Source organism: Mustelus asterias, chromosome 9 (assembly GCF_964213995.1).
Source record: "Mustelus asterias chromosome 9, sMusAst1.hap1.1, whole genome shotgun sequence".
Classification (NCBI taxonomy): domain Eukaryota; kingdom Metazoa; phylum Chordata; class Chondrichthyes; order Carcharhiniformes; family Triakidae; genus Mustelus; species Mustelus asterias.
In genome coordinates this window covers 65,464,538-65,536,260 of record NC_135809.1, presented here as the reverse complement: position 1 = coordinate 65,536,260, position 71,723 = coordinate 65,464,538, and the positions used below count along the sequence as shown (strand labels likewise).

Below are 71,723 nucleotides of genomic sequence, written 5' to 3'. Positions count from 1 at the left end.
ACTAGTGTGTGACCATAACATGAACATTATTCATGTCTGCGTAAGACACCCAGGCAGTGTGCACGGCAGTTTCATTGTCAGGAGCTCGGACATCCCGGAGGCATTTGAGGAAGAGCCCAGGCTGCGAGGTTGGCTCATGAGTGATATGGGTTACCCGCTTCGTACATGGCTGATGATGCCTGTGCGGAGCCCTGTGACTGAGGCAAAGACCCACTCTAATGAGGCCCATGTAACCACCCGCGTGATAGTGGAGAGGAGCACAGGGCTCCTCAAAATGCGATTCCGGTGCCTGGACCGCTCTGGCGGGGCCCTCCAATACAGCCCTGTGATCTCTTCCTGCATAGTGAACGTGTGCCGTGCATTGCTCAATATGGCTCTACAGAAAGGTGACCTATTGGAGGAGGAGGAGGAGGATGCAGAGACTGACCAGCCGAGCGTCGCTGGGGAGGATGACCGGAGGAGGAAGAGGAGGAGGAAGAAGAGGAAGACATGCCAAGGAACACCAACCAGGCACTGGAGGGCTGGCAGCCCAAATGAGGCATGTGAGGGCGGCAAGTGAGGCCCTGATCACCAGGCGGTTCAGTCGCTAGGGGTTTGTGTCTGTGGGTTCCATTCCACACCCCCACCTCCAAAATTTCTTCTATCTCCTGCAACATTGTCACACCAGAGTGGTGGGCGTGGGTACTCCGTGTTAGAAAGTTTTTTAGGGCAGAAGGGTGATAATGTATCCATTACGTATCCAAAGATGTGCGGGTTAGGTTGATTGGCCAGGTTAAAAATTGCCCCTTAGAATCCTAAAATGGTAGGTTAGAGGGATTAGCGGGTAAATATGTGAGGGTAGGGCCTGGGTGGGATTGTGGTTGGTGCAGACTCGATGGGCCGAATGGCCTCCTTCTGCACTGTAGGGTTTCTATGATTTCTATGAACGACTCAATAAGCACCATTATGATGATGCCCTGGTGCAAACTGGTCTGACTCCCACCTGAGCTCCGCATGCACGCTGGCACCTGGGCCCACTTCTGTGTAGTGGGTAAGGGATCTGAAACCCCCATACAGGGTGGGGGAATGGAGAGAATCGCTCATGGGGTCTGGGCAAGAAATGGCTTCCTTTTCTCAGTGACACAGCATTGAGGGACCTCCCCATCTGACATCAACATGAAGCATCCCTCCGGCGATCATCAATGGGATTTCTATTTGAGACAAATCTGAGACAAATTAATCACAGGTGGGTGGTGAAAAAACATTTAATTGCAATAAAGGTGTTTAAATAAGACGTTCTAACATAAAAACTTGTGAACAGAAAACGTTAAGGTGCTTAAATAGCTTTCTAACTACTGCAGCCCTTCACCCGTGCCTTCTCAGTGCAACTACAACTTCCTAACCTTACATGGCCTACCACGACTCCCCAGAATGTACATCAGAGGTGGAGGGAGCTAGCTGCCTACCATAACCCGTGGCCTGTGATGTGCATGGCGGGCATCCTCTGGAGGTTTGAGAGCCTTGGCCTGGACCTTGAGGGCCCTGGCCTGCTTCCAGGTGTCTGGGATGTTTCTGTTGTGGGAAATGTACCACTGAGTCAGGGTTGAAGGTTTCAAGAATACAGTTTTATTTTAACGAAGCTTCGTGGAGAAAAGGCACTAACAAGCAGCAAACCTTCTCTCAATGAGACAATAGGAGCGGTCCATCTTTATACCCTTTACACAATAGATGGACCGGACATCTGGCCATTATCACATCGTTGTAATCAAGTAGGTGATCGATTGTTAACACATCGTTATAGACAAATACAGACAGATACAGACATAAGCATGTTAACAACGCATTGTTCTATGAATGGATACATTTCCTACATCAGTGACCATCAATGGTTTAGTTTCGGCTCATTCATATAATAATTGGCTTTTCTGCATTTATGTATTCCCATTCCCATTTGTGGCTAATCTCTTTAACAGACCTTTTTGTCCCGGGACTGTCCCTATTTCCACTGGCTTCCTGCAGTATCTAATTCCTGCATATTTTAATTTACAAGTAGTTGTTTGCATGTTTTAATTCTAAATAGTTGTCTGGGCTAAGAGTCAGTGTCTGTTTATGGTCTCTCTCTCAGTTAACTCTTTGTGTGCCAGGCAGTCATTTTTAAAGTGTGCTCACCTGTATATTTTTCCCCACTTCAGTCCCCACTTCTGGTCGGATGATGACTCTAATAATCCCGAGACCAACAATTTTACATGTATAATTCTTCGTTCTTCTTCTTTCCTTGTTCGTTTCTTCTGATGTCTTCGGGGATCTTCATCGGGGTTTCTTCTTCGATGTATACACAAGCTCCTGGCGCAATTCTAGTCAACATTATGTTAGAACAGATTTTAAGGCATCCAACAGTCAGACAACAGACACTTACAATTGAAATGAGCATGACCAATCCATTTAATAGATAAGACTCCCAGGACCGCCCCCCCCCCCACTAACCATTCCAGCCAGTTACTTCCTTTCTTGGGTCCCTGTCTGAAGCTATCAGGTTGTTCTCTGATGCTATTGATGACCTGTGTAATGTTATAAGACTCGTCTGTGACATGGGTTATGCATTTATTGCCTATAATTGTACACACTCCCCCTTGTTGTGCTGACTGATAGTCCACTGCGTATCGTGTCTGTTGTGCATATAATCTCAGTTCAGCCATTTCTTGGTTAACAGCCTCCAGTGCTTTTGAAGTGCTGTTTCCCAGGACTGTTAGTCCACAAACAATATGATTCCTATTCTTTGCACTAATCACTCCTGCTGCCCACCCCCCCCCCCACCCCCCCAGAGAGATAAGGCTCCAAGGAACCCATATCCCAGTGAGGATCCCATTGTGCCCGGGGCTTCCCAGTCAGCGCAGAATTCCTTGCTGACAGCCCGAGTTACTATTTTCCTCCGAATATGCCCCTTCTGAGGGCATGGAACAGTCAGTGGTCCGATTGTTCCTACTGCAAAACGGTTTGGGAGGGTTGGTGTTTCTGTCGTGTAAGTACCATTGAAGAGGAACACATATCCCTTCTTAGCCCAGTAGCATTTAGTGTCTTGATTATGAGTTTGTTCATATTGCCAATTGTTCGGTTTACTTGACTCCCCGTTTGATCCCACCACCTGGTAAGTATCAAATGGGTATGTCCATTTGGCTTTCCTTTCCTTTCCTATACTAGTTATCATGGCCTCTCTACCTCTCTACCCACATGTGAGAGTCCATGGTGTAGTTCCAATAGGGTGTTTTGTATGCACTCTGGTGCTGTTACCTTATCTTCCCGTCTCCAAATGTTATCAGTCCCTTTGGCTGCTCCCTGTGCTTCCCATTTCTCCTTTTCCTCCTTTGGGGTATCCTCATGTAAGTCCCGAATATCTATTTAGTCTCCTGTCTGCTCTATCGCTGCTATTGGCAGCTCACCAATTGTCTCCTGTCCTAAGGCTAACTGTGCTGCCCTATCTGCGGCTTGGTTCCCTTTGAAATTTAACCAGTCCGGGTTATCTCTTCCTGGCTCTTTCTGGTGCGCTTTATTTTTGATTACTGCGGTTTCTCTAGGTTTCTCGCTAGCTCTCAACAATGCCTCAATTCTTTGCTGGTGATTAATAGGGGTCCCTCCTGTGGTTATGAACCCTCTTCTTCCCCATGCTGACATGTAGTCATGTATGACCCCGAATGCATAGCGACTGTCTGTATAGATGTTCACCGTTTTACCTTCAGATAATTCTAGTGCCTGTGTGAGTGCCACTTGCGCGGATAGACCTCCGTCAATCCTTCCTGACCTTACTGTCTCCAATTTGTCATTCACTACTGCCCACCCTGTTCGGGGTGATCCTTCCACATATTTGCGTGACCCATCCACAAAAAGGGTCTCCTCAGCTGTTATTAAGAGTATATCCTTTATCTTACCCTCTTCTTCATCCCTATCTATATCTTCACAATTGTGTCGCTCTCCTTCGTCTAAAATCCCTTCTGCTGGGTTATTCCCTGTATCCCTTATTATTATCACGGACTTGCTTGGAGGTAGGAGGACAGCTTCCCACTTAGCCCTTCTCATGTTTGAGACTGACCTTAATTTTCCCGTGTTCAACATTTCCACCAAGGTGTGTTTGGTGTGGAGGATTATATTCCCTGTCATGATTACTGGCTCGCTAACCTTTACAGCCCATGCGGCGCAATCCAAGGCGGCTCTGCACCTTGGCAATCCGGTGACTACCGGCCCTTCTGCGGTGGAATAATACCCTATGGGTCTCTTTCTGTCGCCATGGTCCTGTGTTACCACGGCAGAATAGAACCCTCCCTCATTACTACAATGGATATGGAAGTCCTTATTAGAATCGGGTAATCCTAGTCCAGGGGCTGATATCAGTTCTGTTTTTAGTTTAGTGTAAGCCTCTTCCTGCTCGGGTCCTCATTCTATGGGATCTAGAGCTGGTTTTCCCCCTTTGACTAAGCTTTGTATGGGTTCTGCTAATTTTGCGAACCCTGAGATGAAACTCCGGCTATAGTTGAATAGTCCAAGCACCTTTCTGACCCCTCTTACGGTAACGGGTCGCGGCATTTGTTGTATTGCCTTCTTTTGGTCCATTGGCATTTCTTTAAGTCCTTGGGATATAAGGTGTCCCAGGTATAGGACATAAGTTTTCCCGATTTGTGCCTTTTTGGGGCTCACCTTTAACCCTGCGGCTTTTAATTCATTCAGTACTAAATATAAGGTTTCTTGATGTCCTGACTTGGACTCTGAAGCTATTAGGATATCGTCTACATACTGTAGGACCATACTACCCTCTGGCAGTTCTACCCTGTTCAGAATGTCACTCATTGCTCGATGGAATATAGCGGGGCTGTTGTGGAATCCCTGTGGTAAACGAGTCCAAGTGTACTGTCTGTCTTCCACTGTAAAGGTGAATTTGTCTTGGGATTCAGGATCCAATGGTAAGGACCAGAATCCGTTGGCTATGTCCAATACTGTGAATATTTTATGCTCCTGTGACAGTCCATTCAGGATTGTCGAAGGGCTTGCTGCAATGGGGTACAATTTGGACGTGACTTTATTGAGTCCGGTGTAATCTATCGTGAGCCTATAGCTTCCGTCAGGCTTGCTCACTGGCCATGTTGGGGAGTTAGTGATGCTTGTGGTTTCTCTCAGAATCCCCCTTTCCACTAACCCTTTGACTATCTCCACTACAGCTTTCTCTGCCTCTGGTTTGATTGGGTATTGTCGGTGTGGCTTATGCTCCGGTCCCGGTACCTTTATTGGGTCCGTTTTAGTCAAACCTGTATCTAACTTTGTTTTAGCCCATACTCCGGGGACGGAAGCACAGATGGCTCCGAACCCTCCTGTCTCTAATTCCCAATTTCTGGTGGTGACTGTGGCCACCCTAATAGTTTCGAGGTGACTTGTAAGTTTCCCTATTCTAGTTTTCCGACTGTCCTGTCTTGGCCAGATTAATTCTCCCTTTCCACAGTCTATCAGAATCTCATATTCTTTCATCAGATCATTTCCCATTATTGTACCCTCGTTATTTTTGCACACATAAAACCTCATTGGTATATACAGATTATTTATCTCTACTAACGTGGTCTTGCTCAGGTAGGTGGGTGTTTTGCTCCCTCCTATCCCGGTCAGATAAATCATTTTACTTGTAGTGGGTAAGGGTAGGTCGGTGACAGATATGGATGCTCCTGTGTCCACTAGCATCTCACATTGCCTGCCCGCTACTAGTGCTGACATGTAAATCCTTCCCTCCTTTTTACCCTTGTGAATGGGGGCTGCAGACCGTCAATCTTGCTGACCCCGGAGGTCCTGTGGTTCCTCCGGTTCTGCTGTGGTCATGGATCGGGCCAGGGGTTTCCCATGCTTATTCCAACACACTGCTTCTGTGTGTCCATGTTTATTCCAGTGGCTGCAATGTTTCCCACTGTTCCCAAATCTGTTCCCTTTCCATGGAGTCCCGCAATCCCTCGCAAAGTGTCCTTGCCAGCCACAATTGTGGCAAGTCAGTTTAGACTTTGTTCCATTCCCATTACTGTAGGCTGCTACTCTTTCTAGCCTTGTCCTTGCCTGAGATTTCTCTTCTCCCGGTACTCCGCTAGCCCACTCTACCAACTCATCGTAATCTTGGGACATAATCACTCCCATTTTTAGGATGACTTGGTGAGCGCTGGAGAGTCCATCCTTATAGCCTGGATGAACGCTCGATCTCCTCGACCTGGGTTAAGGGAACTCTTGGTATACCTGGAACAACCGTTCCCCGTATTCAGAAGCTCCTTCCCCTTTTAACTGTTTTGTTGTGGTAATTCTGCTCCAGTTAGTGGGAGCATTCCCTAATACCCTCTGAATCTCTGCTTTAAACTGAGTGAAGGGTGTCTTTTGGGCACCTATCTCTGATGTTAGGGCGACTGCATGTGTCCACAGTCCCCCATTATAATCCTGTGCTGGAGGAGCGGCGGGTCCACCTGCTACCTGCCTCCACTTATCCGCTGGACAGGCTGCCTTGACCAGCTGGTGTATGTCTCTCAGGTGTAATTGGTGTCCTACCCAGATTGTGTCTAATTCTTCCCAGAATTTAGTGTTTGCGCTTCTAGGTTGTAATTTACCCAGGGAAGCCATTATCTGCTGTCTCTCACCTGGGGTGAAGGGTTGATAAGTTGCCTTTGGTCGCGCATTTGTTCCCCCTCGGGTTACTGGTGCTAAGTTGTGTTCTAGCGCTTCCCACTCCTCTGAAGGAGCGGTTGGTTCCTGCTGTGTGGACTCATAAGGAGGTAGAGGAACAGTTTCCCCTCTCCATTGCTTTTCTTCTAAAACCTGGTTTTGCTTCTCCAGTTCCCTCACTCGGGATTCTAATTCTCTAATCCTTTCTTTATCTTCTCTCCACTTCTTAGTAGAGACGACTACTTGCTCAAGTGGACCAGCTAACTGATGTATTAACATTACTCCTATCTTCTTTGTTTTGTTTCTCTTTTCTTTATCTATCCACTCTCTCTGCTGCTCTAAGGTCTGAGAAGTATCCCAGCCATCCTTTTGCATTCTCTTTATTAACTCTTTCCTGTCTGCCATGTAAATTTCAATGAGGGATCCTGCAGGTCCCCTTTTAACTTCATTATCTGCCATTTCGCAGACTTCACTAACCCCGGCCACGATTACTCCCTGGTAAAGTGTGCTCTCTACCGTAGGGACTTCACTACCCCCCCCCCCCCCCCGGCTACTATTACTAATCTAGCACCGTGTTTCACTACCGTTACAGGGTTTCAAGTTATACTCACGGCTTCCACTATTACCACCTCGGCAAGGTGCTTCTCCACCGCAGTCCGGTTTAGGTCAGAGTTGATCAAGCTCCTTTTCCGCCCCGCTTTTCACAACATTGACAGTACAGTTCCCAACTTTTCAAACTTTCATGCAATCAGATGGCAACTCTGCGTTTGTTCGCCACTACAGAGTTTGATGTTAACCGACCTCTGCCACTTGTGCTTCGCAATCCTAGGTGCCCTTGTCCTCTTGTCGGTCAGCACAAGCAACGTTACTTATCACTATCAGCAGTTAGTACTTATCACTATATCATATACAACAACACTTATTACTACAAATACCCCTTAAGTTTAACCCCTTAAGTTTAACCCCTTGCAAACTGTATTCTTGACCTTGTCTGACTCTCACAGATTCAGTGATCTCTCCCCCGGCTCCGATCGTGGCCAATCGATCTCACCAGTAACAGGATCCTAGCCGACTACGCCAATTGTTGTGGGAAATGTACCACTGAGCCAGGCTTGAAGGTTTCAAGAATACAGTTTTATTTTAACGAAGCTTCGTGGAGACAAGGCACTAACAAGCAGCAAACTTTCTCTCAATGATACAATAGGAGCGGTCCATCTTGCTACCGTTTACACAATAGATGGATCAGACATTTAGCCATGATCACATCGTTGTAATCAAGTAAGTGATCGATCGTTAACACATCGTTATAGACAAATACAGACAGATACAGACATAAGCATGTTAACATCGCATTGTTCTATGAATGGATACATTTCCTACATCAGTGACCATCAATGGTTTAGTTTCGGCTCATTCATATAATAATTGGCTTTTCTGCATTTATGTATTCCCATTCCCATTTGTGGCTAATCTCTTTAACAGACCCTTTTGTCCCGGGACTGTCCCTATTTCCACTGGCTTCCTGCAGTATCTAATTCCCGCATGTTTTAATTCCAAGTAGTTGTCTGGGCTAAGAGTCAGTGCCTGTTTATGGTCTCTCTCCCAGTTAACTCTTTATGTGCCAGGCAGTCATTTTTAAAGTGTACTCATTTGTATATTTTTCCCCACTCCATTTCCATGACACCTTCTTCATCCCACTGCCCCTGAGATGCCCCGGTGTCAGAAAGGAGGGAGTCAGAAGGTGTAGTCACAGTCTCTTGGCTGGAAGGCCCCAGCATGGGCCCAAGCCCTTCCTTCTCTCTTGGGGCTCCTGTGGGCTCCTGGGTCACTCCATGGGATAGCGGTGCTTCTGCAGTGAGCTCCAGAAGCTCTGGTGTCACCTGACACTGCCAGGCCTGGAGGACCACCTGCACCCTACCCATGCTGGTCGAACCCTCTACGATGGCCACTTGAGTCGGGGGGCCACCTCTCAATGACCACAGCAAGTGCCCTTTGAGGCTGGGCCATGCTCTGTAAGAATCATAGGAATCATAGGAACCCTACAGTGCAGAAAGAGGCCATTCGGCCCATTGAGTCTGCACCGACTACAATCCCACCCAGGTCCTATCCCCACATCCCTGCATATTTTACCCGCTAATCCCTCTAATCTCCGCATCCCAGGTCACTAAGGGGCAATTTTGTTTAGCATGGCCAATCAACCTAACCCGCACATCTTTGGACTGTGGGAGGAAACCGGAGGAAACCGGAGTGGTTAGACCCCACTTGGAGTACTGCGCGCAGTTCTGGTCACCTCATTACAGGAAAGATGTTGAAGCCATTGAAAGGGTGCAGAGGAGATTTACAAGGATGTTGCCTGGATTGGGGGGCATGCCTTATGAGGATAGGTTGAGGGAGCTTGGTCTCTTCTCCCTGGAGAGACGAAGGATGAGAGGTGACCTGATAGAGGTTTACAAGATGTTGAGGGGTCTGGATAGGGTGGACTCTCAGAGGCTATTTCCAAGGGCTGAAATGGTTGCTACGAGAGGACACAGGTTTAAGGTGCTGGGGGGTAGGTACAGGGGGGATGTCAGGGGTAAGTTTTTCACTCAGAGGGTGGTGGGTGAGTGGAATCGGCTGACGTCGGTGGTGGTGGAGGCAAACTCGTTGGGGTCTTTTAAGAGACTTCTGGATGAGTACATGGGATTTAATGGGATTGAGGGCTATAGATAGGCCTAGAGGTGGGGATGTGATCGGCGCAACTTGTGGGCCGAAGGGCCTGTTTGTGCTGTGGCTTTCTATGTTCTATGTTCTATGAAACCCACGCAGACACAAGGAGAATGTGCAAACTCCACACAGACAGTGACCCAAGCCGGGAATCGAACCCAGGTCCCTGGAGCTGTGAAGCAGCAGTGCTAACCACTGTGCTACCGTGCCGCCCTAAGCCATGACCCTCTGAGACTGAGCTGTGCTCTGCAAGCCCTCAGCCATGACCCTCTGAGACTGGTCTGTGCTCTGCAAGCCCTCAGCCATGGCCCTCTGAGGCTGGGTCACGTTCTCAGGGGCTGCTGCCATAGCCCGCTGTGTCTCAGGGCTGTCCCGCTTGGTCTCCTGCAAGCTCTGTAGCCCCTCAGCCATGGGTCGCAGAATCTCGAGAAGCCTGTTCAGTCCCTCAGCTGTGGCCTGCTGTGACTCGGCCATCGCTTGGAGCCTGCCACTCATAGTGAGGATTCCCTGCCCCAGGCTTTCCACTGCAGATGCCACCCTTACAGTGTTGGCCTGGGAAGCATGCAATACAGGCTGGTCTGCCTGAAAGCTTTGGGACTCCTCCCAACCGCCTCCCCGTCGGTCCAGTGTGGCCGTCAGCCCCTCCTGCATTCCCTGGCTCTGTTGCTGTATCTCCAGCAGCTGAGGGAGATGTGATCTCAGAGGCCCAGCATGTAGCCTGGGGCCAGCTGAGTCCTCGCCTCCGGCAGACCCCTGCATGCCAGAGGCCTCGGACGTTCCCTCCTCCACCCGATGTACATTATCAGATGAGTCGTGCTCACCAGAGAGTGACCCAGAAGCCTCACCATTAACTGGACCCACCGACGTGTCAGTATCTGGGATGGTGAGTTGTGAGGTGGAAGCTGATGCCAAAACGGTGCCACCCTCGGAGGTCCCTTCACCCATATCCTCCAAGGACTCACTCGAGCTGTCCGGACCAGGATGGGCGGAAGATGCGATAGGAGCCTAGAGTCCAGAAGGCCACGGGGCATCCGGATCTGTCCAGATCACGACACAAGATTAAGTGCAAGGGAGGTAGAGGAATCCGGGATGCCAAACACCTGATTCATATTTCTCCATTGAACATAGAACAAAGCACCAAAAATATTTTATTGCAGTTGCAGGCCCTTCAGCCCTCCAAGCATGTAGCGACCATGCTGCCCATCTAATTTGTTATCCCCTACCCTTCTGAGGACCATATGCCTCTATGTCCATCCCATTCACATAGTTCTAGAGATGCCCCTTAAAGGTCACTATCGTATCTGCATTGGCGAACTTCCCCCTGGCAGCGAGTTACAAGCACCCACTCCCCTCTCTGTGGACATGTTAACCTCCTTTAAACCTTGCCCCTCGTCCCCGAGACGTCGCCTTACAGTGAGTGGAGGAATGACAGGTGCTCACGTCTTGACGGCAGCCCAACCATGCTGTCGCTGACAACCCGCATCTCCCCTCCCTTGACAGTTCCAGCGCACGCTCCTCAAAGGGGGTGAGGACCCAGGGGTCTGGCTCACCACCTCCTGTCTTCACCCTCTCACAGGTGTTATGGTTGGTCTTCTCCTGTGGAGACGGAAGGAGCCATGAAAGAAATCATGGCGTGACTCTTGCAGAGTGCCAGGTGATGGCCCTTAGAGGGCAAGCACAGTGGGGCTCTTGGGGAGATATGAAGGAGGTGCTTGGGGGTTAGGAGCTGGAAGCATGCAGGGTGCTGGGGATGGAAGGATCTGGCGGAGATTTGGGGAAGATGCAAGATGGGGTTCAGCACTCACCCTTGCTGCACAGATGAGGTCATTGACTTTTTTCCGGCACTGCTTCGTGGTTCAGGGGGCCAATGCCCTGGCACTGACCGAGGCAGCGACTGCCTCCCAGGCCGCATTTCCATGAGAACCCCTGGGTCTGCATCCTCCTGGGGGGGAAGAGGGTGTCCCGCCTCGCCTCTGCTGCATCCAGTAGCCTCCCCAGGTCGCCCTCAGTAAATCAGGGGGCTGGTCGTGCGCATGTTTTGTGCAGGACTGCCTGCCTGCCTGTCCATCCTTGTGTTTTTAATGGAGCTGCCCCTCGTTAGGGCAGATCAGCTGCAGTAGTTTGGCAGAGCATTCCAGCAAGTTCCATGCAGTTTGCTTGTTAGCATTGAGGGGAAGGCAAGTGAGCAGTTGCAGCTGTGCTGATAGGGAGGGGTGGGTGGTGGATCAGTGCCTCAATGATTGGGGACAGGGGAGAGAGAGGGAGATGTCACACAGCCATCAGAGTCTGGAGGAGATGGGGGCCTTTTGCAGGAGGGTCCGGGGTGGAGGTGAGGGAGATCACTCTGCCTGATATCTGTAGGGTGGAGAGGGGAGGGTGGATGTCTCTGCCTGAGATCGGTGAAGGGGAAGGGAGGCCTGCTGCCACTTTGCCTGATATCATTGGTGGGGGAGGGGGTCCACTGCCACTCTGCCTGTGATCGGTGGGGGGAAGAGGGAGGGGCCCAGGATCGGTCTGGGTGGCGGATGGGTGGGGCGGATAAAAGGGTCAGCAGTATTGTGGGGGTGGGGCAATGTCTGTGGGGGCCAGGGGGAGGCACTATCCAGCCCGGGAGCGAAGTGGTAGGGGAGCGTTATTCTAACATCTTTTTTCTGCGCGTGCGCATTTGGAGGCACCGATCGGAGCTGCAGGGTTTCGGGCGCGTTAAGCCCCGCCCACAGGCTTGTGCAGAACGATTCGGAATCACTGATATTTTTTTCAGGCAGAGTGCGTATTGGGGCGTCTGAGAACAGGTCTAAAAGTCGGATCTGAAACACTCCCAGATTCACGTCCACCCAGCACTTAGAATCAAAATGGTAAAATAGGTCTCACAATGTCTGATTCAAATTTATTGGCTGAATTCAAAAAATTCAAAAGCCTGTTGTCTTGGTAACACTGCTGCTTGGCCTTTCGATGCAAATGTTTCAGTTTGGGGCTCCCTATGTACTTGCATTTTTTAAAACTCTAAGCACAGAAAAAGCTCCATCTTTTAAAGGGACCATGCAATGCTTTCTCTCTCGCATTTTACAATTTTACAAACACCAATCTACACTTACTCTACCCAACTTCGCAACATATGTCACCAAAGCTTTCTTTTACTGTCACCGGGCTACATTTCTATGCTACTGCGACTCCATTGCTGACCAAATAAAATGCAGATAGGCTTCTCATGCCATGTAGCATGAGCTATGGGCAGCACGTGACACAGTGGTTAGCATTACTGCCTCACAGTGCCAGGGACCCGGGTTTGGTTCCTGGCTTGGGTCATTATCTGTGCAGAGTCTGTATGTTCTCCCCGTGTCTGCGGGGTTTCCTTTGGGTGCTGCTGTTTCCTCCCACAGTCCAAAAGATGTGCAGGTTGGGTGAATTGGCTCTGCTAACTTCTCCCTCAGTGTACGCGAACAGGCGTTGGAGTGTGACGACTAGGGGATTTTCACAGTGACTTCATTGCAATGTTAGTGTAAACCTACTTGTGACTAATAAATGTTGCAATTCTCATGTGACAGGAAACCCTGCTGCCATCATGTCATGTTTTGTTAATGAAATAAGTCCTTGAGTTTTTATGCTGTAGAGAGCACAAGCCGGCAATCATCTCCAAGGATACACACATTAAATGGGATTTTCCAACCTCCCCACCCCGGCAGGATCTTCCAATCCCGCTGAAGTCTACCCATTCCACTGTTCAGGGGGGTGGGGGGGGGGGGGGGGGGGGGCGGCAGGGGCTGCGGGGGTGGATTCTGGAAGATCCTGCCAAGGGGATAGGGGCAGGGCTGGAAAATCCCATTCATTGTGTGTTAATTTAAGATTAGGGACATGAGAATAGTTGGTCAATGTGTGTCCACTGAACATGTGTTAGTATCATTCTCAACTGTAAGTTCATCACCTTCAGCATCATTTAAAATGGAAGGAATGGAACTGTTCACCTTTACTGCATGTTCCTGTTATTCAGCTAATTTCAGGAAGGAATGGACACAGTGGTCAAATGCCCTCTTTCTGTGCTGGAACAATTGTGTGTGCTTCTATGACTCAGTTATCTTTCACTGAATGGTGGTTTTGGAAAAATTAACAAGTCAGACCAGCTGGCTTCAACTGGTCTCAGTTCCTTCCAAACTGGTGTCAACTGGACAACTGAGAATGCCAATGGGATTTTTGATGGGTTCTGTTAGTATTACAATTAAGAAAATATGTTGGGAAATCTTAGAACATCAGGAAGCATTTTTGGAGAGGAACAGGCATTTCACATTGATAACCAGGAGTGAAGTCTATTTGGTAGTTTCCCATTAAAACCAGTTGAAATTTCCAACTGTTTCTTTCCCTTTGTGGGTTTAACTGACAATGGCTTTCAGATTGTTACGAAATAGAACATGGCCCCATTATACTCATAATACTTGATTTTTTTGGGCCTGAATATTAACTGCCTGTGACCTGTGTGTAGATAAAAGAAAAATGTCCTAATCAGGCAGTCAAGGTCACCAATGAGTCATTATAGGGTTTTGCACGATGGCTAACCTGCAATTTGTGCCTCAGTATCATTAATGGCTGACTCAGTATGTCCTGTGGAACACAAATGAAATGCTTCAGCCCCTATTTTAATAGTAGCTGCCTCCCCTCTGAGGTGCAATACTGCTTATGTCATGACATCTTTGACGGTTAAAAATTGTTCTGCTTGGTGATGCTCAACAGGATGGCAGTGTCACAGTGGTTAGCACTGCTGCCTCACAGTGCCAAGGACCCGGGTTCAATTCCCTGCTTGGGTCACTGTCTGTGTGGAGTTTGCACATTCTACCCATGTTTGCATGGGTTTCCTCTGGGTGCTCTGCTTTCCTCCCATGGTCCAAAGATGTGTGGGATGGGTTGACTGGCCATGCTAAATTGTCCCTTAGTGTCCCAGGATGTGTCGGTTAGAGAGATTAGCGAGGTAAATATGTGGGATTGTAGGATAGGGCCTGGGTAGGATTGTTGTTGGTGCAGACTTGATGGGCCAAATGGCCTCCTTCTGCACTGTAGGGATCCTATAATGATTCTATCTATGGCGAGGACAGAAGAATAATGCTCAATTTCCTCATGCATTGCAGCTGAGAAGTGACCAATGATCAGGAGCTAAACTAAACTCTTGGGAACTAATCAGCAGTAATAAGTACAGAGAAATAGTCTATCCAATCAGAAAGTGCTTTTGAAATCTATTTCCTGAAGAGTTATTGCATTCCCACTGTTAACTATCAAACACTCTTAGTTCTGGATGTGATCAAGCTGGACAAATATAATATGATAGACTTTCTTTTTTATTTTCAATGATTTGTCTCCATTGAAAGTATTTGCACATTGTCTTGAGCGCCAACCTCAATTAACTTCCATCAGGCTTCATTCAGGAATCCTTCAGGACGTCTCCATCCTTACAGTTCTCTGAGCAGACAGCCCAGTTCAGTACTCATCATTGAAAGGATATTCGGGGTGATCTTTCCACCTATAGCAATGGAACAGAGAGTGATGGGTTAGACTAAGGCAGCAATGGACAACCATGGTCAGACTGAGCTTCACCATTGGCACAGAATGTGCAACTGAGCCACAGTTCTGATTGGATGAGTTTGTCAGTCCCAGCTGAATGGCAATAAAGATGGGCCAGTTGGCCTCAGTGACAATGGAGGAGGTAGAGGTAACATCATCCTACTGCTGATGGTTATCCAATGAGTGCGAGTGGAAAGTGTTGTTGGAGGGTGGGTTTAGGACTGGGCTCAGATGAAATCAACCTAGATTGATCAGAATCACAGCAAATGGAGCATCTCTTTGCCGATCCATCAGGATTGTGTGGGGTTGAATGGTAAGAATGATTTGATTTTTAAACAATTGAGGCTGTATTCAGTGTGAAGATAACATTCTGGACAATGGTTTCACAGGTGAGAAACTTACATCAGAAGTTCCACATATCGTTCATTCCTGTTGAGAGCATTGATCAGTTTCATTTCTTCATTTGTCAAAGAAAAGTCAAAAATCTAAGAAATGAGAGAAATGAAAATCGAGGCAGTGAGGAGGACAAGAAATAAATCCAGATTTATATTGGTTAATAGTTTCTGAATGTGCTGCAACTTCTCACATTGTTCCTAACCTTAAGGAGTTTTCAACCTGACCTGACGGTGGATCACATTCCTTATGCAACTCAGACTGAGAGGCGATGTGGTCAAGGTGTTTAAGGTAAAAGAGTGGGGGATGGGGGGACGATTGAAGCATTAACAGAGTGAAAAAGTCAGGAATTTGGAGCAAGTGGGAGTGCGGTACATTATGTGCTGCTTTCTTCACCTTCAATATTCATAGTGAAAGTTTGAAGCAGGAACAATTTTTTTAGTCTACTTAATTCAAGCTGGAGTGTAAAAAAGAAAATAGAACTCACAGTAAACTAAAAACAAGGATATAAAAAGACCTTGATGACAATATGGCTGAATCACAGGATTGTTACAGTGCAGAAAGAGGCCATTTGGCCCATTGCATCTGCACCAAGTTTCCAACTGAACATCATGACTTAGTGCCAATCTCCTTTTTCCCCTGCATATTGTTTCAATCCAACTAATCAGCAAATATCCTCTTGAATTCCTCGATTGAATCTGCCCCACCACAATTCCAGACAGTGCATTCCATGTCTGGACTGCAATGTGTGGGAGATAATGGACAGTGAAATGATCTACAGTGACATCTCCATCTTGAATCTTTCTGACACAGAGTCACTGAGCTGTAGTGTGAGTCGGAGATACTTCAACCCAATAATAGAGAGGGAGCATTATCCAGATAGTGTCCTCCACACCTTGCAGAGAAATCCGGCTTCAGAGCACATGAATATGACAGATAAGTGTAAGGGGAATCCAGGTGAGATAGAGAAGGTCATTGGCCGGGAACCAATCCTACCCTGATGCAATGTATTCGCTACCTGTTAGGAAAAGGACTGAAATTACTCCTCAGAGGCTGGTGGGCCTTCACCAGATTCCCTTTGTTTACAACTCAATTCCACTTCTAAGAGAGCTTCACGTACAAAGTCAGAATCAGGAGTGCCAGTGGACTTGACACTCCCATATTTATATACTGGTGAGACTCCCTGATTGGGCAGCTGATCGTTATGTCAATCAGAAAGCTCATGGGCCTTGTTGAAGTCATTACAATGACAAAGAACAAAGAACAAAGAAAATTACAGCACAGGAACAGGCCCTTCGGCCCCCCAAGCCTGCACCGACTAAGCTGCCCGACTTAACTAAAACTTCCTACCCTACCGGGGACCATATCCCTCTATTCCCATCTTATTCATGTATTTGTCAAGACGCCCCTTAAAAGTCACTACCGTATCTGCTTCCACTACTCCCCCGGCAGGGGGAGGCACAATCCAGGGGGGGCACAATCCAGTCATTGTGATCTGTGTTGGGACAGAGAAACATAGAAACTAGGAGTAGGCTGTTCGGCCCTTCGAGCCTGCTTCACCATTTCACTTGATCGTGACTGATGCGCTATCTCAACAACATACTCCTGCACTCCCCTTCACACCTTTAAAGTCTAGAAATATATCTCTTTCCTTCTTATTAGAGGGGCTTAGGATAACTGGGACTAAAAAGACAAATAGATCAAGATAAACTAATTTACAGTGAATATAGTATAGAAAAATACAAAGTACCTGGAGTTACAAAGGTTCAGATGGCATCGAAACATATATAACCACTGTTAGAGAATTTAAACATTTAATTTTATATTCTGTATTAAAGGCATACACCTTGGCTAATGACACGCTAGGGCATGATGGGATGCAGCTAAGCAAGAAGAACCACACTCCTTGAAAACAATACAGCTACTGAGTGAAGCAGAAAGAACTCCCTTATCAGTGTGGGCTTTAGAAAGTACAAGCTTCCCACACGGAATGAATAGAGTAATACAATTTTCCCAATAAGGGGTTGCTAAGTAGACAGTGGGAAAAGAACCTTTGGACTCTACGGACCTACATATTTGAGGTTGTTAGGAGAGAGTGGGTAAGAACCTTCGGACTCTACGGACCTATGTATTCTCATGCTGCAAGAGAGTAGAATGTTATTGGCCAAGGTAAATGATTCATACTAAAATGATTGGTTCACGTCTGGTTAGGGTGAGCAGAGTATGCGGGCAAATAATCTTTGAAAGATATATAATTGTAGTACTGATAACAAAGCAGTTTAGAATAATTTGGGCTGCACCAAATCATTCTCCTCCACGTGAACCAGGCCTGGGCAATAAAGTAGTCTTCAACCAGAATTACTATTTCCGTGAGTTCTTTGTATTTGCAGAGCTGTAATTAGTAAAGAGAAATCTCTCACATGAAAGCCAGCGTAATACATAGCTGCATGGAAAGCTCCTACACTTCTTAACCATATTCAGTGACTTAGCCTCCACAGCTTCTGTGGTAGAGTTCCAAAGGTTTGCCATCTTCTGAATGAAGAAGTTTTTCCTCATCTCTGTCCTAAATAGCCTAAGCTGTATCTTGAGAGGGACTGCTTGTTCTAGACCTTAACAGCCAGAGGAAACAACATTCCTGCATTCAGTCTGCCCAGCCCTCTTAGAATTTTATACATTTTCCATAGAAGAATCCCACAGAATCCTTTCAGTTCAGATGGATCCCATTCAGCCCATCTAGTTAGTACCGACTCTCTAACAGAGTATCTTGCCCAGGGCCTCTCCCTGGGCAAGATCTTCCTATCTGTCTGGTCTGTCACCACCCCCCCCCCCCACCCCACCCCAGTCCCCTATGATTCCCATGGCGGGCGGGATGGGAAAATCCCGCCCCTGGTCTCCAGGTGTTCAGATCTGAAGAGAAATTAAATAAATTAGGGTTCAATTTCATAGAATCATCAAATCCCTACAGTACAGCAGGAGGCCATTCAGCCCATCGAGCCTGTACTAACCACAATCCCACCCAGGCTCTATTCCCATAACCCCACGCATTTACTCTACTAATCCCCCTGACGCATGGTCAATCAACCTAACTCGCACATCTTTGGATTTGATCAATGTTTTCAAGCTACAATGGGAGACAGTTAAGTTGGATAGGAAGAACTATTTTTATTAATTTGAGAGTTCAGCACTAGAGCACATTGTCAACGAATTAACATCAGAACATCATGCATGAACTTCAGAAACACTATTCACGCATAGGATGGAAGAGGTTTGGAACTCTCTTCAGTAAATGGTAATAGATGTTCAGTCAATTGTTAAAATTAAAATTGATTTTGATAATGTGAATTTAACAGAATATTAGGAATGTGGGACAAACGTAGGAAGTTAAGTTGCAAATTGGCTGTGGTCCCATTGAATAACAAGCTTGAATCCCTATTGAGTCTGCACCGACTCTCCGAAAGAGCATCCTACCCAAGCCCACCCTTCCCATCACCATAACCCCATGCATTTACCACGGCTAATCCACCTAACCTAACCTTTGGATACTAAGAAACAATTTAGCGTGGCCAATCCATCTAACCTGCATCTCGTTGGAGTGTGGGAGGAAACTGGCGCACCGGAGGAAACCCACATACACACAGGGAGAACACGCAAACTCCGCACAGTCACCCATGGCCAGAATTGAATCCGGATCCCTGGTGCTGTGAGGCAGCAAATGCAAACAACTGTTCCACCATGTTCTCTAGAAAGGCTCTAGGATGGATATAGAACAGATTCTTTGTGGACAAGATTCCAAAACTAGGGGCCATAAAAATAGTTACTAATAATGCTTTAGTTGTGAAGAACTTGATAATTGCTGAAAAAAGACACACACTGTCAAAACTTTTCATTTTGCACTCTTCAGGACAATCCGTAAGAATAACAAATTGTAAAGGGAACAACAATTATTACAGCTTGAGAAGAGAGTGCTGATTGGTTGGCAAGTTGACTTTGATTGGTCAACATCTTGCCATGGAGAATGCACCAGTTAACTAATAATTGACAGTCGATTACCAAGCTTGTTCAAATTAAAACCAGAGAGGTTGAATTTGATTGATCGAGGCATTTCCCTTGGAAATGAACCAGGGAATGGCTGTCATCTATTTTGTTCAGTTAAAAAAGGCTCAATGTGTGAATATGCTTCACAATAATGTGTCATTTTTCAGCAAGATTTACTAATAATAATGTTTGATATTAAACAATTCAGGAAAGCCCCACCAATTTGGTTATCAACACAGAAATAAGAAATAGTTGAGGTGATTTGTACAGATGCATTTAAGAGAAGCTTTAGACCAGTAGATGAGAAAGAAAGGGGTAAAGGTACTCTGAATGGGTGAGATGAAGGTGCCTGGAAGGAGGCTCGCTTGGAGACGAACAACATTACGGACCAGTCAAACATCAACCTGTACTGTAGTTATATCGCAATGTAAAATCCAATTAAATAAAATTTGAGTTCAGTGTAAAAGAAAGAAGCAAAACCATACCTCAAAGTTCTGTTTAATGCGCTCTTGGTTAAAGCTTTTTGGAATGATGACTATGTTCCTCTGAACTTGGAAACGCAGAGCAACCTGGGCACTTGTCTTCTTGTACTTCGCTGCCACCGAGTTTAAGAGCGGGTCATCCAACAAAGCGGGGATCTTGGTATTCACCCTGTAGGCATAGACAAGCATTATGTTGGTGGCCAAAAATAATCCTCATCCAATTTCCTGATATCTGGAAGAGTGTCACTTTTCCTGTGTGCAGTTCCCTAGCTTCCCCTCTGCTACCTCAGCCCACTATCATTGTCCAGCCTATAAGCCTGGATAGTGATTGTGGTTAGTCAATGACGAACAAAGTAAGAATTCAGCTTTCTGTTTCTCTGTGTGTGTACAACTTGTGTGGCTTGTGTGGCTTTTGCTACCAAATAAACCTGTTGGACTTTAACCTGGTGTTGTTAAACTTCTTACTGTGTGTACAACTCAGCAGTGACATTGATTTATTCACGCTGTTGTGTTTGGAGCTCCAACAAAAATATGATTGTGTGACCAACAGAAAGACATTGATGGGCGGGATTTTCCAGCCTGCCCAGCAGCTAGTTTTCCGCTGGCTGGTGGCAGGATCTTCCAATGCCATCAACGTTTACAGGTTTTGGTGTGGTCCAGGGAACTTGCCACAGGGGGAATCACCATTGGCGGCACCCAGCAGATCCCACCAGCCGGAAGGTCCAGAAAATTCTGCCCTAATCTGTGATTCTGATATCCTTGACAGCCCAAGGATGTAATGATTTACAAATAATTCAGTATTTTTGAAATGTGTTGATGTCACTGTTGTGATGTAGGAAATAAACAATTTGTACACAGTAAGATCCCACAAACACAATGAGATAAATGAACAGGTAATTGTTTTTCATTCTTTCACAGGATATGGGCGTCGCTGGCTGGACCAGCATTTCTTACCCATCATCCTTAATTATCCCTGAGAAGGTTGTGAGGAGCTGTCTTTTTGCTGTTGGGAGAAGTCCCATTTTTGTCTTCATGTTCGTGCTATGGGATCTTATTTACTTGAGAGGGAAGCGAGGGCCTCAGTTTAACATCTCATCTCAATGGGTGGAATGTGAACCTCAAGGATCCTGGATCCCATGGAAAGGTTCACTGCTGGCCTGATAAGTGCCTGAGTGATACAAGAATGCCAGGGCTTTTCTGAAAAGAGGCAGTGGATGTCTCTTAAATGGCTCTCCAGCTGATAGCCGAGACCCCCATCAACCTTCACAAGATTCCACCCATAGGGTGGAAATTTCCTAAAATTTGTCAGTATCAGGTTCAGACTGAAAACCAGCATGTATCTCTCCAGCTGCACTGCCGAGTTTTCACTCCAGATTCTCCGGCAATCAGTGCTCAGAGAATTGGGGATTTGTTTTATTCGGGCGGGACAAGGCCTGACAGAGCTGGCAAAGCTGGCTCCAAAGAGATTGGGGTGCCGTCTTTAAGGGGTGCTCCAATCAGCATTAGAAATAAATTTAGCCCGCTGGCACTGTGCCAGGGTTCAGTGCCCGGGCATGTCCCTCACCATCTGGGGCTATATTTACCTGTGCGCCCCTTGGTGTGGTTATTATGACTGGTTTTTGGAAACCAGTAGTGATTTGTGCAGTATGACATCACACAAGTGGGAGAGGGGAAGGGCAGAAGAAGCAGCGTCAATACTGCTGATGATATTTAAATATATTATGATATATCCTATTCAGTCTTGCATCCTCCTGGGTGTGACTCTGGCTGGTTGGGAAGATTGTGTTCAGAAATCTCACCAATGCAATCCTGATTTTGGCCAGTCGCAAGATTTAGCAGCCATTGTGGGATTTTCACCCAGCTAGCCAGGCTGCTAAATCATGGCCAAAGGGGGGAGGCACAGTGGCTAACACTGCTGCCTCAGTGCCAGGGACCTGGTTCAATTCCCGGCTTGGGTCAACGTTTGTGTGGAGTTTGCAGGTTCCCCCCGTGTCTACATGGATTTCCCCGTGTGCTCCAGTTTCCTCCCACAGTCTGAAAGATGTGCTGGTTAGGTACGTTGACCTGAACAGGCGCCGGAGTGTGGTGATGTAATAACTCCATGGAGGCGAAAGTCCCATCACCAAGTTACTTTATTTACAGCATACATCTGTCCACAGCCAACTCTCCAGTTGCTTCCTGCTGAATGCAGGCTGGGAGTCTGACACACCGGCTTTGCATTAATGATCAATTAAGACTCATCAGGTATTTCTTTTGATACCAATCAAGTAAACGAACTCAAATTAACTTAGGGACAAAGTAAAAGGGGCAGCTCCCCAAAAGGAAGGGGGAACAGCCCGAACCAAAAACAAAGTCGAAAGGAAACTTAAAACGTCAAACCAAAAGGTGATTATCGGGGTCGATAATACACCCCAGCCCCTGCGGCGCCCAGCGGTCGCGGAAGGCAGCAAGTGCACCCGTGGACACCGCATGCTCCCTCTCCAGGGACACCTGGCCGCGAATGTAGCCGCGGTAGAGGGGCAGACAGTCGGGATGGACTACCCGTCGATCGCCCGCTGCCTGGGCCTATTAATGGCTCGCCTCGCCAGGCCCAGGAGCAGGTTCACGAGAAGGTCGCCATCCCGACCCACCCCTCTCCGCACCAGGTGCCTGTAGATCAGGAGCGTGGGACTGAAGTGTAAACAAAACATCAGTAAAAGGTTTTTCAAGTAAACAAAAAGGGAGTGCAATCTAAAACACAAAACATAGACATGGTCCACGGACTCCACAAGGCCACAGAAGGGGCAAGCTTGGGAGCCCGTGAACCTAAAGAACCTACGGTTGTGCAGAATTGCTGCGTGCAACACCCTCCACCCCAGGTCCCCAAGATAATTGGGGGAAATCTCTCCGTAGAGGGACCTCCACTGGGGACCTCCGCCGCCCGGCGGCAACAAGGCCCGCCAAGGTGAGTCCGGGCGACAGGCGAGGACGCGGTAGTGAAAGGTGTGCAGCAGCAGCCCGTACAGGAAACGCCTCCGCGCGGTGGAAAAAGGCATGGAGGACATTTGTGAGGTGGCACACGCAGTGGGGCACCTGACCCGGGGTGGGGGGGGTCTAGGCTTCGGGCCAATGTGGAATTCCGTCCCAGCAGGGGAATGCTCGGGCGGGATCCCACCACACGCCTGCACCACCTTGAGACCGCATGTGCACTTGCGGCTGAGCACGACCGTCCTAAGGTCTTGGATGGCTTTGGCCGCGCCACCCCCGCGGCGCTCAGCCAGCACCAGCCCGCTCCTCCGCCATCCAGCACGTCCCCGATCCTGGCCACCCCGCCGTCCACAGCCCTCCTCTCCGCCAGCCACCTGAAGTTGTACAGCTGGAGGAGCGAATTCCTGAGCAGCGGCTCTCATACGAGCGTCGCTACTCCTGACGGGGGAGAGCTGCATCGTGAGATGACCGCGTTCCAGACCGTAAGGAGGTCCTTGTAAAAGACGGGCAACTCCTGCAAGGAAGTCGGAATACACCCCAGGTTGATGTGCAGGAGCTGCACGTCATAATTCAGGCAGTGCAACTGGCGGAAGAAATACATCACCCAGGGCACACCATTGTGGAGGAGGCTCGACGCAAAGGTATCTCTGCAGGGTCTGGAGGCGGAAGGTCGCTATCTGTGTACGGAGACACATCAGACCTTGACCGCCCTCCTCAATCGGGAGATGCAGAACCTCGGCAGAGGCCCAGTGCAGTCGGTTGTCACAGAAGAACCGCATGAGGGCTTTCTGCATATCGGTGACAAAGCCAGGGGGAGGGGTCAAAGTGACCAGCCGGTACCACAGCATGGAGGCGACCAGCTGGTTTATGACGAGAACTCGCGCCCTGTAGGACAGCACTCGGAGCAGTCCTGTCCAGCGACCCAGGCGGGCGGAGACTTTGGCCTCCAGCTCCTGCCACTTCGCCGGCCAGGATTCCTCGGCTGGGCAGAGATGGACCCCCAGGTAGAGGAGGTAGGTCCTGCTCCAGGTGAAAGGCCTGAGCTACTTCAGAAGGTGGTCCGTTTCTCACGGACAGACCAGGGGTCTGGAGCACTTGGCCCAGTTGATCCTGGCGGAGGACGCGGTGGAGTACACCGCCTGGCATTCTCGCATCCTCCACAGGTCAGCCGGGTCTGTGAATGTGAGGAGCACGTCATCGGAATAAACTGACAGGACCACCCCTACGTCCGGGCCGTGCAGAGCCAGACCCGACAACCTCCTCCGCAAGAGGCGCAGGAATGGCTCCACGCATATAGAATACAGTTGGCCGGACAAGGGGCAGCCCTGCCGTACCCCTCTCCCGAAGCGAAGGGGCGCCGTCAGGGACCCGTTAACCTTAATCAGACACTCTGCGGCAGAGTAGAGTAATCGGATCCGGGCGACAAAATGTGTCCCGAACCCGAATGTCCGCAGAGTCCCGAGCAAATACTCGTGCTCCACCCTGTCGAACGCCTTCTCCTGATCAAGTGATAAGAAGGCGCTCGACAGGCCAGCCCTCTGGGAATGGTGGATCAGGTCCCGGACCAGATGTAAATTATCATGTATCGAACGGCCCGGGGCCATGTAGGACTGGTCAGGGTGGATCCTCCAAGGTGTGAAGCCATCGCCCTGGCAAAGATCTTATAGTCCGTGCTGAGGAGGGAGACCGGGCGCCAGTTTTAAGACAGCGGAGAACCCCCCTCTTCGGCAGCAGGGCACTAATTGCCCTGCGCCACGAAAGGGGCATCTCCCCGGTGGCAATGCTCTCCCCCAGGACCCCCGCATAGTCTTTCCCAGGATATCCCAGAGCGCCCTGAAGAACTCCACGGTCAGCCCGTCCAGCCTCGGGGCCTTGCCCCATTGCAGGCTGTTGAGGTCGCCAGTCAGCTCGGCCATCGTGATGTTGGCCTCAAGCCTGCCGACGCTCTCTGGGCTGATCGGAGGCGGGTCCTCCCACAAAACTCTGCGGGCATCCTCGCTGGACGGATTCGGAGAGAAGAGGGTGGTATAATAGTTCCGGGCAATGGCCCGCATGCCCTCCGGATCCGAGATGGGGGAACCATTGTCGGCCAGCAGCATAAGGAGATGCTGACGGTTAGCCCGTCCTTTTTCCAGTGAGCAGAAGAAGGGGGAGCCGCGGTCCAGGTCCACCTGAAACTGGAGCCGCGACCTCACGTACGCGCGATGGGACCTGACCAGTTCCAGATCCCGCGGCGTGCCCTTCTTCTCCCTGTACTCCAGCCGCAGGGCCGGTTCACGTCGGGCTGACTGAGACGTGCCTCCAGGTCAAAAACCTCCTTCTCCAACTCCTCGAGCCTGGATTTCCGCCTCCTCGTCGACCCCCTCGCGTACTCCTGACAGAAGGTCCAGACGTGAGTCTTTCCCACATCCCACCATAGCCTCAAGGAGGGGAAGCCTCCCCGCTTCCTTCTCCAGCTGGCCCAGAATCGACGAAACAAGTCCAGGAAGCACTCATCCTCCAGCAGTGTGGTGTTGAAGTGCCAGTACGTGGACCCCCCCCGCCCCCCCCCCCCCCCCGCCCCCACCCCCCCCACCCCCAGACGCGAGACGGAGCAAACTCCGCCCACACCTGCCGCATGGAGGCCGACGGGACGCCGGACACGTGCGCCCTCGAAGTGAAAAAGCAGTTGGATTCTGGATGTTCCGCCTCCAGGCTTTACGAAAGTGAAGGCGCTGGAGCCAGGATGGAGATGTCTCCAGATGCCCACCAAGTCGTGGATCCCGAGCAGGTCCCGCAACTTCACCACTGCCAGGGGCCGGTGCGGTCCCGTGCCTCGAGGGTGCAGTTGAAATCCCCCCCGAGGATGATGCATTCGCCCCCAGCGATGGTGTCGAGATGAGCGGACACTTTCTCGTAGAAAGTCGTTTGCTGCAGTCTGCCGCCCGGGGCGTAGACGTTCAGGAAGTGAATGACCACGCCCCCCTCACGGACCGTCAAGTGCAGCAACCGGCCTGGCACCGGCTCCTTGACCCCCAAGATCTCCAGCTGAAAATTCGGGGCCAACAAGATAGCCACCCCGCTGGAAGCGAGCATGAGGTGGCTCATGTAGACCCCCCCGTCGTTTCTTTTGTCTTTCCTTTTCGCGCGCTTGCCCCCATCCTGGAGAGGGGCGTAGGCGCCACAACCTCTAAGCTAGGGGAGGGAGTGTGGGGAGCCCCACAGGTCTCAGATACCCCCTCCCCTGAGGTGTAGTGCCTCTTCTTGAGGGGCAACCCCTTGGCAGGGGATGCATCTCGCACTCTGCCCCTCTCCTTCCTGCCCCACCCCTTGGTTTTTCCTTTTCCCTCCCCGGGAGGTGCTACATCTGCTGGCTCGGGGTGGCGTACCTCCCCACGCCCGGACTCGGGAACCCGCGACGCCAGGCCCAGCACAAGATGCTGAGGCACCCATGGGCCCGGTAGCTGGTGTTGGAGGGAGGCCGGAGGGGGTCTTTTTCCCGTTGCCGGCTGCTAGGGTGACTGGGGTAGTGAGGGCCGGGGTTCCGTTCCCCCCCCCCCTTCTTTCCAAGGGTCTTCTGGCTACGCGGAGGCTCCACTCCCCCCCCCTCGGCCGGCAGCCAAGGTGGTAGCCACTGCCGGCGTGGCCTCCCCTTGCAGGGGGCCAGGTGGTACTTGGTTGGGGGGTAAGAGGGGGCTGCGGTGCCAGCTGCGGCCGCCTTGGGGTGCGAATTGGCGGCCTTGGAGGCGGGGCAGTTCTTCTTAATATGCCCCGCCTCCTTATAGGCCTGGCACCGCACACTGTCCGTGGACCAGAAGACCCGGTATGTGGTCCCTGAAAGGGGATGTTGAACCCCCCCCCTCGAGGCACTCCTCCCGGGCTAGGCGGACGAACAACTGGCGCCGGAAGGAGTACACGTGCTGGAGGGCGGGGTCCCGAAGGCCGAGCGGGACCAGCGCCACCCCGGACCTGACCTCCCCCAGTAGACGGAGCTGGGGGAGGAGGAGCTCCACGGAGATGAAGGGGGGGGGGTGGAATGTCCTATAGGGGTCCACCGCCAAGAACGTCCCGCCCACCGTGAGCCCCTTTTCCAGGGCGAGGTGGACCACCCGCTCGGCCTTCAGAAAGAATACGGCCTTGCCGTACATCTTTGAGGCTGCGACAATGGCTGAGGGGCCGACAACCCCAGCCATTGCCCTCACGCAGGCCTCAATGGTCATGTCGGGGTGGGTGTAGCACGTTACACCCAGCTGTTTTATCAGGAGATGAAAAGGGCCTTGGGAGTGGCGGGGACTTTGGCCACCGTCACACCCGCATTAGGTGGGCCTGGAGGGCCCTGCCACTGGCAACGGGGTCATTGTCACCATTTGTTTTAATAACAGGTGCTACGCCCACCCCGAGACTGCCCAGATGCACGGCAGGGCGTATTGGTGGTTGCTTTTTCCATGGTGCGGGGGGAGGGCGGGGGAGGGGGGGGGGCGCGGGGGTGGGGGGCTGCAGGGAGGGATGAGTGAGAGGCCCCTCTGGCCTTTACAACAGGCGCAAAGAGAGAGAGGGTGGGTAGAGAGGGAAGGGAGTGTGGGTGTGGGTGTCTCTGCCCAGGTGTCAGAGAAGGAATGAGGGAGGGTGGGGGTCAGGGTGCTCTCTCCCTGGTGTCAGAGAGGGAAGAGGAAGGAGGAAGGAGAAGCCCTCTCCAGAGACACCTGGCCGCGAATGTAGCCGCGGTAGAGGGGCAGACAGTCGGGATGGACGGCCCCGTCGATCGCCCGCTGCCTGGACCTATTGATGGTGCATCTCGCCAGGCCCAGGAGCAGGTTCACGAGGAGGTCGCCATCCCGACCCGCCCCTCTCCGAACCAGGTGCCCATAGATTAGGAGCATGGGACTGAAGTGCAAACAAAACATCAGTAGAAAGCCATAGAGAAGGTAGTCTCAGGAGCCCAGGAACCAGAAAAACCTACGGTTCTACAGCACTGCTGCGTGCAGCACCCTCCATCCCAGGTCCTCAAGATAATTGGGGAAGATCCCTCCGTAGAGGGACGTCTGCCACCCGACGGTAACAAGGCCCGCCAAGGTGTATCGCGCCAAGGCGAGGATGCGGTAATGAAAGGTGTGCAGCTGCAGCCCGTACAGGAAACGCCTCCGTGCGGTGGAAAAGGGCACGGAGGACATTTCCGCGAGGCGGCACATGCAGTGGGGCACCTGACCCTGGGGGCGGGGGGGAGGTCTAGGCTTCGGGCCAATGTGAAATTCCGTCCGAGCAGGGGAACGCTCGGGCAGGATCCCACCGCACGCCTGCGCCGCCTCGAGACCGCGTGCGCACTCGGGGCCGAGCACGACCGTCCTAAGGTCTTGGATGGCTTTGGCCGCGCGCCGGACGGCCACCCCCGCGCGCTCAGCCAGCACGTGGGCGCTCAGCCAGCACGTGGGGGCTCATCCAGCCCGCTCCTCCGCCATCCAGCACGTCCCCGATCCTGGTCACCCCGCCATCCATGGCCCTCCTCTCCGCCAGCCACCTGAAGTCGTAAGGCTGGAGGTGCGGATTCCTGAGCAGCGGCTCTCGCACGAGAGCCGCTACTCCTGACGGGGGAGAGCTGCGTCGCGAGGCGACCGCGTTCCAGACCGTGAGGAGGTCCTGGTAAAAGATGGGCAACTCCCGCAGGGAGGTGGGAATACGCCCCAGGTTGATGTGCAGGAGCTGCACGTCGTAATTCAGGTCGTGCAACTGGCGGAAGAAATATGTCGCCAGGACACGCCATCGTGGAGGAGGCTCGACGTAAAGGTATGTCTGCAGAGTCTGGAGGCGGATGGTCACCACCTGTGTATGAAGACACACCAGACCTTGTCTGCCCTCCTCAATCGGGAGATGCAGAACCTCGGCAGAGACCCAGTGCAGTCGGTTGTCACAGAAGAACCGCACGAGGGCTTTCTGCATATCGGTGACAAAGCCAGGGGGAGGGGTCAAAGTGACCAGCCGGTACCACAGCATGGAGGCGACCAGCTGGTTTATGATGAGAACTCGCGCCCTGTAGGACAGCACTCGGAGCAGTCCTGTCCAGCGACCCAGGCGGGCGGAGACTTCGCCGGCCAGGATTCCTTGGCTGGACAGAGATGGACTCCCAAGTAGAGGAGGCTGGTCCTGCTCCAGGTGAAAGGCCTGAGCTCCTCCGGAAGGGGGTCCATCTCCCACGGACCGACCAGGAGTCCGGAGCACTTGGCCCAGTCGATCCTGGCGGAGGACACAGCGGAGTACACCGCCTGGCACTCTCGCATCCTCTGCAGGTCAGCCGGGTCCGTGAACACGAGGAGCACATCGGCGTAAGCAGACAGGACCACCCCTACGTCCGGGCCGCGCAGAGTCAAACCCGACAACCTCCTCCGCAAGAGGCGCAGGAATGGCTCCACGCATATAGAATGCAGTTGGGGCAGCCCTGCCGTACTCCTCTCCCAAAGCGAAGGGGCGCCGTCAGGGACCCGTTAACCTTAAATCAGACACTCTGCGGCAGAGTACAGTAATCGGATCCGGGCGACAAACTGCGTCCCGAACCCGAATGCCCGCAGAGTTCTGAGCAAATACTCGTGCTCCACCCTGTCGAACGCCTTCTCCTGATCGAGTGACAAGAAGGCGCTCGACAGACCAGCCCTCTGGGAATGGTGTATTAGGTCCCGGACCAAATGGAGATTATCGTGAATCGATCGGCCCGGGACCGTGTAGGACTGGTCAGGGTGGATCATGTGGTCCAGCACGGACCCAAGGCGCGAAGCCATCGCCCTGGCAAAGATTTTATAATCCGTGCTGAGGAGGGAGACCGGGCACAACTTCTTTAAAAGCTTGAGATCCCCCTTCTTCGGCAGCAGGGCAATAATCGCCCTGCGCCACGAAAGGGGCATCTCCCCGGTAGCAATGCTCTCCCCCAGGACCCCCGCATAGTCGTTCCCCAGGACGTCCCAGAGCGCCCTGAAGAACTCCACGGTCAGCCCGTCCAGCCTCGAGGCCTTGCCCCGTTAGAGGCTGTTGACGGCACCGGTCAGCTCGGCCATGGTGATTTTGGCCTCAAGCCTGCCGACACCCTCTGGGCTGACCTGCGGAAGGTCCTCCCACAGAACTCTGCGGGCATCCTCGCTGGACGGATCCGGAGAGAAGAGCGAGCTGTAATAGTCCCGGGCAATGGCCCGGATGCCCTCCGAATCCGAGACGGGGGAACCGTCGTCGGCCAGCAGCGTAAGGAGCTGCTGACGGTTAGCCCGCCCTTTTTCCAGCGAGTAGAAGAAGGGGGAGCCGCGGTCCAGGTCCACCTCACATAGGCGCCACATGACCTGACGAGTTGCAAGTCCCGCAGCACGCCCTTCTTCTCCCTGTACTCCAGCCGCAGGGCCAGTCCGTGTCGGGCTGACTGAGGTGTGCCTCCAGGTCAAAAACCTCCTTCTCCAACTCCTCGAGCCTGGATTTCCACCTCCTTGTCGACCTCCTCGCGTACTCCTGACAGAAAGTACGGATGTGAGTCTTTCCCACATCCCACCAGAGCCTCAAGGAGGGGAAGCCTCCCCGCTTCCTTCTCCAGCCGGCCCAGAATCGACGGAACGAGTCCAGGAAGCGCTCGTCGTCCAGCAGCGTGGTGTTGAAGTGCCAGTACGTGGACCCCCCTCCCTGCCCACACCAGGTGGTGGTCCGTGCACGGCACCTGCCGTATGGAGGCCGACGGCACGCCGGACATGTGCGCCCTCGAAATGTGAAGGCGGTCGATTCTGGACGCTCCGCCTCCGGGCTTCACGAAACTGAAAGCTCTGGAGCCAGGATGGAGATGTCTCCAGACGTCCACCAAGTCGTGGGTCCCGAGCAGGTCCCGCAACTTCACCATCGTCGGGGTGCACAGCCAGGGGCCGGTGTGGTCCCGAGCCTCGAGGGTACAGTTGAAATCCCCCCCGAGCATAATGCATTCCCCCCCGCGATGGTGTCGAGATGAGCGGACACTTTCTCGTAGAAAGTCATTTGCTGCGGTCCGGCAGTCGGGGCGTAGACGTTCAGCAAGTGAATGACCACGCCCCCCTCACGGACCGTCAAGTGCAGGAACCGGCCTGGCACCGGCCCCTTGACCCCCAAGATCTCCGGCTGAAAGTGTGGGGCCAACAAGATAGCCACCCCGCTAGAAGCGAGCATGAGGTGGCTCATGTAGACCCCCCCCCTCACCACTCCAGGAGCCATCGGGCTTCGTCTCCCGGAACGGTACAGGTTTCTTGCAGGAAGTACACCGCATACTTCCCGTCACGGAGGACCGAGAGGTTCAGGAACTTCACTGCTGCCGTTGACATTGAGGATGGCTATATTCACCTTCATGTCAGTAGCTTAGTGCCACCATCACCACTTACTCTAATTGTGCGGGGGAGCGCTGGCGCAAGATGCACCAGTCCACTCCCCCATGAGCCTATCAAGGAATTCCTGTACCCGACGCTGCCCTTTTTCATCCAGGGCCGGCGCGGCCTGCGAGCAGGCCTGTGCGGACCCAGACAAGCAGCACCAGGTCCGACCAACAGTCGAGGGCTAGCTGGACGCTGTCAGAGCGAACGGAGTGGTTTTTGTAAAGGCCCTGAGTTCCCCAGAGGGGATGAGGGGCGACTCAGTGGGGGGGGCACGAGGGAGTCCCCTGCCTCGCTCCAGGCAGATTCCAAAATCGTCCCCAGGCCCACCACCGAGCAGCTTACCTCCTCGGGGCCGTCGCCCTTCGACTCCGAGTCCCCCGCCGCAGGGTGTACAGCGGACGGCACGGAGCCACCAACGAGTCCTAACTCCCCCCCGATCCCACCCCCAGGATCGGTGGAGGAGGGGCTCACCCCGGGCTCCTCCCTGGTTTGTGGGTCCAAGGGCGGCGGTGACCCAGTCCCCCGCTCTGCCCCAGACACCTGGGCACCCCACAGTTCCGGAGAGTCCTCCGGTCCGAGGCGCCCAGCATCAGAGGTCGGGACAGAGAGGGGGGGCCTTCCTCGCCACCGTCACCCAAGGACCCAAACAACGGGGTGCTGCTGCAGTCCTCCAGCAAGCTAAATAGGAACTCCTCCGGGGTGCTAAATTGCACCGGGTGGAACAGAGCCACGGGGGCCCCGCTCTCACCCGGCCCTGAGGAAGTCCCGTCTGGAGGACTGTGGCAGCACCTGTTTCTTTTGTCTTTCCTTTTTGCGCTCTTGCCCCAGTCCTGGGGGTGAGGCACGAAGACGGCTGGGGGTAGGGCAGGGGATGGAACAAACGTGGAGAGAGGCATAGGCGCCACAACCTCTAAGCTCGGGGAGGGGGTGTGGGGAGCCCCACAGGTCTCAGATTCCTCCTCCCCTGAGGTGTAGTGCCTCTTCTTGAGGGGCATCCCCTTGGCAGGGGCTGCACTTCACACTCTGCCCCTCTTCTTCCTGCCCCGCCCCTTGGTTTTTCCTTTACCCTCCCCAGGAGGTGTTACATCTGCCGGCTGGAGCGAGTCTTTACAGGTAATCAAGTCTAGTCAAGTCAAGTGATGGCCTCAACCGGGATCTTGGGTTCATGTCGCACTATCTGTAATCCCCACGACTTGCCTAGGCTTGCAAAATCTCACTAACTGTCCTGGCTGGAGACAATACACATCTCTTTAACCTGTGCTTAACCCTCTCTCCACTCTCATTGTCTGCACCTTTCAGACTTGATTACCTGTAAAGACTTGCATTCCAACCATTATTTTGTAAATTGAGTTTGTGTCTTTATATGCCCTGTTTGTGATCACGACTCCCACTCACCTGACGAATGAGCAGCGCTCTGAAAGCTTGTGGCTTGTGCTACCAAATAAACCTGTTGGACTTTAACCTGGTGTTGTGAGACTTCTTACTGTGTTTACCCCAGTCCAACGCATGCATCTCCACTTTATGACAGGCACAGAGAGTGTTTGGGTAGAGAGGGAAGGGAGTGTGGGTGTGGTGGGATATCTCTGCCCAGGTGTCAGAGGAGGAATGAGGGAGGGTGGGGATCCAGGTGCTCTCTCTCCCTGGTTCAGAGAGGGAGAGATGGGGATGGAGGAGCAGGAGGGAGGACAAGGGACAGGGCACTGAGGTGGGTCGGTGTCCCAGGTCTGTAGAGGAGTGGGAGGAGGAGGAGAGTGTGCCGGTGTTGGGGGCAAGAGCAGTGGGTGGGGGGACTTTCAATCTTCGGCCCTTTGGGCCCAAACAATGAAAAGTCTGGGGTATATTCACCCCCAATCCTTGTAGATGGAATGAAATCCTCCTGAGTTCTCCCCCCTGGCCCCCACCCGGCCCCCCCCTCCCCCTCTGCCTTCTCTCAGGCACAGACCTTGATGGATGGGGCACCAGCCCAACAACTCAGTCCTCTGGTGATCTCTTCCCTTTGTTTGGTGTTTTCCTCCGTCCTGCAGATGACACTCTCCCGCTCTCAAGGAGAGAGCACCTTCCAGTGACTGGATGTTTCGGGGCGGGCGATTGCGCTTAGTTCCTTCCGTCCTCCTTCCAGGTGGAATCCTTCACGAAAGCTTAAAGACTCTTCACCCAGCTTCTTCTTTCTTCCTTCTTCATGGCACCTATAGTCTTCCCTGTCTGCATCCAACAGCCAGCTCTCCAGTTGCTCCCTGCTGAATGTAGGCTGGGAGTCTGACACACCGGCTTTAAATAGGGAGCATGATGTTCCCTGATTTAACCATCAATTAGAACTCATCAGGTATTTCTTTCGACACCAATCAAGTAAACGAACTCAAATTAACTTAGGGACAAAGTAAAAGGGGCGGCTCCCCAAAAGGAAGGGGGGAACAGCCCGAACCAAAATCAAAGTCGAAAGGAAACTTAAAACGTCAAACCAAAAGGTGATTATCGGGGTCGATAATACACCCCAGCCCCTGCGGCGCCCAGCGGTCGCGGAAGGCGTCAACCGCGCCCGTGGACACCGCATGCTCCCTCTCCAGAGACACCTGGCCGCGAATGTAGCCGCGGTAGAGGGGCAGACAGTCGGGATGGACGGCCCCGTCGATCGCCCGCTGCCTGGACCTATTGATGGCGCGTCTCGCCAGGCCCAGGAGCAGGTTCACGAGGAGGTCGGCATCCCGACCCGCCCCTCTCCGCACCAGGTGCCCGTAGATCAGGAGCGTGGGACTGAAGTGCAAACAAAACATCAGTAAAAGGTGTTTGAGGAAACCAAAAAGGGTGTGCAGCCTAAAACACAGAACGTCGACATGGTCCACGGACTCCACGAGGCCACAGAAAGGGCAGTCTCGGGAGCCCGTGTACCGGAAAAACCTACGGTTGTACGGCACTGCTGCGTGCAGCACCCTCCACCCCAGGTCCCCGAGATAATTGGGGGAGATCCCTCCGTAGAGGGACCTCCACTGGGGACCTCCGCCGCCCGGCGGCAACAAGACCCGCCTGGGCAACAGGCGAGGACGCGGTAGTGAAAGGTGTGCAGCAGCAGCCCGTACAGGAAACGCCTCCGCGCGGTGGAAAAGGGCACAGAGGACATTTCCGCGAGGCGGCACACGCAGTGGGCACCTGACCCGGGGGGGGGGGAGGTCTAAGCTTTGGGCCAATGTGAAATTCCGTCCGAGCAGGGGAACGCTTGGGCGGGATCCCACCGCACGCTTGCGCCGCCTCGAGACCGCGTGCGCACTCGGGGCCGAGCACGACCGTCCTAAGGTCTTGGATGGCTTTGGCCGCGCGCTCAGCCAGCACGTGGGGGCTCATCCAGCCCGCTCCTCCGCCATCCAGCACGTCCCCGATCCTGGTCACCCCGGCGTCCACGGCCCTCCTCTCCGCCAGCCACCTGAAGTCGTAAGGCTGGAGGTGCGGATTCCTGAGCAGCGGCTCTCGCACGAGAGCCACTACTCCTGACGGGGGAGAGCTGCGTCGCGAGGCGACCGTGTTCCAGACTGTGAGGAGGTCCTGGTAAAAGATGGGCAACTCCCGCAGGGAGGTCGGAATACGCCCCAGGTTGATGTGCAGGAGCTGCACGTCGTAATTGAGGCCGTGCAACTGGCGGAAGAAATACGTCACCGTCGCACGCCATCGTGGAGGAGGCTCGACGTAAAGGTATCGCTGCAGGGTCTGGAGGCGGAAGGTCGCTACCTGTGTGCGGAAACACACCAGACCTTGTCCGCCCTCCTCAATCGGGAGATGCAGAACTGCACGAGGGCTTTCTGCATATCGGTGACAAAGCCAGGGGGAGGGGTCAAAGTGACCAGCCGGTACCACAGCATGGAGGCGACCAGCTGGTTTATGATGAGAACTCGTGCCCTGTAGGACAGCACTCGGAGCAGTCCTGTCCAGCGACCCAGGCGGGCGGAGACTTTGGCCTCCAACTCCCGCCAGTACGCCGGCCAGGATTCCTCAGCTGGGCAGAGATGGACCCCCAGGTAGAGGAGGTTGGTCCTGCTCCAGGTGAAAGGCCTGAGCTCCTCCGGAAGGGGGTCCGTCTCCCACGGACCGACCAGGAGTCCGGAGCACTTGGCCCAGTTGATCCTGGCGGAGGACGCGGTGGAGTACACCGCCTGGCATTCTCGCATCCTCCACAGGTCAGCCGGGTCCGTGAACATGAGGAGCACATCAGCGTAAGCAGACAGGACCACCCCTACGTCCGGGCCGCGCAGAGTCAAACCCGGCAACCTCTTCCGAAAGAGGTGCAGGAATGGCTCCATGCATTTAGAATACAGTTGGCCGGACAAGGGGCAGCCCTGCCGCACTCCTCTCCCAAAGCGAAGGGGCGCCAGACTCATCAGGTAGTTCATGCTCTCGCAAGCCAACCTCATTAGCCTGGCTGAAGTCATCACAGGCAACTAGGGGAATTTTACAGTAACTTCATTGCAGTGTTAATGTAAGCCTTACTTGTGGCTAATAAATAATAAATAAACTTTAGTGTCCATCAGAACGAGATTTGAAAACTGCTAAAATGTGGCCCAGTCGGTAGTCAAAGGTTGAGCATTAGTATGTTAACCTTACTAATGAGAGTTGAGAGTAGCTGAACTGTGGAGAGGCTTGTGGTTTTCCAACTGATTATTGTGTCCTTGTTCATGGGATGTGGGTACTGCTGGCTAGGCCAGCATATTTTGCCCATCCCTAATTGCCTTTAAGAAGTTGGGTGGGTGAGCCAACTTCTTGAACTGCTGCAGTCCCTAAGGTGCAGGATTTTGATCTCGTGGCACTGATGGAACAGCGACATATTTGCAAGTCAAGATGGCGAGTGACTTGAGGATGAACCTCCAGGTGATGGGTTCCCAAGTATCTGCTGCTCTTGTCCTTCTACGTGGCTTGGAAGTGCTGTCATAGGAGGCTTGGTGAGTTGCTGCAGTGCACCTTGTAGATGGTATATATGGCTGCCACTGTCTGTTATTGGTGGGGGAGGTCATGAATATTTATGGTGTGGAATGTGGTGCTAATCAAGCTTGGTGTCAAGTTTCTCGAGTGTTAGAGAAGCTGCACTCATCTAGGCAAGTGGAGAATATTCCGTCACACTCCTGCCTTGTGCCTTGGAGATGGTGGAAAGGCTTTGGGGAGTCAGGAGGTGAGTTACTCTCCACAGAAATCCTTGCCTTTGACTTGCTCTGGTAGCCACAGTATTTAAATGGCTAGTCCAGTTCAGTTTCTGGATAACCCTCAGGATGTTGATAGTGGGGATTCAGCCATTGGTAATGTAATTGAATGTCAAGGGGGGAAGGTTAAATTCTTTATTGTTGGAGATGGCATTTATTGGCATTTGTGTGGTGTGATTGTACTTGCCACTTGTCAGCCCAAGCCTGGATATTGTCTAAGTCTTGCTGCATTCGGACATGGCCTGCTTCAGTACCTGGGGAGTTGTGAATGGTGTTGAACATTGTGCAGTAATCAGTGAACTTCCCCACTTCTGACCTAATGATGGAAGGGAGGTCACTGATGAAGCAGCTGAAGATGGTTGGGGCTAGGACATCTCCCTGAGGAACTCCTGCAGTGATGTCCTCAAGCTGCCATGATTGACCTTTAATTACTACAACCATCTTCCTTTGGGCCAGCCATGACTCCAGCCAGCAGAGTTTTGCTTGATTCCCACTGACTCCAGTTTTTTCTAGGGCTTGTTGATGTTGCTCTCAGTCAAATGCTGCCTTGATGTCAAGAGCAGTCACTCTGACCTCACCTCTTGAATTCAGTTCTGAATGAAAGCTGTAATGAGGTCACGAGCTGGGTGGCCCTTGCGAACTCAAACTGAGTGTTGGTGAGCAGGTTATTGCTGAGTCAGTGTCATTTGATAGCACTGCCAACATTCCATCACTTTACTGATGATCAGGAGTAAACTGATGGGGTGGTCATTGGTCGGGTGGATTTTCCCTGCCTTTTGTGTATCGAACATATCTGGGCAATTTTCCACATTGCTGGGTAGATGCCAGTGTTTGAGCTGTATTGGGACAGCTTGGCTAGGGTCTAATTCTGGAACACAAGACTTCAGTCTAATTTCCAGAATGTTGTCAGGGCCCAGACCTTTGCAGCTAATGCTGTTGGTCAAGGACTCTACCCAGCAGAGTAATGGGGGATGATTTTCAGCCTATTTTGCCAAGATATTGATTCCAATCACTACGGCACGTAAACCACAATGACTAACCAGCACTTAGCACCAAGACAACACACCTCCCAGCCCTCTCCACCATCTCACCTCACACACAGTGAGTGCAACTGTCAGAGCGATGACCAAGGGGGCTTCTTACCAGATGGGGTCCCGGCAGGTTCCCAGAGGACTGTAGCCCACAATGACAATTCCATGGGAGTCACAAAATTCCTTTAACTTGGGCTGAGTAAAATATGGGTGACATTCGACCTGAGCAGAAAAAGACCAAAGATAAAGGACCAGTGGCCATAGATCTACTCAGCCTTACATCCTCCTGTGTAAATTCTAGTATACAGGATTTATCAATCTGGCTTCATGTAGATAGTAATCTCACTCCAGAGCTATCAGGGTTTGAATTCAAGCTCTGTCACAGACTGATCAGAATTCATGGGCAAAGGAACTTGGGATTGGCTGGGGGAGGGTAGTCTGGAAATCAGGAGCGATGGGATGGTGTGGTGATTTGCATGGACAGAGAGGTGAAGAGTGGATCTTTGCAAGATATGATGCCAGCTGGTTTTAAAGGGAAGGGGTCAGAATCTTAAGAGAGAAAAGCATTAACCATGCAGCAGCTAACACAGGGACCAGGATGGGAAACTGGGCAGACAACAATTTGGTGAGAATAGGGTCAAAGGAGCAAGAGATGGATCTCATAGGCACAGTGAGCTTGGAAAGAGCATTAGGGGAGGTAAATGAGAGAAAAGCTGTGAGGACAGTTCTTGGACAGAGGTAAATCTTGGAGGATTCACCAAGATGCTGCCTTGGCATTTCAGCAATGAACAGAGGCTGGTTAGGCTGGGGTTTTCCTTAGAGCAGGGAAGGCTGAGGGGTGGGACCTGACTGAGGTGTACAAAATTATGATAGATACAGTCAGTAGAAAGAAACTGTTGCCCTTAATAACCGGGGGCACATAATTAAAGTAAGGGGCAGGAGATTTAGAAGTGATTTGAAGATAAGCATTTTCACCCAGAGGGTGGTGGGAATCTGGAACTCACTGCCCGAAAGGGTGTTAAATGTCAGAACCCCCACAACATTTAAGAAGCATTGTGATGAGCACTTGAAATGCCATAGCATACGAGGCTACGGACCAAGGGCTGGAAAATGGGGTTAGAATAGATAGGTGCTTGATGGCTGGCACAGACAAGATGGGCTGAAGGTCCTCTTGCTGTTTTGTAAAACTGTCTGACACTTAGGACGGGATTTTCTGGCTGCATCACTCCAAAACCGGAAAATCCTGCCCAAGGTCAACGGACCTGTGTATGGTACTGTCCCACCTGCTACGATTCCCGTGGCGGGCAGGATGGGAAAATTCCCCCCAATGACTCTAAGATTTGGCCCAATGGGCTAGGGGACAAGAGGGAATCAGGGAAAGTTGATGGGATGGTCTTGATCTTAGTGACAAAGAATGATGAAGTCCTCGCACTTGTTGAGGATGAGGGTGAAGGAGTTTAAGAAGCTGATTGATGGTGGAGAGTAGAAGCTGGGGTTTATCCTAGAATAGCAAGCAGTTTTGACAGGCTTAAGGAGGATTTGCTGTCTGCCATTTCCGTTTCAGTCCATGTCCCTTCTATTTCAAAGAGATAAGATGAGGACTTTATTGGGGGAATGATTGGGGTGAGAAATAGTAATGGTTTTAATGGGGCATGAAAGGTAGAGGGATGGATGTGGTTGAACAGATCAGGACCTTGCAAAATTGCTGTGACAAATTAGATAGTTGGAAATTTGCAAGTGTAATTGGCACAAAATGTTTATTTTCCAGCGATTGACACAAACGGAAGTGGGGTTAGAAAAGAAAAGGGAATATAAGTGACAAGTGAAAGACAGGTGATCTAAGTTGCACAAATTAAGATAAATGAGCTTGATCTAATATCCAATACAGAGACATGATTACATGGTGGGAATTAAATATTCAAGCATGCTTGGCATCTTGAAAAGGCAGGCAGAGTGGAAAAGGAACAGGACTAGCCTTGATGATAAAGGATGGTGTAAGGACAGTAGTGAGAAAGGATCTTGGCTCAGAAGATCCAGAAATGGAGTTAGTATGGGTGGTGATAAGAAATAACAATGGGCAGAAAACACTGGTGTTTTCTGGCTCCTAAAATTAACTATATTGATAGACAAACATTGATAAGGAAATGAATGGAGCTGATAACAGAAACAATACAATAATCATGGAGACTTTAATTGTCATACCAATTCAACAAATTAAATCGGCAAAAGTGGTTTGGAAAATTAGTTCATGGAAGGCATTCTGGGAAAAGTGCCCTTGCAAATACCATCGCTGTGAAGCAGTCAGGGAAGAATGTCCTTGCAGACATGGTGGCACAATGGTTAGCACTGCTGCCTCACAGTGCCACGGACCTGGGTTCAATTCTGGCCTTGGGTAACTGTCTGTATGGAGTTTGTACATTCCCCCTTTGTCTGTGTGGGTTTCCTTTGGGTGCTGTGGTTTCCTCCCACAGGCAAAGATGTGTGTTAGGTTAATTGGCCATGCTAAATTGCCCTTGGTATCAGGGGGATTTACAGAATAAATACATGTGGGATACGGCTTGGATGGAATTGTTGTCAGTGCAGGCTCGATGGGCCAAATGGCCTCTTTCTGCACTGTAGGGATTCTATGATTCTATGAAGAGTGTCCTTGCCTTTGCTGTGAAGCTATTTTCCATTGGGAGCAGCTGATTGGTGAGTAAGTCTGATGGGTATTTCCAACCTACATTAAATTGTAAGTCATTGCTTAAGCAAAGGTGGGGAATGATTTGATTTATTTCTTTTAGTCTTCTAAAATTTAAACTAAACTTAAAAAGGTTTAAATGGCAGAAGAGCTCGAAGCCATGGCTTGCTCCTCCTCCATGTGGGAAGCAGGACACATTTCTAGTGCCTGGAGCCAGCACATGTGCAGGAAGTGTGTCCAGCTACAGCTCCTGGAAGCTTGGGCTTCGGAGCTCGAGTGATAGCTGGAGACACTGTGGAGCACCCATGAGTCAGAGCATTCTGGATAGCATGTTCAAGAGGTGGTTACACTGCAGCTGAAGGAACCTGAGGAAGGAAGGGAATGACCACCAGGCAGTTCAAGAAAAAAGGCAGGTAGTTCAGGAATCCTCTGGGGTCTGGCTCGCAAATCAATATTCCATTTTGGTGGCTGATGAGGGTGCTGGTTCCTCCAGGGAGTGCAGACAGAGCCCAGCTTCTGGCACCACAAGCAGCCTGTCTGTACAGGAGGTGAAGAGGAGAGGAAGGGCAATAGCAATAGGGGATTCTGGGGGAGAAGATAGATGCTATTGTGGCCACCAACATGACTCCAGGATGGTGTGTTGCCAACCTGGTGCTAGGATCAGGGATGTCATTGAATGGCAGCAGGACATCCTGAAGGGAGAGGGTGATGAGGCAGAGATCACGGTCCATATTGGCACCAATCACATAGATAGAAAGAGGGATGAGGTCTTGCATCAAGAATTCAGGGGGCTAGATAGCAGACTAAAAAAGCAGGACCTCCTAAGTTGTTATCTCTGGATTACTCCCAGTGCCATGTATTAATGCGCACACAAACAGGAGAATATTGCAGATGAATGTGTGGCTTAAGAATTGGTGCAGGAGGGAGGGTTTTAGATTCTTGGATCACTGGGGCCAGATGGGAAGATGGGACCTGTACAAGCAGAACGGTCTACATCTGGACCAGAATGGTACTAACATCTTTGCGGGATGTTTTGCTAGTGCTATTGGGAAATGTTTAAACTAACCCAGCAGGGTTAGCGGTGTCGTGGTCACTGTTCTCCTGAAGGCTGGGTAGCCCTCTACTTTAATGTCGGGAGTATTGCAGGTAAAACAGATGAGTTAAAGACAATGATTGACACGTGGAATTGTGGTATAGTAGCCATCACACAGACATGGTTGAGGGATGGGCAGGATTGGCTACTCAACATTCCGGGATATAGAATCTTCAGACAAGACAGGAGATGGGTGAAAGAGGAGGAGGCATTGCATTATTAGTTAAGGAGTCAGTTAATGCAGTAAGGAGAGATGATATCTTGGAGGGGGCATCAAATGAAGCTTTGTGGGAGAGCTCAGGAATAAAAAAAGTTGCAGCCACATTGCTAGGTGTTTATTATAGACTCTCAGATAGTCAGCGGGAAAGTGAGGAGCAATATTTACACAGTTCGTGAAGGTGTGTAAAAAGAATAACAATAGGGTAATTATAGTAGATGATTTCAACTTTCCCAACATTAACTGGGATAGACATAGTGTTAAGGGCTTGGATAGAGTGGAGTTCTTGGAATGTGTACAGGTGAACATTTGAGGCCAATTTGCAGGGGGTCCAACAAGGGAAGGACATGTGTTGGACCTAATTATGGCGAATGAAGTCAGACAGGTCGTTGCTGTGATGGTGGGGGAGCATTTTAGTGATAGCAATCACAACATGATAGAATTCATGTTATGGACAAAAAAAATACACAAGTTGCAAAAAAAGGTTTTGGATTGGGGTCAGTGGATTTCAATAAAATAAGGCAGGATCTGGCCAAGGAAGACTGGGAACAGCTACTAGTGGGGAAATCTACAAAAAAGCAATGGGAGGCATTCAAAAAGGAAATGGGGCGGGCACAAGCCCAGAGAACTAGAGATGGTTAGGATACAATGAAAGGAAAAGAAAGGGTTTTCGCAGGTACAGGGGAGCGAATCAGCGGAAGCATTAGTGAAGTACAGAAAGTGCAGGGTGGAGTTTAAGAAAAAAGTTAGGAGAGCAAAGAGGAGATTTGAGAAAGCTCTGCAAGTAAAAATAGGGAAAATCCCAAGATATTCTCTAAGTATATCAATAGGAAGAGGATAACCAGGGAAGAGTAAGGCCCATAGAGAATAAGGGGGCAATCTGTGGGTGGGGCCAGGGAACAATGGGACAGTGTTCAACGAATACTTCACATCCGTCTTGGCCCAAGAGAATGAGTATGAAGGTATGGAATTCAGGAAGAGAGATTGTGAGATTCTTCAGCAAATTGACTTAGGGAAGGACAAGGGTACTGGAGGTGTTGGCAGACTTAAAAATGGACAAAAATCTCCAGGTCAGGATGAATTGTGTCCTAGGCTGCTGTGGGAGGGAAGGGAGGAAATTGTAGGGACTCTAACCCAAATTTTTAATTCCTCTCTGACCCTGGGGAGGTGCCAGACGACTGGAGAACAGCTAATTTGGTTCCGGTATTGAAGAAGGGTTGTAGAGATAAACACAGTAAGAAGTTTAACAACACCAGGTTAAAGTCCAACAGGTTTATTTGGTAGCAAAAGATGTAGAGATAAACCATGGAACTATAGACATAAGTCTCATGTCAGTAGCAGGGAAACTATTGGAGAAAATTCTGAATGAGAGCATCTATCTCCACTTGGAGAGGCAAGGCTTGATCAGGGATAGTCAGCGTGGCTTCGTCAGAGGGAGGTCATACCTAACAAATCTGATTGAATTTTTTGAGGAGGTGACCAGATGAGGGTAGTGCAGTTGATGTGGTTTATACGGATTTCAGCAAAGCCTTTGACAAGGTCCCACATGGGAGACTTGTAAAGAAGGTCAATACACACGGGATACAGGGTAATTTGATAAAGTGATTCAAAATTGGCTCAGTTGTAGGAGACAGAGGGTGATGACAGAAGTGTGTCCAGTGGCGCACCACAGGGATCTGTTCTGGGTCCACTATTATTCATCTTTTATATAAACAACCTATATGATTATGTGGGGGTGGAATTAATGAGTTTGTGGATGACACAAAGATTGGCCGGGTGGTTAAAGTGGGCTGAGTGTATGGGCTATAGGAAGATATGGACAGGATGGTCAAATAGGTAGATATGTGGAAGATAGAATTTAACCCCGAAAAGTGTGAGATGATAGACTTTGGAAGGAGTAATTTGACAAGGAAGTATTCAATAAATGGAATGACACGAGGAAGTTCTGTGGAACAAAGAGACCTTGGCGAGTTTGTCCATAGATCTCTGAAGGCGGAAGGGCATGTTAGTAGGGTGGTGAAAAAAAACATATGGGACTTGTCTTTATCAATTAAGGCATACATTACAAAAGCAGGGAGGTCATGTTGGAGTTGTATAGAACTTTGGTGAGGCCACAACTGGAGTACTGTGTGCAGTTCTGGTCATCACATTATAGGAAGGATGTGATTGCACTAGAAGGGATGTAGAGGAGATTCACTAGGATACTGCCTGGGATGGAACATTTAAGTCATGAAGAGAGGTTGAATAGGCTTGGGTTGCTTTTGTTGAAGAAGAGAAGACTGAGGGGTGACCTAATTGAGGTATATCTGACCATGAGGGGCATGGACAGAGTGGAAAAGGAGGTGTTCCGCTTAGTTGAAGGATCAGTCATGTGCGGACTTAGGTTCAAGGTGAGGGGCAGAAAGCTTAGGGGGGGATTTGAAGAAAAATCTTTTATCCAGAGGGTGGTGATGGTTTGGAATGCTTTGCCTGGGAGAGTGGTAGAGGTGAGTTGCCTCATGGTAGGCTGGTACAAAAGGTTGGATCTCATGGGATAAAGGGGGAGGTGGCGAGATGGGTGGAGAACTGGCTTGGTCACAGAAGACAGAGGGTGGTAGTGGAAGGGTCTTTTTCCGGCTGGAGGCCTGTGACTAGTGGTGTTCCGCAGGGCTCTGTATTGGGACCTCTGCTGTTTGTGATTTATATAAACGATCTGGAAGAAGGTGTAACTGGGGTGATCAGTAAGTTTGCGGATGACACAAAATTGGCAGGACTTGCAGATAGTGAGGAGCACTGTCAGAGGCTACAGAAGGATATAGATAGGCTGGAAATTTGGGCAAAGAAATGGCAGATGGAGTTCAATCCTGATAAATGCGAAGTGATGCATTTTGGTAGAAATAATGTAGGGAGGAGCTATACGATAAATGGCAGAACCATAAAGGGTGTAGATACGCAGAGGGACCTGGGTGTGCAAGTCCACAGATCCTATCATAGAAATCATAGAATCATAGAAACCCTACAGTGCAGAAGGAGGCCATTCGGCCCATCGAGTCTGCACCAACCACAATCCCACCCCGGCCCTACCCCCACATATTTACCCACTAATCCCTCTAACCTACGCATCCCAGGACTCTAAGGGGCAATTTTTTTTTTTTAACCTGGCCAATCAACCTAACCCGCACATCTTTGGACTGTGGGAGGAAACCGGAGCACCCGGAGGAAACCCACGCAGACACGAGGAGAATGTGCAAACTCCACACAGACAGTGACCCGAGCCGGGAATCGAACCCAGGACCCTGGAGCTGTGAAGCAGCAGTGCTAACCACTGTGCTACCGTGCCGCCCCTTGAAGGTGACGTCACAGGTGGAGAAGGTGGTGAAGAAGGCATATGGCATGCTTGCCTTTATAGGACGAGGCATAGAGTATAAAAGTTGGGGTCTGATGTTGCAGATGTATAGAACGTTGGTTCGGCCGCATTTGGAATACTGCGTCCAGTTCGGGTCGCCACACTACCAGAAGGACGTGGAGGCTTTGGAGAGAGTACAGAGGAGGTTTACCAGGATGTTGCCTGGTATGGAGGGGCTTAGTTATGAGGAGAGATTGGGTAAACTGGGGTTGTTCTCCCTGGAAAGACGGAGGATGAGGGGAGACTTAATAGAGGTGTATAAAATTATGAAAGGCATAGATAGAGTGAATGGTGGGAAGCTTTTCCCCAGGTGGTGACGTTCACGAGGGGTCATAGGTTCAAGGTGAAGGGGGGGGAGGTTTAACACAGATATCAGAAGGACATATTTTACACAGAGGGTCGTGGGGGCCTGGAATGCGCTGCCAGGCAAGGTGGTGGAGGCGGACACACTGGGAACGTTTAAGACTTATCTAGATAGCCACATGAACGGAGTGGGAATGGAGGGATACAAAAGAATGGTCTAGTTTGGACCAGGGAGCGGCACGGGCTTGGAGGGCCGAAGGGCCTGTTCCTGTGCTGTATTGTTCTTTGTTCTATCCTTTAAAAGGTACCTGGATAAACACTTGGCACGTCATAACATTCAAGGCTATGGGCCAAGTGCTGGGAAATGGGATCAGGTGTTTCTCACATGTTGGTGCAGACTTGGTGGGCTGAACAACCTCTTCAGCATTGAATGATTCTATGATTTAAGATATTAAAACATCATATCAGTGAAATGACCAGGATGCAGCCATTTTAGATTCAATTTTGTGTAACAAGACAGAGTTAATATTACACTACGACATCCTCTGGGAAAGAGTGATCATAATAATATAGAACATTATATGGAGTTTGAGAGGGAGGCCCACAAGTACAAAAGTAATGAGCTTTAATAAAGCTAATTACACAGGTATGAGGGAAAATTGGCTAAATAGTTTAGGAAATTAGATTACAAGGCTATGACAGAGGAGCAATGACAAACATTGGCAGAACCTTTTTCATAATTCTCAATAAATCTACATTCCATTGAAGCAAACCTTCACTGGAAAAATCATGCATTCATGGCTAATTAGGGAAAATAGCAATAATATTAGAAGGTGAAGTTTATAACATTTCCCATTAAAGTGGTAAACCTGAGATTAGGAGAGTTTTAAATCTAGCAAAGGATGACTGTAGGATTGATAACAAGGGAATCCAGATGAACTAGAAATAACTAAACCGATTATCAATTAAGCAGAAAAGACGAAAGTAATGAGAGTAAATATGGGTGCAGTAGAAAGTGAGAGTGATGAAATGATAATAGAGAGTAAGGAAATGGCAAAGATATTAAATAAGTACCTTGGGCGGAATTTTCCCGTCCCACCCACCACCGGAATTGTAGTGGGTGGGACATGGACCATGCGAAGGTGCGTTGACCTTGAGGCGAGCATGGCTGGAAAATCCTGCACCTTGTGTTTATCTTCAGAGTGTCTAATCTAACTGTGCCACCATGCCATGAAATTGGGAATCGTTCGAATTCCCTACCCCAGTGGACTGTGGATACTTTGAATATATAGCGTGGCATGGTGACACAATGGTTAGCACTGCTGCCTCACAGTGCCAGAAATCTGGGTTCAATTCCCAGCTTGGGTCACTCTCTGTGTGGAGTTTGCACATTCTCCTCGTGTCTGCGTGGGTTTCCTCTGGCTGCTCCAGTTTCCTCCCACAGTCAAAAGATGTGCGGGTTAGGTGGATTGGTCATGCTAAATTGCCCCTTAATACCAGAGGGACTAGCTAGGATAAATGCATGGGGTTCTGGGGATAGGGCCTGGGTGGGATTGTGGTCAGTGCAGACTTGATGGGCCAAATGGCCTCCTTCTGCACTGTAGGATTCTATGATTCTATATTCAAGGATGACTTGGAGATTGTTAGACTCTAAGGCAACCAAAAGCTATGGGGATAGGGCAGGAAGATAGAGTTGAGAAAATACCAAGTCCTTATTAAATGGTGGAGCAGGTTCGAGAGGCCACATGGCCTACTCATTCTCTTATAATTATGTTGATCAAACATAGCCCTATCTGTGGTACAGGGCAAGTAGCCAGGTCACTTGAAAAGGCAAGGTCATGGAATGACCATTAGTATGGCTTGGAGAGTGAGAGATTTGGAGGGAGAGATTTAGGGAGGTACTGAGAGCAGTGAATTTAACTCAATGAGTTGCACTGAAATCACCAAGGGTAAGATGTCAAGTCAGAAGTTGGGAGCCAAGTAGGGCAAAAGAGATGTTAAATGAAACATTAATGAGGTTGGAACAAGGAGAGTCACTCAAAGGAGAAGAAGGTACTGTGGGGTGGGGGTAGAGACCAAGTTGTGATTTAGCAATAAGATTCACATTGTCCCCATGACAGTCTGAGTGAAGGAAGTGTTGGAGGATAGAGCCGGGCAGGAAGGCTCCCTTCAGGCTGAAATTTTCCTCGTATCTGCTGTAATAAGTGGGATCACAACACCTTAGCACTCCTTGCAGTAAATGGACAATACCTGGTTTACTGCTGGCTTGTACTTCAGACCTGGTTTGTTCAGGATCAGCTCCAACTGTCTGCGATTGAAATTCGACACACCAATTGACTTGACCAAACCAGCATCTTTCAATGCTTCCAGGGCCTAGAACAAATAAAAATCCTCATACAATAACACAGGTTGCAGATGTTGCAAATCTGAAATCACACCTGAAACATTAGCTCGGATTTTCTCTCTTTTGGTGCTGTGTGACGGAGCTAATTTCCAAACCAGCCAATAGTTTGTCTTCAATTCCCTGAGCTTAATTTTACCACAGTAAGAAGTCTCACAACACCAGGTTAAAGTCCAACAGGTTTATTTGGTAGCAAAAGCCACACAAGCTTTCGGAGCGCTGCTCCTTCGTCAGGTGAGTCTCACCACCACATTGGAAAGAGGTGTGGGTACTAACCTTGCCAGTGATGCCAGTGAATAATTATTTTAAAAACTGACAGAGATGAAGAATGGATGGAAATGTTGAAAACTACAGCATTAACTGGATTCTGATTCTCTTGTTTGCTGCTGGTTTTTTGCTCTTAACTAGTTTGTGAATCAGCACAAGAAGCAACTTGTGTCACACAGAGAAGGAAGAATAAGGAGCTGCTCCACCTTACCTCCCAAGTGGCACACAGGTCAGTTGGATGATACAAATACTTCCCATTTTCATCTTGTGGGTAAATCACATCTCCTGGCTGCAGTAGAAAAATACAAAGAGTTATGACTAACTACTTACATTTATATAGCACCTCTGATGTAATAAAATGTCCCACATTTGTTTCATCTGCTTTATGGGGAAGAGTCAAAAGAAAAAAAAAATTTTGACACCGAACCACATTAGGAGATATTAGGACAGATGGTTAGTTTTGGATTAGAGGAGAATGGAGTTTAGTAAAATAAGGCAGGATGTGGCCAAGGTGGACTAGGAACAGCTACTAGTGGGGAGACCTACAGAAGAGCAGTGGGGATGGTGGGGCGGGTGCGGGTGGTGTTCAAAAAGGAAATGAGTAGAGTACAAGTCCAACATATTCCCTTTAGGGTGATAGGAAGGAGTAACGAGCCCAGAGAACTATGGATGACCAGAGATATTCCGGATATGATAAGGAAAAGAAAGCCTTTTAGGAGGTACAAGGGGAGCAAATCAGTGGAGGCATTCGTGAGGTACAGAAAGTGCAGGGTGGAGCTTAAGAAAGTAATTAGGAAAGCAAAGAGGGGACATGAGAAAGCTCTGGCTGGTAAAAGTAAGGAAAATCCCAAGATATTCTATAAGTATATCAATGGGAAGAGGATAATCAGGGATAGAATCATGTCCTTAATTAGGAGTCAATCTGTGGGAGGAGCTAGAGAACATTGGTAGAGTTGAAAGAATACTTCTGTCTTCTCCCAAGAGAATGAAAATAAAAGTATGGAATTCAGGAAGAGAGACTATGATTTTCTTGAGCAAATTGACATAGGGAAGGACAAGGTGCTACAGGTGATGGCAGGCTTTAAGCCTGGACAAACCTTCAGGTCCAGATGAATTATGTTCCAGGCTGCTGTGAGAGGGAAGGGAGGAGATTGCTCCTCCCTTCTGACCCAAAATTCCTCTTTTGCCATGGGGGAGGTGCCAGAGGACTGGAGAACAGCGAATGTGGTTCCACTATTTCAGAAGAATTGTAGAGATAAGCCAGGGAACGACAGATTGATGAGTCTCATGTCAGCAAAACTACTGGAATAAAATTCTGAAGGAGAGCATCTATATCCACTTGGTGAGGCAACGCTTGATAGTCAGCATGGCTTCGTCAGAGGGAGGTCATACCTAACAAATTTGATTGAATTTTTTGAGGAGGTGACCAGGTGTGTAGGTGAGGGTAGTACAGTTGCTGTATATGGATTTAGCAAAACCTTTGACAAGGTCTCATATGGGAGACTTATAAAAAAGTCAAATGCACATGGGATTCAGGGTAATTTGGTAAAGTGGATTCAAAATTGCCTCAGTTTAGGAGACAGAGGGTGATATAAAAGGTTGCTTTAGTGACTGGAAGCCAGTGTCCAGTCATGTACCACATCTGTGCTGGATCCCCTATTATTCGTAATTCATATCAACAACATTGATGACTTTGTGGAGGGTTGGAATAGTAAGTTTGTGGATGACACAAAGATTGGCTAGGTGGTTAACAGAGAGGTTGAACAGTCTTGGGCTACAAGAATATAGAGACGGAATGGCCAAATGGGTATCTCAGTGGCAGATCGAATTTAACCCTGAAAAGCGTTAGGTGATACATTTTGGAAGGAGTTATTTGACAAGGAAGTACCCAATGAATGGTAGAACACTCGGAAGTTCTGTGGAACAAAGGGATCTTGGCGTGTTTGTCCACAGATCTCTGAAGGTGGAAGGGCATGTTAGTAGGGTGGTGAACACTGCATATGGGACACTTGCCTTTATCAACCAATGCATAGATTACAAAAGCAGGGAAATCATGTTGTGTAGAACTTTGGTGAGACCTCGGCTAGAGTACTGTGTGCAGTTCTGGTCACCACTTTATAGGAAGGATGTGATTGCACTGGAGGGGGTGCAGAGGACATTTGCTAGGATGCTGCCTGGGATGGAAGATTTAAGTTATGAAGAGAGGTTGGATGTACTTGGGTTGTTTTTGTTGGAGCAGAGAAGACTGAGGGACAACATGATCAAGATGTACAAGATTATGCACTCCCTCAGGACTGCACTGTGCTCTCGGCCACATTTTAATGCTCTGCTCTGACAATGGGGCTTAAACCCACCATGCCTAAACTCAGAGATCCAACTCCAGCTAAATGACCCACTCTGACACAACTGGAGAAAGCTAAATACCACCTCAATGGCTCAACTGAGCCTCTGACTAATCTATAGTTCCTCAGGGTCTTTAGCCAACTTCTATTCTTCCTTGTTGAGCATCTTTATTACTGTGACTATAGGGTGAAATGGGGAGCTCGGGGGAATTGATTACCCAAAGCGCATCAGCAAACAAAGGAGAATTCAACAAATTTACACCTTGTCTAACTGCGCAGATCAATCTGAATGTTTTGAGTGTTCCTAATGTGCAACAGATTGGATCCCTGGATAGTGGTACAGAAGGAACCATCGATGAGAGGAATTTGTAGAGATATGTGTCAGATCCTAGAAGACAGAGCCTAATATAGACGTTACTATATAATAGGGTTAGGTGGATTGGCTATGCTAAATTGCCCCTTAGTGTCCAAGATGTGTAGGTTAGGGGGATTAGTGGGGTAAATGCGTGAGGGTAGGCGGTGGTTGGGCCTGGGTAAGATGCTCTGTTGGAGAGTCGGTGCAAACTTGACAGGCTGAATGGCCCCCTTCGCGCTGTAGGCATTCAATGAATATAACCAGAGCAAAATGATCAGAGCACTCAGTTTCTGGCTTTGGGAGAGAGGCATGAGGACCTTCCCCATTGGAATTAATCACATGAATTGCAGAAACTAATTGTGCACCTTGTTGGGCCACACCCAACGAGCCTGACTCTCCCTGGACAAGCTCTGAGAGGGAGGCCAACAGGAAGCAAGTTGAAGAAGGGAAAGGGTTAACGTATTTTGTACCTAAAGGGAAAGGGTTAATGTATTTTGTACCTAAAAGGTTGAACTTTGTACTTAGAATGTATCACCAACATAACCCTTCATTGTGGTTAATCACCCCTTGTTTATACTACTCCTGACATTAATACAAGTTATTCATTCTTTAAACTCTTATTCGTATAACGATAGACAGTCAATGTGAATGTTAATTGTAAAGTCTCACCCTTTCTACAAGCTTGTGCATGGTTTGAGGAAAGAAAGCAATTACATGATGTGGAGTGCGATACGGCCATTTGACAGGAAGACTCCCCGCTGGGACAGCTGCAATTGCGCCGGTAACTTCAAAGGGGAAACCGCGGAAGAGCAGGGAACCGGAGCTTACTTCGTGACCAGCAGTTGTGAATTGTACTTTTGAGTCATGACTAGTCTGGACTTTGCTTTGTGACTAGTATTGGGAGCCATGCTGTATATATATCCCCACTTTTTTGTGTTCAGGGAGAACTTTGACTTCCGCTTTCAGGGGTCAGGTTCTCCCGCAAGCTTGTGAGAATAAAGCCTTGCTGTATTTTGACTCAGACTAGTCTCAGAGGTATTTTTTACCTACAACAATTGGTGCCGAAACCCAGGAGACCCCGGGATCTGTTTGCGGGAATCTGTTTGCGGGCTCAGGTTGAATGGCCACACCCTGGGTACTGGAATAGAATTCTGAACCTAATGGCGTGAGTCAAACTACAGTGAGGTGATCATATGTGATGAGAGTGTGAGAGTGAAAGACATCTGAACTGAAACAAGGAGGCATCATTTGTCTTTTATACTCAGCCTTTTGGGTATAAAGACTGGAGAAAAAGGTGCCTGGGGTGTGATGTTCAGACATGAGTGAGAGAGAGAGACTGTCTAAGTGATCACTGGAGTTGAAGCCGACTTAATGGTGTAAGCTTAATAGTGTAAGCTTAATAGTGTAAGCGGTGGTACGGAGGGATTTGATCACCCCTGACAGGTAACACCGGACTCTGATAAGAGCGACCTAGGAGGGGGAGAGCGAGAAGGGAGAATAGAAGACTCCAGGTGGTGAGTATAAAACTTATCTGTATTATGGTGGGATCACAAGGACAGTGGGGACCCCCGGGCTCCCTAATAAATGAATATATGACTGAGAGGGATAAACTTATTAAACAGATGAGAAAAGGGGGGAGGGACTTATCCTACCCTCTGAGCCAACAGCATAAGTGGTTGGATAAAGAAAAGAGAAACATGACAAAGAAAATAGGAGTAATGTTAATACATCAGTTAGCTGGACTAATTGAGCAAGTAGTCGCCTCTACTAAGAAGTGGAGTGAGGAAAAAGAAAGCATTAGGGAGTTAGAATCCAGAGTAAGGGAACTGGAGAAACAAAACCAAGTATTAGAAGAAAAGCAATGGAGAGGGGAAACTGTTCCTCTACCTCCTTATGAGTCCACACAACAGGGACTAAACACTCTTCCAGAGGAGTGGGAAGCGCTAGAACACAACTTAGCGCCAGTAACCCAAGGGGGAACAGATTCACAGCCAAAAGTAAATTATGAACCCTTCACCCCAGGTGAGAGGCAGCAGATAATGGCTTCCCTGGGTAAATTACAACCTAGAAGCGCAAACACTAAATTCTGGGAAGGATTAGACACAATCTGGGTGAGACACCTATTACACCTGAGAGACGTACGCCAGCTGGTCAGGGCAGCCTGTACAACGGGTAAGTGGAGGCAGGTAGCAGGTGGACCCGCCGCTCCTCCAGCACAGGATTATAGTGGGGGACGGTGGACACATATAGTCACCCTAACATCAAAATTAGATGCCCGGCAGACACCCTTCGCCCAGTTTGAAACTCTGAGAGTGGGAGGGAATAATCCTACTAACTGGAGTAGGATAACCACAACGAAACAGTTAAAAGGGGAAGGAGCTTCTGAATATGGGGGATGGTTGTTCCAGGTATATCAGGAGTGCTCAGGACAAGGAAACCCAGGTCGAGGGGATCGAGCGTTCATCCAGGCTTTTAAGGATGAATTCTTTAGTGTTCACCAAAACATCCTAAAAGTGGGAGTGATTATGTCCCAGGATTACGATGAGTTGGTAGAGTGGGCTAATGGCGTACTGGGAGGTGGATAGGAGAAATCTTAGTTTTTGTATTTCAGTGTGTTTGTGTGGTCTGGTTGCTAGTCAAATGTAGGTGGTTGTTGTTGTATTAGATTGAGAACAGGAGTTGTCGTAGCCTGTTTGTTCTTGTGGAGTGTTTATTGCGGGTAATAAATGCAATGCTTTGAAGTTTAGCCTCGGGGAGCTGGGGAAGTGTTAAGACTGTTAAGGATTAAAGTGAAAAGATTTCTTGAATTTACTTCTGTTTTGAGTTTAATTACAGTTTGGAAGAAAGAAGAATAAAAGTGACTGTCTTAATCCACGTTCTGTATTCTTTTAAAAGTTTTACTTACATCTCAGTTTAAGATGTTAAGTTTGAATGAATGTTGGAAGCTTCCATGTGTGTCTATGTGTGTGTTTAACAAAGTCGTTTGCTTTGGTGTTTTCCCCTAGTTGTGATTTTACAATAGTGGGTTTGATACAGAGTTTAAATAAAATTGGAAAGTAAATTGAAATTTCAAAATCGAAGCACATAAATTGAAGTTTGAAATAGCCAATTTGAATTTTGAATAAACCTGTGTTTGAATTTTGTGAAGAAAGGACGTAAACCTTGGAGGGAACCATGTGCTCTCTCCTTTGTCTTGAAGTGAGAATTATAAGAGTTAGTTGAGAAGTTAAGAGAAGAAAATAAGTAATTTTATGGAAAAGTAGATAAGCAAGAACAAAAGAATGAGGTAAATGTACTGTCTATGAGTCAGTTTAAAATATATTAAGTTAGTGAAATGAATCGTAATTCTACTTATTTCAAATTCCAGCAGGAGGTTAATCAATTAAATCTTAGTTGTCAATGCAAATTGTCCATGTAGAATGCAGTATTAAGGTCCGCAGGATATAGCAATTTACGAATGTCTGATAGTTTAGTATTCTGTAGCTGGGATGCGTAAATTAGAGGGATTAGTGGGTAAATATGTAGGGATATGGGGATAGGGCCTGGGTGGGATTGTGGTCGGTGCAGACTCGATGGGCCGAATGGCCTCTTTCTGTGCTGTAGGGTTTCTAAGATTTCTAAGAATTATGTACTGCCGTTGGAATTTTATGTGCTATCTATTGTTCAAAGTTTGCCAAATATAGAATACTGCAAAGCTTAAAATCTAGCCAGTTAAAATCAAACCAAAACGTTTCTGATTAATTAGCTAGTATGTATTGTACCTCCTTTGGTTTTGATTTGGCATCTGTTGTTTTCCTCGAGTGCAGGGGTTTGATCTGGAGCTCAGTTTAAAAATGGAAACGGCTTGAATTAAAAGGGTTTGGATATTACGGGTTTTGCTGTGTAAAGTGGTATGATACAACTGCTGCTTGATTATTCTTATTATACAGTATAGCACTGCCATATAGACCCGAGAATAAAATCAAATCCTGAAAAGCCTTCACCAATTTTATATAATGTAGTTATATATTATATGTTGTGTATTGATAAAACATAATTCTGTAGGAGCTTCATGTTTTCCTTGCCATACAAATGATCAAATTAGATATAATGTAAGAGTACATCATATATAGAGATTGGAGCTGTATGGCATGTGATTTAATGGGGGAAACGATGTCTTTTGATGAGATTATATACAAATGAATGGATGTCCAACTGCAGCCAAAAAGCCAGTGTAAAGTGTTATTTAATTCACACTAAGCTTTTTCTATGGAAGGAGGAATGTGTAGTTAACTGTATAATGTACTAGCTAAAGCCATACAGATATCGGGAAAATGTGGACAGAGGTATTGCCCACTATACTAATGAGATTAAGAATTACCACAAACCGGACAACCGGATTAACCCCTTATGAATTAATGACAGAATGGGCGATGATGTAGGTTCACTAAAATATGAATTCAGGAGATACATTTGGAACTAAGCACCCAACTAAAAGGGATGCACAAATTGATAAAAGACAATCCAGAACAAAGAGACACAGAGAGAGAGAGAGCTTGAAATGCTCCCTGACGGCTGGGAAGTTGCGTCCTAGTAAAAACACTACTTGACAAACCTGGGTTCACCCCGAAATGGAAGGGCCCCTATGAGGTTAAAAATTGTGTAGTGTGCTTAATTCACAGATATGTGAGACGGTTGACCTCCAAGCAAGCTGAACGGGTTCGCGGGAAGTTGCGCGTGGGCGGTATAGCCTTTGGACCATTGTATAACGGTCACGCGGGCTATTAGTTAAGTGATAAGATGATTTTCTTGCAGCTTCTCACGACCCTTGCCCTGCTGGTTACGGAGGGGAAGTATAGATGGAATTGTGTAGACTTGGAGACAGAGCATTGCAAGCATCTCTGTCCCAATGTCTCTGTCTATTGTAACCTTCCAACACACGGAGGTAACCCGTAGGGAGGTAACCCATAGGGATCGCTGCTCGGGATTCCTTAACCATGCCATGTTGCCAACTCTGTTGGAGGGGCGAGGTGATTGGGGTCTCCCATGCAATGTACCTTGATGTAACTGGAATTTCCGGTGTTTAGCTGAGGGACCGGGATCAATCTGTACCCGGCATCAGCAGAGGGCTCGGGAGGATGTGTACATCAACACGAGATTTGGCCGATCCAAGCGATCATCCAAGCAATCCTCTAAAATCAGATCCCATCACGTGAACACTTTCATGTATATGTCTTACTTGTATGTATTACAGTCAAATTTTGAGCAAGTGCTGGGTCTGCTTACATATTCCCATGCATGGAGGAAAGGGGGGAAAAGTCCTTTATTCCCTATCCCTTTGTCAACTCCGGGAATGGTAGAGGGGATTTTGAATCAGAATGGAACCCAAGACGGGACAAGGAAAGTGACATTTAAAAACCCCATCAGGCATGTTGTGAAAAACAACATCTGCCTGGTAAGAAATGGAACCATACCTGTGGGCCGTAGCTACTGTACCCAGCAGATTAATGTCACCAGTGGTGCCTGGATTTTGGTGCAACAGATTACAGTCCATTGCCCCACTGCTGATGTCCTGGTCAGCCTCTCCTCTACTTATATGAACAGCAGGACTGCATATAATGGTTCCTGTTTTGTCTGTGGAAACAATGCCTACCCATGGCTTCCTTGGGATTGGGTAGGATCATGTTATTTAGTATATGTGGTACCCTATATTCATCATTAGTGAGACAGAACGGTTCTTCATGCTAGCCTTCCCACTTTACGGGACAACAAAGGCAGCTCAGGAACTTATACATATGGCCTCGACCTTAGAGAGAATTGCAAATGAGACTAGAGACGGGTTCGAGGAGGTGAGCACAGCCTTCTCTGAAGTATCAGCCGAGGTTGTAGCTATCCGGACTGTTGCTTTACAGAACCAATTGACACTTGATTATGTGTTGGCTTTCCAGGGAGGAACATGCGCTCCGAATGCTGCATCCCAGATGATTCGGAAAATATAACTTGTTTGGCAGATCATATCAAACGAGTAGCGAAGACAATACGGATGAAGAGAGCCAATATCATAATTATAACCCTCCGGAATGGCTAGGGCAATGGTTTGAGTCGTGGGGATCATACCTGATGCATGGGTTGATTGTATTAATTGTCATTGTTATCGTTTGTTGTGTTAGTATGGCATTATTTAACACTTGTTGTCAAACAGTCACCGCCCGATTTATGCCGAGTGAATGTGTATGGGCAGAGGGGGCAAACCTCCTGACAAAGGAGCTAGGCCCATATGCTGGTAACGTTTGGCTCTGAATTGGTCATGGGGCCATGTTTGAACTTGGCCCCGACCAAAAGGGGGATTGAAGAAGGGAAAGGGTTAACGTATTTTGTACCTAAAGGGAAAGGATTAATGTATTTTGTACCTAAAAGGTTGAACTTTGTACTTAGAATGTATCACCAACATAACCCTTCATTGTGGCTAATCTCCCGTTGTTTATACGACTCCTGACATTAATACAAGTTATTCATTCTTTAAACTCTTATTTTTATAACGATAGACAGTCAATGTGAATGTTAATTGTAAAGTCTCACCTTTTCTACGAGCTTGTGTGTGGTTTGAGGAAAGAAAGCAATTACATGATGTGGAGTGCGATACGCCGTTTGACAGGAAGACTCCCCGCTGGGACAGCTGCAATTGCGCCGGTAACTTCAAAGGGGAAACCGCGGAAGAGCAGGGAACCGGAGCTTACTTCGTGACCAGAAGCTGTGATTTGTACTTTTGATTTGTAACTGGTCTGGAGTTTGCTTCTTGACCAGCAGCTGTGAATTGTACTTTTGAGTCGCGACTAGTCTGGAGTTTGCTTTGTGACTAGTATTGGGAGCCATGCTGTATATATATCCCCACTTTTCTGTGTTCAGGGAGAACTTTGACTTCCGCTTTCAGGGGTCAGGTTCTCCTGCAAGCTTGTGAGAATAAAGCCTTGCTGTATTTTGACTCAGACTAGTCTCAGAGGTATTCTTTACCTACAACACAAGTGAACAGAGAACCACAGCCTCCCTAAGTGTTAATTACGAAGGCAGGGACAGCATGTCACTTTACAGCAAGTAGATTATTTCTCCGTTGTAGTCTCTTTGGAGAAAGACTCTGAGAAGGCAGACCCCCTGTTGTTATTGGTGGATCAGTGAGCCCCAGTCCAAAGCTTGGTGCCACCTTGGTGGATGCAGCCAATCAGGAACAGCAAATGTGGCTCACATGGCTTATCAGGACATTCTGTAACTAGGAATACTTACAAATTGATGAAATGCCCTGTACTCCATTTGTTCTGATAGGAAACCTTTAGCCAACACTTGGAGCAAAAATCAGAGGAATTAGTGCAGATTCCTGTTCCTGATTACAATCTATAAAGGTCACTAAGTTCACCTCTGCAGCCCCTGTAATTGAAGTACCCACTGGTGCTTATTGCCCAGATTTAGCCATGAAGAACGGAGATTGGGATTAAACCAAAAGTGAAAAATGCTGGAGAAACTCAGCAGGTCTGACAGCATCTGTGGAGAGAGAATAGCACCAACATTTCGAGTCAAATTGACCCTTCATCAGAGCTGGATTGGGATTAAATGTTGGAGGACAGTCAGCATCTGGTAAACTGGACACGCATAAGAGACTGCACCATCGAGGGCAAGGTAGGGAATCATGGGGGAATCAATGAGGAATGGTGATTGGGCAAACCTTTAAACACTGTATAGAATATCAACTCACCTTAAAAGCCAATGGAAGCTCAATGATGTACAGGTCGATGTAATCGAAGTTTAAAAGTTTGAGGGATTTCTCCAGATAGGATTGCACCATCTCAGGTGAATGGTGGGTGTTCCATAGCTGAAAATGTGAAGTTTATCCATCATGTTGAAACAGCACTGTCAAATTCCTTATTACAGCACAGTCTGACAATTCCGTATTGAAGACTTCACATTATAAGAGTTCAAATTGTGCTTAATTATAAACTGTATGGGTACCAGTCCTGTAGGAGAGAGACGATAGCTCACTGGATGGCACTGCCCAACGGGCTAAATCTTGTAACCTGCAAAATGATGGGTTTCATATTCCATGTGGGCTGAAGCTTTGGAGTTATGACAGCAAGGTCAAAATCAGACAGCTATTTAAAAGTGTAGAGGGTTCAGAGTTGACTGTAATGCCTTCTGTAGTTCAATAGCCTGTTGAATAAGTGTTCACGTTTGTGGGACGCTGGTGAGCTGCTCATTCTTGCACAATTAAAATCAACACTAGCAGGAAAGGAGAGAATCTGAGGCATAAAATGGTTTGTTGAATCAATAAAAGTGTGATATAAATGCAGACTGTCGTTGTTCATTAATGTTTCTTTATTCTAAGTTAGTTAATTCCAACAGGATAGCTTTACCACTGGTTCCTGGCAAGATCTGAGAAATTCAGTTGGGGTTTCAGCTCCTGGTAATATTTTGAAGGGTGTGAGTTTGTGTGTATGCTGTGTTTAGATGTGCATGCATCTGTGTGAGCAAATGAGTGTCTACACATATGCATGTGGATGTATGTGAACACGTGTGTGGGGACTGGTATGCATGTGTACGCATACAATTTGTGCCGGCACATGAATGTGTATTCATATTAACAATGTGTGCATATGAGTCCCTGTGTTTATATGTGGCTATGTTCATCTGTATATGTGCAAGAACATGTGTGTTTGTGTGTGCATGTTTGTCTGTGCAGGTGAGTGTGCGAGGTCATTGGGTGAGAATAAGATCAAGGTCACTGTGATGACTCCACAGTTGAATAGCAGGCTTTCATTCACTATCTGTGAAGGTACAAAATGTGTGAGCAACAGAAACAGCTCCAAGAAAGGGAGAGAAGTGAGGGAGAGTGAGACATGCTTGAAATGTGTGTTACCTTGCCACAGTAATAGATGTCATCACGCCTCACTGTACCATCAGCAATCTTTTCCTGAATGGCCTTTCCAATTTCTGCTTCGTTACCATAAACCCAGGCTCCATCAAAATGGCGGTAACCCACATCAATCGCTACTTTCATCGCATGGTAACATGTATCCTTGGCAGTCTATTCAATGGAAATGTATCAGCACTTAGAGCACAATTAATAAGCCGATACAAACCTATGTCTTATTGTACTTTTAAAAATATTATACACTTCCCCAAGAGTGCAGTGGGAAATGATATACTACAGATTTGAAATCTAGTACTTTTTTGTTTCACATCACATTAAACAATCTGTCTGCTTTCTGAGAGTCATGATATTCTTCCTGAGAGGCTTGCCTAGCCTCTACCCTCTCTGACAAATCTGGGAAAATAGCGCTCGATTTTATCATTGCGTTGTGCCCGTTTTCGTGCGCGAAAATTTGGTAAAGTCGGGTGTGAGGCAAGTAGCGCAATTCGCGCCAGAATTCGTGCCGGTTCCCCCTTTGCCAAGGCCCGAAAATGGCCGCGATCAGGACCATGCCGAAACGGGTGCAACGGCCGCTTAAATGCATTTGCATGAATTTAAATTGACTTAATGGGCTGCGCACCCAAACTTATTGGCACTTCCCCCTTTACCACCGTGTTCACCCATCCGGAATTGGCATGAAACAGACATGCTCCATTTAAGTCCTATCCGTCAGTGAGGGTTAGTGAGGACATAAGCGCCTAGTGTCCGATGGCTTTCTGTTTGAGATCAGTGGAGGGAAGGTGGGTCTGCTGCTATTCTGCCTGAGATCAGTGGGGGGAAGGGGAAGGTGCCTGCGAATCAGTCTGGGTGGCGGAGGGGGTTGGGGGATAAGGCGGTCAATAATGTTGTGGGGGTGGGGTAATGTCTGTGGGGCCAGCCCAGGAGGGATGTGGCAGGGGAGCAGCAATCTATCACTTTTTTTCTGCGCATGCGCAATTGGAGGTGCCAATCGGAGCTGCAGGGTTTCGGGCACGTTAAGCCCCGCCCACAGGCTTCTGCAGCGCGATTCAGAATTGCTGATATTTCTTCAGGCAGAGTGCGTATGGGGGCGCCTCAGAACGGGTCTAGAAGTCGGATCTGAAACACTCCCAGATTCAAGTCCGCCCAGCGCTTAGAATCAAAATGGTAAAATAGGGCCCATAAAGTCCAAACAGGTTTGCAGGAGTGTTGTACAAAGGATGCATTTTCCCAGGACTGGAATCTTGAGATGTTTAAAGGGAGTCAGGATTCCTTCTGTCTTTGGAGGCAGAGGGGGCGATTTGACCATCGAGTTGTGCCCATTTGCAGGTGTGAGAATTTGGTAAAATCGGGCGTGAGGTGAGCAGTGCCCACCTCTGCACCGGTTCACACTTTACCAAAGCCTGAAAATGGCCGCGATCAGGAACTCACCCAAAACGAGTGCGACGCCCATTTAAATATACTTGCATCGATTTCAATACACTTAACGAGCTGCACACTCCACTTTACCAACACTTCTGCCTTTACCACTTCGTTCGCAGTCCAGAATTGGCCTGGAACAGACATACTCGATGAAAGTCCGATTTGGCGGTCCATCAGTGAGGGTTAGTGAGGAGGTAAGTGCCTACTATTGGACGGCTCCATGCTGCTTATGGGAGGTCCTTTCGTGATGCCCATTTTGTTTTTTGGGTCGGTGGGGGGCTCTGCGAGTGTGTGGGAGGGTGTGAGGGCTGTTGCTCAGCAGGGCATCCAATGTTCAATTCGCGGCATGGACCCAAGTCTCAGCACTGACCTTGGGTCTTGTGGATACTGCTGGGTCCTAATGCACGCAGCACTCTTCCATCTGAAGGATGTGCACAAAGGCCTTGAAAATTGCACTGCTGTAACATCAGAATATTTCCAGGTGTGTTACTGTGTTGCTGGGGGGCATGTGGGTGGGGAATGGGATGTTTGTGTTGCTGGGTGCATATAGGAGGGGGGAATGGGCAGTATGGGCAGTGTGTGTTGCTGGACTAGGAGCAAGCAGGGTTCCTTAACCTTCATGTGTTTCTCTCCTTCTCCAACCTTTCCCTCCCTCCCCCTTCAGAGTGATGAGATGGCTTTTGCGATGCAACTGATTGATCTTGCAGTTCTTTTGGTTGCTGCTGGAGCTGAGGAGGAGGAGCTGAAGGAGGAATTGCAGGCAGAGGAGTACCAGGCCTTACCACTTGCAGGGGTAGAGGGGGATGACCACCAGAGGCAGGAGGCGGACCGGGCCCACGCCTGATTTCGGTGGCCCGACGATTTAAATGCATTAGCATACATTTAATGTATTGGGGGGCATGGGGGGGCTGTGACTGTGTGGGGCACGTGGCTGGGGGGATTGGGGGGCATGGGGGGCTGTGAGTGTGTGGGGCACGTGGCTGGGGGGATTGGGGGGCATGGGGGGATGTGACTGTGTGGGGCATGTGGCTGGGGGGATTGGGGGGAATGGGGGGGCTGTGACTGCGTGGGGTACGTGGCTGGGGGGATTGGGGGGAATGGGGGGGCTGTGAGTGTGTGGGGCACGTGGCTGGGGGGATTGGGGGGAATGGGGGGGCTGTGACTGTCGATGTGCTAGGGGCAAGCATGACTCCAACATTTGTTCATCCCCACCTCCCCCCAATCCACCTCCACCGCCCCCTCCTCCCCCTCCCCCCCTTCAGAGTGACGAGATGGCTTTCGCGATGCAACCAATCGATCTTGCTGTTCTTCTGGTTGCTGCTGGAGCTGAGGAGGAGGAAATGGAGGAAGAACTGCGGGCCCAGGAGGCCCGGGCCGTACCACCTGCAGGACCGGAGGGCGACGACCATCAGAGGCAGGTGGCCGCCATCCACCCAGAGCGGGGGCTTCGGAGAAGGAGGGAGCAGAGACCCCGGCACTTCCCTGCACGAGTGTCCTTCGAGGAAATGTTGGACACCATATACCGCCGACGTTTCAGACTCCGAAAGGATACCGTGTGACACCTGTGCAACCTGTTGCAGGACCTGGTGCCGAGGGGTTGCGGGGGGGGGGGGGCGGGGGGGGGGGCACCCATTCTCAGTGGCTGTCAGATTGACGGCTGCTCTGAACTTTTACACGACTGGCTCCTTCCAGAGGCTGAGCGGAGATGTCTGTGGCATCTCCCAGTCTGCAGTCCACACGTGTCAAGAACATAAGAACATAAGAAATAGGAGCAGGAGTAGGCCATCTGGCCCTTCGAGCCTGCCCCGCCATTCAACAAGATCATGGCTGATCTGAAGCGAATCAGTTCCACTTACCCGCCTGCTCCCCATATTCCCTAATTCCCTTATCGACCAGAAAACTATCTACCCATGATTTAAATATATTCAACGAGGAGGCCCCCCCCACTTCAATGGGCAGAGAATTCCAGAGATTCACTACCCTCTGAGAGAAGAAGTTCCCCCTCAACTCTGTTCTGAACCGGCCCCCCCTTATTTTGAGGCTGTGCCCTCTAGTTCTGGTTTCCCTTCTAAGTGGAAAGAATCTCTCCACCTCTACCCTATCCAGCCCCTTCATTATCTTATATGTCTCTATAAGATCACCCCTCATCCTTCTAAACTCCAACGAGTACAGACCCAATCTGTTTAATCTCTCCTCATAAGCTACACCCCTCATCTCCGGTATCAACCTGGTGAACCTTCTCTGCACTCCCTCCAAGGCCAATATATCCTTTCGCAAATAAGGGGACCAAAACTGCACACAGTACTCCAGTTGCGGCCTCACCAGTGCCTTGTACAGTTGCAGCAAGACCTCCCTGCTTTTATATTCTATCCCCCTCGCGATAAAGGCCAACATTCCATTCGCCTTCTTGATCACCTGCTGCACCTGCAGACTGAGTTTTTGCGATTCGTGCACAAGGATCCCCAGGTCCCTCTGCACAGTCGCACGATGTAATTTTTCTCCATTTAAATAATATTCCAATTTACTATTATTTCTTCCAAAGTGGATAACCTCACATTTGCTAACGTTATATTCCATCTGCCAGATCCTCGCCCACTCGCTCAGCCTATCCAAATCTCTCTGCAGACTTTCCGCGTCCTCCACGCAATTCGCTTTCCCACTCACCTTCGTGTCATCAGCAAACTTGAATACCCTAGATTCAGTCCCCTCCTCCAGATCATCTATGTAAATGGTAAACAATTGAGGCCCCAGCACCGATCCCTGCGGCACGCCACTGGTTACCAACTGCCAACCAGAAAAGCACCCATTTATCCCAACTCTCTGCTTCCTGTTAGATAGCCAATCCCCAATCCACCTTACCCCTAACTCCATGTACCCCAATCTTCTGCAGCAACCTTTTGTGAGGCACCTTATCGAACGCCTTCTGGAAATCTAAAAACACCACATCCACCGGTTCCCCTCTGTCAACCGCACTAGTGACATCTTCATAAAAGTCCAGTAGATTCGTCAAACACGACTTTCCCTTCATGAATCCATGACTTTCCCTTCATGAATCCATGACTTTCGCTTCATGAATCCATGGTCACCGAGGCCCTGTATGGCCGGGCTGGGCAGTACATCAAATTCAACCTGGACCAGGCCCATCAGGAAGCCCGGGCTGCGGGGTTCGTTGCAATTGTGGGGATGCCGAATGTGCAGGGGGCGGTCGACTGCACCCATGTCGCCCTTAGGGCCCCCCTACAGGATCCACGACAATTTGTCAATCGGAAGGGGTTCCACTCCCTGAATGTACAAAGCGTGTGTGACCACAACATGACCATCATGCACGTTTGCGCCAGACATCCAGGCAGCATACATGACAACTTCATTATAAGGAGGTCCGACATCCCGCAAGCATTTGAGGAGGAGCCCAGGCTGGGGGGGTGGCTCCTGGGTGATATGGGTTACCCGCTTCGGATATGGCTGATGATGCCTGTGCGGAGGCCTGTGACTGAGGCGGAGACCCACTATAATGAGACCCATGTAGCCACCCGCGCGATAGTAGAGAGGTGCATTGGGCTCCTCAAGATGCGGTTCCGGTGCCTGGACCGATCCGGAGGGGCCCTCCAGTACAGCCCCCTGGTCTCCTCCCGCATAGTGGTGGTGTGCTGTGCCTTGCACAATCTGGCTCTGCAGTGAGGTGACCTCTTGGAGGAGGAAGAGGAGGAGGAGGAAGGGGAGATGTGGAAGAGGAGGCTGAGGGCACCGTGGAACACCTGTCAGGTGGTGCAGGGCTGGCAGCGCAGCTGAGGCATGCAAGGGCGGCTAGGGAGGCCCTGATAACCAGGCAGTTCAGTCGCTAGGCGATGGTGATTGTGGGTTCCTCCGGAGAGTAGTGACATTTTCTTCCTTTGGACTCATGGTGAACAATCACTGAAACAACTATATGATGACATCAACAAATTCCATCCCACCATCAGACTCACCATAGACTACTCTCCAAATCGGTTGCATTCTTGGACACACGCATCTCCATCAAGGACGGTCACCTCAGCACTTCACTGTATCGCAAACCCACGGATAACCTCACGATGCTCCACTTCTCCAGTTTCCATCCTAAACACGTTAAAGAAGCCATCCCCTACGGACAAGCCCTCCGTATACACAGGATCTGCTCGGATGAGGAGGATCGCAACACACACCTCCAGACGCTGAAAGATGCCCTCATAAGAACAGGATTATGGCGCTCGACTCATCGATCGACAGTTCCAAAGCGCCACAGTGAAAAACCGCAACAATTTCCTCAGAAGACAAACACTAGACACGGTGGAGAGAGTACCCTTCGTCATCCAGTACTTCCCTGGAGCGGAGAAGCTACGACATCTTCTCCAGAGCCTTCAACATGTCATTGATGAAGACAAACATCTCGCCAAGGCCATCCCCACACCCCCACTTCTTGCCTTCAAACAACTGCACAACCTCAAACAGACCATTGTACGCAGCAAACTACCCAGCCTTCAGGAGAACTGTGACCATGACACCACACAACCCTGCCACAGCAACCTCTGCAAGATGTGCCGAATCATCGACACGGATGCCATTATCTCACATGAGAACACCATCCACCAAGTACACGGTACATACTCTTGCAACTCGGCCAACGTTGTCTACCTGATACGCTGCAGGAAAGGGTGTCCCGAGGCATGGTACACGCGGGAGACCATGCAGACGCTACAACAATGAATGAATGAACACCGCTCGACAATCACCAGGCAAGAGTGCTCTCTTCCTGTTGGGGAACACTTCAGCAGTCATGGGCATTCTGCCTCTGATCTTCAGGTAAGCGTTCTCCAAGGTGACCTTCACGAAACACGGCAACGCAGAGTCGCTGAGCAGAGACTGATAGCCAAGTTCCGCACACATGAGGACGGCCTCAACCGGGATCTTGTGTTCATGTCACACTATCTGTAACCCCCACGACTTGCTTGGGCTTGCAAAATCTCACTAACTGTCCTGGCTGGAGACAATACACATCTCTTTCACCTGTGTTTAACCCTCTCTCCACTCACATTGTCTGTACCTTTAAGACTTGATTACCTGTAAAGACTCGCATTCCAACCATTATTTTGTAAATTGAGTTTGTGTCTTTATATGCCCTGTTTGTGAACAGAAGTCCCGCTTACCTGACGAAGGAGCAGCGCTCCGAAAGCTAGTGGCTTTTGCTACCAAATAAACCTGTTGGACTTTAACCTGGTGTTGTGAGACTTCTTATTGTGTTTACCCCAGTCCAACGCCGGCATCTCCACATCATGACCTCCCCTGTAGCCAGTGAGGATACAAAGATTTCTCTCAAGGCTCCAGCAATTTTCTCCCTTGCCTCTCTCAGTATTCTGGGGTATATCCCCATCAGGACCTGGGGACTTGTCTACCTTAATGTTTCTCAAGACCCCCAATACCACCTTCTTTTTGATCTCAACATGACTCAAACTATCTACACACCCTTTCCCAGACTCATCATCCACCAAGTCTTTCTCTTTGGTGAATACTGATGCAAAGTACTCGTTTAATACCTCGCCCACTTCCTCTGGCTCCACGGATTGATTGCCTCCCCTGTCCTTGAGTGCCATGCCATGTTCTCTATCTGAGCATGACGGCATGGAGATGGAGGTGTGGGGATGGGGTTGTATAACTGCAAGGTGGCCTGCCATCTATTCCCTTCACTTCCCTCAGAGTCACACTGTTCTACCATGACAGTGTACAGCTGGGAGGCTCAATTGCACAGCTGCAGCCTGAGAGATGGGTGGCCTAATAACTTCAAAGGTGACTCGTCGCGGCTTTAAGTTCTAAAGGTTTTATTACACGTATATAACAAGGGTCTGGCAGGACAGTAAGAAAAATCTACTCTCTTCTCCTCCCTGGCTCCCACTGAGGTTCTTCCCCCACCCAGAATGCACATACCTGCACCCGATTGGCTCAGCTTCCTGCACTGCCTGTCCATAGTGCCTAGCCCGATCGCGTGGCCATCAGGGATTGCCCCCTTAAAGAAGCCATGTTACCACAGGTAGAAAGAGGGTACGTACGGGCAAAAGTTCTGTATGTGGTGTCTAGCAGTAATGCCCTGAGACATTATCCTGATGAGTCAAAGCAGAATGCTGCAATATCCAGTGAGTGTGCTTCATGAAGCCTTTTCAGCTTTCATTTTGCATAAAGCACACCATTCCACGGTGAATAGTGTGTCATAAACTCTATATTTTATTATGGGCTTTCACCTCCCTTGACCATAACCAGTTGAACAACATAGTTCCTGCTCACCTGGCTCCCGATAGCTCTCTCCACTCCAGCGAGTCTTTCCTCAACTTCCTGGATCACAACAGGAACTTCTCAATTCCAGGAGGAAAAGACAGTCAAACGGGGAAATGAGAATACTGGTCTGAACTGGTCTTGTATGCTTCAAAATGGGACACCAGTTTGGCTAAAATCAAGCGTCAGATCATGTCCAAGATAGGGTGCAATACCTCATCTTGTTGGCTTGGATCTTGTTTGTCTCCCTTGTGGTGACCTTGAATTGGATTCAATTGGATTTTGCATTTGGTTTTAGGAGCAAGCAAGCAGTGGATTTGGTTTTAACCAGTCCATTCTGAGCATTTGATCTGTAACTTTAAGGATGGATTAAATTTTAAAATAGGGAAATAAGAAAACTGGTCTGAACCGTGGTTTCTTTCTGGTGTGGAGATGCTGGCGTTGGACTGGGGTAAACACAGTAAGAAGTTTAACAACACCAGGTTAAAGTCCAACAGGTTTATTTGGTAGCAAAAGCCACACAAGCTTTCGGAGCTCCAAGCCCCTTCTTCAGGTGAGTGGGAATTCTGTTCACAAACAGAGCATATAAAGACACTCACTGTTTGTGAACAGAATTCCCACTCACCTGAAGAAGGGGTTTGGAGCTCCGAAAGCTTGTGTGGCTTTTGCTACCAAATAAACCTGTTGGACTTTAACCTGGTGTTGTTAAACTTCTTACTGTGTTTCTTTCTGGGTCGGGTTCTTCCTCCATCACCCATTCAAGATGTTTTCCCCAGGCTGGATCCAGCTCCACATTGTCACTGCTTCTGGGAAAATGGGCTCGACCCCCCCCCCCCCCCCCCCTGTCCTAGAGTGAAAATCCAGCCAGTTGGCCCAGTTTTTCCTGAGGCAGGTTCAGCAAGCAGGAAGATTTCCTCACTGTGCAGCCTGCACGGGAGGGAAAATCCATGGATTCTCACATCATTGCACTGAACTGCACTCGGTAACTATCAGGGCAATGCCCTCCATTTTGACAGGGAGTAATGGAGGGACAACAGATAAAGTAGAAAGATTGAAAATAAAAAGACACACTTACAATCCTGGGTGTAGAGTAAGTTCCTATTCCAATAATGGGAATATCATTCCCATCATTTAAAAGGATTCGATGATTTTGTGCTGTCAGGCTCATTTCTCTTACCACTTCCGGTGAAATTTCAGAACTTGTGCTAATGACTATTCAAATCAATAAGGGGACGGGCCAACCATGGTATATGGCTAACTATTAACCCTCTGATTTCTGATCTTTCCTTCCAGTTTCTAAACTTTTAATCACTTTTCCAAAATAAAATGATCATTGTTAACAGGTCGCACACTGCTTTATTACACTGCATCAGAGTAAGCAAGAAGCCACAGATCTCCTTCCCCTCCCTTGAATGTGAGCAGATGCCCATAGACCCTTCAATAGAAGCTGAGTAAAACAATTAACCAATATCTTCTCAACCAGCACATAGAATGCAACAGGAATCTTTAGTTAGGGTGATTCACCTCCCAGGCACAAGTAGTTTAGCACATACAATAACCCATCTTAGTCTATCCAGATAGGACATACAGGCCATGGACTGCAGTCTCCATCTATATAGACACAGCTGGTATGGCAAGACAGATGTGGAGATGCCGGCGTTGGACTGGGGTAAACACAGTAAGAAGTTTAACAACACCAGGTTAAAGTCCAACAGGTTTATTTGGTAGCAAAAGCCACACAAGCTTTCGGAGCGGCAAGCCCCTTCTTCAGGTGAGTGGGAATTCTGTTCACAAACAGGGCACATAAAGACACAGACTCAATTTACATGAATAATGGTTGGAATGCGAATACTTACAACCAATCAAGTCTTTAAGATATAAACAATGTGAGTGGAGAGAGCATCAAGACAGGCTAAAGAGATGTGTATTGTCTCCAGACAGTGAGACTCTGCAGGTCCAGGCAAGCTGTGGGGATTACAAATAGTGTGACATGAACCCAATATCCCGGTTGAGGCCGTCCTCGTGTGTGCGGAACTTGGCCATCAGTTTCTGCTCAGCGACTCTGCGCCGTCGTGTGTCGCGAAGGCCGCCTTGGAGAACGCTTACCCGAATATCAGAGGCCGAATGCTCATGACCGCTGAAGCGACCGGAGCACTTCAGCGGTCACGGGCATTCGGCCTCTGATATTCGGGTAAGCGTTCTCCAAGGCGGCCTTCGCGACACACGACGGCGCAGAGTCGCTGAGCAGAAACTGATGGCCAAGTTCCGCACACACGAGGACGGCCTCAACCGGGATATTGGGTTCATGTCACACTATTTGTAATCCCCACAGCTTGCCTGGACCTGCAGAGTCTCACTGTCTGGAGACAATACACATCTCTTTAGCCTGTCTTGATGCTCTCTCCACTCACATTGTTTATATCTTAAAGACTTGATTGGTTGTAAGTATTCGCATTCCAACCATTATACATGTAAATTGAGTTTGTGTCTTTATATGCCCTGTTTGTGAACAGAATTCCCACTCACCTGAAGAAGGGGCTTGGGGTTCCGAAAGCTTGTGTGGCTTTTGCTACCAAATACACCTGTTGGACTTTAACCTGGTGTTGTTAAACTTCTTACCATGGCAAGACAGAGACAGGGAGTGAGTGGGGGACTGCAATTAGATGGAGAGTGGCGAGAGAGATAGTGAGAGCGAGGGATAGTGGAGAGAGAGGGGGATAGTGGAGAGAGAGGGGGATAGTGGAGAGGGATAGTGACAAGATAGTGGAGAGAAAGGGGGATGGTGGAGAGGACGATTGGTGGAGAGAGAGGGATAGTGCAGAGAGAAGGATAGTGAAGGGACAGGGATAGTGGAGGGGGGGGAAAGAGAGAGGGAGGAAATGGAAAGAGAGGCAAATGCAAGGATGGGGTGGCATGGAGAATGAGTGAGACTATAAAGACGAGAAAGGAGATGGCAGATAACAGACAGGGATTTTCCAAAGAGTAGGATGATAGAGAGATAGCTTCCCAAGAGAGAGGTTTTTAGAGATGTGGTTTTGTCGAGGGGGAGAATTTTACCGAGGAGTTGAGTTTCCAGATTTGGAATTTTCCAGCGATAGGATCTTTGCCGAGGGAAGTTAGTTCCAGTCTTATGATGGCTTTAACACTTTTTTGTAGTGAGCAAGTTGACCTGCAATTCAGCAGTTTACAAATATGGACATTGCCCAGTTACTTCCTCATGTTTAACATTGAATTCACAACCTTGAGAATGGTTAGACTGTCTAAACATCAAAGGTTAACATTCTGCAAATAAAGATGGTTTAGTGCCTTTCATTTAACAATCTATGTGGATGATCAATCACTATGATAATATCAGAGGGAAGTCAACTCAATTTAATAATGCTTTGGTAATAAGAAACAGGTAGAAGTGATATGGAGGATAAATACAAGGTATTTAACATTCTCAGTTATTACTTCGAGGAGAACTGGAGGTACATCGGCACTCACAATGTCATAAGACATTGGAGCAGGAGTAGGCCATTCAGTCCATCAAGCCTGCGCCACCATTCACTAAGTTCATGGCTGATCTGATGGTCTCAACTCCACTTTCCTCCCTATCACTCATCACACTTGACTCCCTGCAGATCAAAACTCTAACTCAGCCCTGAATATATTCAATGACCCAGCCTTCACTGCTCTGTGGAAGAGAATTTCAAAAACGAATCACCCTCTGAGACAAGAAATTCTGCCTCACCTCTATCTTAAATGGGAGATCACTTATTAAACTGCTTCCTCTAGTTCTAGTCTCTCCCATAAGGGGAAACATCCTCTCAGCAACTACTGTTAAGTTCCCTCAGGATCTTATCTTGTAGAATGTGCATCCATTCACATATTGCCAATTGATCAACTATTTGATTCAGATTATTACTTGAAGGGGTGTAAATTGAGAGAGTGTATACTCAACAAGACCTTAGAGTCCCCGTGCATCAGTCGCTGAAAGTAAGCACCTCAGGTTTGATTTGATTTATTATCACATGTATTAACATAGTGAAAAGTATTGTTTCTAGCGCGCTATATAGACAAAACATACCGTTCATAGAGAAGGAAATGAGAGAGTGCAGAATGTAGTGTTACAGTCATAGCTAGGGTGTAGAAAAAGATCAACTTAATGCAAGGTAAGTCCATTCAAAAGTCTGACAGCAACAGGGAATAAGCGGTTCTTGAGTCGGTTGGTACGTGACCTCGGACTTTTTAATCTTTTTCCCGAAGGAAGAAGGTGGAAGAGAGAATGTCCGGGGTATGTGGGGTCCTTAATTATGCTGGCTGCTTTGCCGAGGCAGTGGGAAGTGTAGACAGAGTCAATGGATGGGAGACTGGTTTGCGTGGTGGATTGGGCTACATTCATGACCTTTTGTAGTTCCTTGCGGTCTTGGGCAGAGCAGGAGCCATACCAAGCTGTGATACAACCAGAAAGAATGCTTTCTATGATGCATCTGTGAACGTTGGGGAGAGACGTAGCTGACATGCCAAATTTCCTTAGTCTTCTGAGAAAGTAGAGGCATTGGTGGGCTTTCTTATCCATAGTGTCGGCATGGGGGAACCAGGACAGGTTGTTGGTGATCTGGACACCTGAAAACTTGAAGCTCTTGATCCTTTCTACTTCATCCCCATTGATATAGACAGAGGCATGTTCTCCTTTACGCTTCCTGAAGTCGATGACAATCTCCTTCATTTTGTTGACATTGAGGGAGAGATTATTGTTGCCGCACCAGTTCACCAGATTCTCTACCT

At 49.0% G+C, this 71,723-nt stretch overlaps 1 protein-coding gene across 2 annotated transcripts; it reads right to left on the bottom strand.

Moving 5' to 3' along the window:
• Window positions 1–14,660: 14,660 nt before the first annotated feature.
• On the bottom strand, window positions 14,661–68,164 carry LOC144498723 (aldo-keto reductase family 1 member D1-like). Of its 2 annotated transcripts, XM_078220294.1 has the most exons (9): window positions 68,029–68,164; window positions 59,241–59,408; window positions 58,083–58,199; window positions 47,874–47,951; window positions 47,245–47,367; window positions 37,429–37,538; window positions 19,809–19,974; window positions 15,298–15,380; window positions 14,661–14,854 (listed from the first exon to the last, which is right to left on the bottom strand). In XM_078220294.1, the coding sequence occupies exons 1-9, from the start codon at window positions 68,119–68,121 to the stop codon at window positions 14,812–14,814; spliced, it is 981 nt and encodes a 326-aa protein (XP_078076420.1). In that variant the 5' UTR covers window positions 68,122–68,164; the 3' UTR covers window positions 14,661–14,811. The 2 variants fall into 2 exon arrangements, with proteins under 2 accessions (XP_078076420.1, XP_078076421.1); XM_078220295.1 differs by lacking the exon at window positions 58,083–58,199.
• Window positions 68,165–71,723: the final 3,559 nt, after the last annotated feature.

Bases quoted from the DNA above. Each gene is read 5' to 3' on its own strand.
- LOC144498723 (XM_078220294.1), bottom strand. From the start codon at position 68,121: ATGAGCCTGACAGCACAAAATCATCGAATCCTTTTAAATGATGGGAAT. The intron at 59,409-68,028 runs GTAAGTGTGTCT...TCCATTGAATAG, and splicing joins CTTACTCTACACCCAGGATT to ACTGCCAAGGATACATGTTA. The intron at 47,368-47,873 runs GTAAGGTGGAGC...TATTTGTTCTAG, and splicing joins ACCTGTGTGCCACTTGGGAG to GCCCTGGAAGCATTGAAAGA.